The 72,089-nt window shown below is 38.1% G+C and overlaps 1 protein-coding gene across 2 annotated transcripts; it reads left to right on the forward strand.

Moving 5' to 3' along the window:
- The first annotated feature begins 30,614 nt into the window (after positions 1–30,614).
- LOC149279476 (bone morphogenetic protein 4) lies at positions 30,615–35,583 on the forward strand. Of its 2 annotated transcripts, XM_089501147.1 has the most exons (3): positions 30,615–30,678; positions 31,963–32,283; positions 34,733–35,583. In XM_089501147.1, the coding sequence occupies exons 2-3, from the start codon at positions 32,106–32,108 to the stop codon at positions 35,581–35,583; spliced, it is 1,029 nt and encodes a 342-aa protein (XP_089357273.1). In that variant the 5' UTR covers positions 30,615–30,678; positions 31,963–32,105. The 2 variants fall into 2 exon arrangements, with proteins under 2 accessions (XP_089357273.1, XP_089357272.1); XM_089501146.1 differs by lacking the exon at positions 30,615–30,678 and having other exon boundaries at positions 31,917–32,283.
- The last annotated feature ends 36,506 nt before the right edge of the window (positions 35,584–72,089 follow it).

Genomic DNA, 72,089 nt, shown 5'->3' on the forward strand with positions numbered 1-72,089 from the left:
GGACATCGAGGTGTGGCCCGCATGAGATCTGCAACGTTAACCATACCTCCAACCATTGGCAGATCCAGTGGGGGGCAATGGGGACCAGGCATGTCTGGGTATGTTAGTGTGTGTCTCTGGGTATGTTAATGTATGTCTCTGGGTATGTTAATGCGTGAACTTCTGCCTCTGGGTATGTTAGCATGTGGGTATTTTAATGTGTGAACATGTCTTTGTTTGGGTATGTTAGTGTGTGTGTCTGGGTAAATTAGTATGTGTGTGTGTCTGGGTATGTTAGTATGTGGGTACATCTAGGTATGTTTGTGGGTGTGTGGGAGGATATTTTTTGTGTTAACATGTTTTTTTGGGGTAAGTGTGTGTGCGTGTCTGGGTGTGTGTGTTAGTGCATGTTAGTGTAAGTATCTGAGTGTGTGTTAGTGCATGCGTGTCTGGATGTGTGAGTCCACACACTGCACATTACTGTGAGTTGTATGGTGTATGCTCTGATACACTTATACTGCATATGATTGTGAGTTGATATAAAACCTGTTTGTTGGATGCTTCTGCATTATTGACAAATAAACCCTGTATTAACAAGTATTATACAGCTATCAATGAAAAATGCAAACATACACTTGGACACCCCTGCAATAGCACACGCAAGCTATTCTACATTAAAGATTTTGTTTCTAGAGGATACCTGGAAGTGAGGAAGGTTTAGGATACTTGGACTTTTTTCTTGTCCACGTTTTGATTCTTTCCTTTCACCTTGTTACGTCTAGCTGTTCTCTAGTATCCTCATCACTTATAAAATGAAGCTCTTCACATGCGATGGTTAGTCTGTTAACATCATACCGCTAGTGGAAAGGTTTTGTGGCTAAATAAACAGTACAGAACTAATTCAAACATAGCCCGAAAATAGTAACACAATTTCATGAAGTATAAAACAAGAAATTGTCAATTTTCTCCAAATCACTTTCTCTGAGCCCTCTGTACTAAGCATTGCATTTCACCTTCATTATTTGCTAAGCAGCTCCTATTATTTTCAAACTCTCCCAATTTGACCCATGACTGACTTGAATGGAACTCACTCAGGAGCTTGGCCTGGGGGGGGGGGTAATGCATGCCGTATAAACTCAGAGAAGCTTAAAATTTCTTATGGATTGACTACATTTTCTTCCAAAGCTTGTCTGAGTCCTTGGTACATAAAACCACAGAGGTGATCAGATTTATCCCTAAATATCAGTTTGTGAATACACAATAAGTAGTATGGTAGAAGTAATTAGGGTTACTCTCACAGTGAGTGTAAAAACATCTCACTTCTACAGAGAGGTCCCCTATGTGGACTGCAGGACGAAGGAAACGATGCTATGCCAGTTACTAGATATTGTGGTTCATACCTGCGAGAAGAAATGGATTATGGGAGTCTCAATAATCATTTGAGGTCCTTAGGTTATATGCCCTTAGTTTGTACTCTGAGAATTCTGTTTCCTAACACACAGGGGATTGGATGATATCAGTGTTCTTTCTGTAGCATAAAATACCGTGCAATTCTTCCTGCCTTTATGATGCCTATTTGGATTGAAGAAACCATGAAAATGCTTTTTATAGATCATCCACTCAGTATAATAAATAATACATTCAAATACGTATCCGGTCCCAACTACGAATTGAGTAAATATTTAAGAAATTTACCAAACTATTTAAGGGGGAGGAATTGAACTTGGAACATTATTATTATGACACCATGAGACATACTTTCCACAAAACGTCAATTCCAAGTCATAAACAAGAACGTTATTTGAGAGTTCTTCTTCAGACAGCGCCAGAAGGCTACAGTGGACTACAACTCCTATTCTTAGCTACATTTTACTTGGGCATTGCAATCCACAACAGTTGGAATTCATGTGGTTGGTTATGTGTGTTGTATTTGCATTACACATCTTGTGGACCTAACATGCATCTCCTCAATCCACACATTATTATTAGTGAACAAAAAAAGGAGCGCATCTCATGTGTAAATATTTGTCAGTTTTTTGTCCAAAGCTGTGACACAACCACCACATCCAAAGTAGGGGTATCCGCAACAGAAGTATCTATAAAGACTGCTAATTCCATGAATACATAACATTTTATTTGCATAGCGGAAGGCTTCTTTCAGTCCTTATATTCAAAGGGTATGAGAAGACTAGAACTGACAGACTAAGATGAACCAATACATTAAAGAGGGACCTGCTTACACTTACATCAAGTTCACTAAGTTTCAGTACTACTATGGTCAACAATCTATGTTCGGCATACTCTTCTTTTTTTACAGTGCTTAATCCATTTTACTGCCTTTTACAGTGTTTTACAGGTAGCTCTCCAACTGCTGTACAACTATAGTTTGTATGGTGGTTCCAGAATAATCAATCAGTTGTAGATTAGCAGAGCATCATGAACGTTGAGCAGATGAAGGGCTAAGTGTTGGCCATTTCTGTTCTAATTAGACTTGGAGGTTGTGTGTTAGACCGGAGCAATCAAAATGCATTGGTAGAACAGTCTTCGCATTATAATTTTGGAGGTAACAGGGTAATTGATCTGGAGGTTACCGCTTGACTCCTTAACTAGGTCTACCTCAACCCATAGCCTGCCCAAGCTATACCCTATTCTGGCCTTCATGAATGGTGTGTTGCCTTGTCTAGACCTATATATTTACTAACATTGGCTTCCATTGTGCCAGGGCACTGCAGGGCCAGACTTCATGCTGATCTGCTGTGTTGACATGGTTGGCTTCTGTGTGGGGATTGAGCATGGAAAAACTGCCAGAAGTCCTACTAAGAGACACTATTGGCAGGGCAACTTATAGCTGATATACTATATGGATAAAAGTATTGGGACAGCTGATTATTACACCCACAGGGAATTTTATAACATCACATTCTAAATACATAGACATTAATATGTAGTTGGTTCCCCCTTCTGTGGGAATTGTTGAAAATTCATCCAGTAGAGCATTTTTTAGGTCAGGCAGTGATGTGGGATGAGAATCTTGCATTCTTCAGAGGCTTTCAGTTCATCCTAAAGGTGTTCGATGGGGTTGAGGTTAGGACTCTGTGCGGTCGATCAACATCTTCCATAACAAACTCATCCAACCATGTCTTTATGGAGCTTGTTTTGTTATAGTCAAAAGGGTCTTCCCCGCAGTCATAGAAAAGGGTCTTTCCCACAAAGTTGGAAATTGTCAAAACATTTTTTGGTAAATTAAACATGTCATTTAATCAGCTTTGCATAAATAAAAATCATTTTTATTCTTTTTCTAAGTGTGTTAATTAGATAAACAGCTGCTAATAGGTCACAAAGCCACATAAAAATGCTTGGATGTCCTGCCCTCAAACCACACCTCTAACCACAGGCAAAAGTGTCCCTCTGTGGCCATTTCAAATGCTACAAGGTATGCCTGAAACACATAACAACAACAATTGGTTAATTCTCAAATTCTGTTTCAAAAGAAAAATATATTTTTTATCCCATATTGTTTGTTTTCAGTTTTTCAAGTATTTTTATATATCAAAGAACAGCACAATCCCTAGGAAATAAAGAAGTCTATATCATTTTAGATTACAGGAGTTTTCATTTTATTTACTTATGTCAACTAGTTCAAAGGAGACTACACCCTATACTTTGCTCCATGTCAAGAACTAAATTGAGCATAATGGCCCTAGCAAGTCTTAAATTACATTGATTAGTGAAGTAATTTACTACACATTTTTTTTTTTTTGGTCACCAAGTGTAAACTTTTACCTACGTGGATTTACAAGAAAAATAAATATTTTGTGCCATCTGTTTCACAGCAGAAAATAAAAGGGGCTATTATGTTATAGAAATGCCACTTCAAGAGCCAAACGAGCCACTCGAAGATCAAACACCTGGTGGGCTACTGTCCTGGGAAGACTTGATGTGGCACCAGCAATAAGGCGGGTATTTATGTTGTCCGCCCCACCCAATCAACCCTGTATTCATACTTGACACCTCCCATGGTAGGCTATACAGAACTCCCCCTCTTCTGAGGGAGTAGTTTTGGAGGCGGAGCTATCAACACATAGGGGCGGGGCTAGTCCTAAGTGAGCAATAAGTAGTAGTAATAAGTAGAACCTGGCTGGCAAGTGGGCGTGACCAAACATCACTCACCTGGCTGGAGACTAAAGCACTCTGAGTCAAACTCAAGAGGTTACCAGGAATTCCTGTAGTTCTGTATAAAACCGTATGTGTTCAGTGGCATGTGCCTCATACATGCACCCCATCTGGCATTTGCCTACCACTGGCCATAGGCTGCTCAAGCCTGTGTTGCACATAAAGTACATACACAGAGATCGACTTCCCACCAAACAGACAAGGCATCAAAGTAAAGGGGTTAAACAACTCTGCCCAGAGGTCTTTAATTCTTGAACTCAAGGTGTTCTATGAACAGTTTATGATGCAACATCGCAATACTACCCACAGGAGTACGGTTTTCCAAAACATCATAACCCATGCTGTTGGGTGTTCCTCTAAGAACCCAAATGGTGGTAAGGGAGCCATGTGATTGTCTTTGAATTGCATTGGCCAGCACTGGTGGGAATGGCTGTGTACATGTTCCCTTTCAGTCCTATATTGCTGTAATTTGTTTCTGATCTGTATTTTCTGTCTCTTTGTATAGGACACAATACAATGGCTCCTTTATCTGAATATGGATACAATCAGGACAGCTGAACTTTGTAGTTAACGCCATAAATAAGTCATCAGCATTATTGCTTACTAAAGTTGAATGTTCCTTCCACATACCCGATGGAGCTAAACGAGTTTGATTTATGTTGTAAGCAACATATTGCAGGCATAATTGTGCTCTTGTTAAAATGTTCAAACTCCTATGCAACCATTGAAGGCTTTGATGTGCATCTCCCCCTTTTCTAAATAATGAATCAAAATCTCAAACCTTTAAGAGGAATATTCTTTATAAACTTTTTCTTTTCCGTACATAATACGCAATTGTTAATTTAACTTGAAAGTCTCTGAGGCTCTTAAAGGCTTTTTACTAAATCTGTATACTTGATTTAAGCACTCTCTCTGTGAAACTATTCTAAATGGGGAAGTGGAACTTCCGATAAAGAGGACATCGTGTATATTGTTTTCTTATCCTTAAATAAATGGCTATTGTATTTTATGTGCGCCTTCATTTACTTAGAATCCTTATTGCTGTAGTTTAGCAGTTAAACGAACTTCTGTGTTTCTGCTTCTTGTGATATAAACACCATGACACTTCTGGTCCATGTAAGGCAAAGCTAATTACATATTTTTTTATTCCTGTTTAGGAATGAATTCTAGCGTCCCATAATGTAGGAACTAGATGCACTCTTCAAGTCGTTTTCAATATACCCTCGTGTCTTTGATTTTTTTGTTTTACTTGTAGACCAGAAACAACTCTTTTTGCCCAGTAATGGTCTCAATATAACAAAATACAGCCATTAAAAAACAAAATGAAAATTCCATAGTATTAGGTAACGCATAAGAATAAAATCGAGTACCCGTGTTTGAAGGAATTTGCCGGGGGAAAGCCACAACCGAGCTCAACATACCAAAATGATAATTAAAACCAGATCAGTGCCTGGGTGTATGTTTTACTGGGATGGTTAAGTAGAAGGACAATCTCCACATGGCATCCATGACCACTGGAACTTTTTTTTAAGTAAAGATTGAAGAATCAAAGATTGATGACATCAACCTGTGGAAATAGCGAAGAAAACGGAAAAGAGGATTTTTTTTGTGGTTAAGCCGTGACATTAAAACTGGATTCAATTTGAGCTTGTATGACTGCTGTATTGCTACTCTGTAAGTTTCATTTTAAATAAATGTCTATATGATGCCATTGTGGTGACATTCCAAGATTGCACTCGACTCTAATACATTTCTAAAATCTAACTCCTTGTAGTAAGCCTTATATACTTTTACATCATTCCTCAACATTCTTTTACTTCTGTCACCTTCAAGTATTCTCAATCCAACCCAATATTCTACCCCAAACCAAATTCTCTATATTCTATTCTTCTGTTTCTCCAGACTGCCCCTTTAACGATGTGTCCCATGTATCATAAGTGGTTTGAAGCAGGATTAAACAGATGAAAACATTCTGTTTAACTTGTAAAAACACATACCATGCCTTGTTATTACATCAATGGTGTCACCTTAACGATGTTTATAGTGTGAGTGCAGAACATAAAGGTCAATATTAAGCTGAAGCATTACAGGTGGTTGTATGTATCTGCCGTGTTATAGAGTTGGATTTATGGAACTCCACTTATCAGATGATTCTGTCTGGCACCTTCTTACTCAGGGGTGTACCCAAGATGGGAAAAAAGGGACAAAAATAGAGTATGGGGCATGATAGAAGAGCAGGAAGGCATTCGAGACAGATTTTGCATACCAAAAAAACACAAGCCAATTGACAAATGGTTGAGATTCAATGATGTGACAGCCTGGGGTCAAAAGCGAAATAACACCCTCCCAGAAGGAGTTATGGAGATGTAAGGTTAGCTCAAGCTAGTGGTCCCCCATAGGAGAAAACAATCCAAATGGGGATCAAACTGGTTCATAGCTGAAATAGGCCAAAGGTCAGTAAAATAAATCCAGACATCTAGATAATGAGAACAGACTTCTAAAAAGTGCACAGAATCAGAGCCAAGGTGCATGAAGCAGGCACTTCCATCAAGTACCTTTTAAAATGGGCTCCAGAACATTAAATAACCTGATAATAGCTACACTCACTCTAACAAGTATATCATGTTGTCCTTAGGTCACAAATACAGCAGGTATTCGCGATGATGTACAGCATGCCATAATTGGACAGCTTTCACACAGTGGCGTCTCCAGCTTTCATATTTAGAAGGGGGACACATGGGGTACAGGGACCAAAGGGGGGCAATTATAAAATGCTACATATATATATATATATATATATATATATAAAATCTTGTTGTGGGATGGTCACAAGTTTTTGGGCAGGTTGTACTGTTTTCGTCTGGTGCATCTGAAAACTGCTAGTAGATATCTAATTTCCAGTTAATTCTTAGAGCTTTCTTGATGCACTGAGAGTCTATTTAAGATGTTTGAGCATGTTTTGGAGAAATCACAACAGGATCATCAGCAGGTAACTGATTACCTTATCACTCCCTAATTGTATCCATCTAGATCTTTAACTCTTCAAGAAATGGTATTTAGGTCTTAAGAACACCCAGGATAATGCCTAGGGCTTAAATCGTTCCCATTGCAAAGAAATCTCTGGGTATTAGCAGAGACAGAATGAGGTGGGTGGTTCAGCTCTGATAAGATGGCTGGGTCAATTCCAACATGACGATGATGAACAATTTTACTTTTGCCCAGGAAACCTAATAACTGTTAGGGTTAGTTTTCAGTTGCTGAAAAGAGTTTTTGTTTGGAAACAAGGTTGATTGTTTTATCAGTATTTTGATTTGATATTTTAGTTAACTCTAATGATAGAGTAATTATTTGTCTTGGAGCTGGTGGCATGTCTGTTTGGAGCTGAATGTCGAGTGTTGGTTTCTAACCTTTTATAACGTTCATTATTTGCTATGTGTGCTGAAATAAGCAAAATAATCTACGCATAGATACCTATATCAGTATTTCTTTTTACATAGTTTAATATATTTATAGACAGTTACGTCATATATCAGTGACACATATATCCACTTGTTATGTTCTTTTATATGATTATATATGTCAGAATTGTAAGTTCTGTTTTATATTCAAGTAATTATTATTATTAAGTTGTCATTATGTAATAAACTACAAGTATAAAATAAAAAGCTTTCCATGTACCAATTAAAAACTGTAATGGTTGAATAAAAATGAAAAATGGTAAGCGTATAACACAGTTGATTCTGGTTTAATTAATTTAATTCCTTATGTTTAGTCTTTACTCCTAAATTCTGTTTAGCAATTTATGAGAAGACTTGGAGAAGAAACTATAGACGTGTTTACGACGAGTGATAAGTAAATGTATGGGGTACACATGCCTCCTTTTTGAGTGTACTTAAGTGGATCCTCTGTTCTTTTTAAACTGAGGGTGAGCCATTTGAATCCTCGTTGACTTTTATAGGGTGTCCCCCCACCACCTTTGACTTGGTTTGTAGGACTTGAGTCCTGATTTTTTTTGATTGAGTTCCTTACTAGTTTTTTTTATGTAATGGCATTATCATGATTCATTTAATGACCCACTGCGGGTGAAAGAGAATCTCACGTACTTCACCTTTAGTTTTAGCTTAGAAATAACTATCGACATGCACATTCTTTAACTGTTGGCTCTGCGGAGTTCTGAATACCTGTATGTTGTCCTTCCGTCTCGTAGTACCTGAACTCTCATACGTATCCGCTCTTATGGAGATTTTCTCTGGTCTGAAGCAAGGAAAACTAGCATGAATCAAAAAAAAAAAGGGCCGCCCCAGAATGCCCTGAAGCAGCCATTAATATATATGACATACCATTTGTACCTAAGGACCACTAGGCCCAAGAAAACCTATGTAAAAAGGGACTTTGAAGGACTAATTGTACCCTTTGAGTAGCACTGGGTTAGCTGTATCCTTGTTTCTCCATCTGCCATGATTGTGAACCAACACTTTGTTGGACATTTCCAATTATATGTTGTTATACTTAAAATAAAAGCTTATAGATAAATAGCTCACTGACAATGAAAATCATTTTCTAACCTTGCCATTCCTCCATCTTGAAAAAAATATAATTATGTTAATACACCGACACAATGTGAGTTTGGTGACGGGGTAAGAAAAGATCTCCTACCCGTGGCATAACCGTAATTCTAGGTCACCGTGACTCGCGTGTTACATGGCTACACGGTCCCCCCAGTGAGGTTGGAAGATCAACAGTAAAACAATGAAAGTATCGTGTCTCCTCTACCTAAAGCTTCACTTTTTAGAACAAAAATCTAATAGTGCTTAAAATACTTATACAGCCCCAAGTAATTTCTAAAGAATTTGTAATCTTTTTAGTTCCTTTCTTTGACATGATGAGAGTTCACTTCACTAACGTGTGTCTGGAGCCCACCAACAAAGCAACTGCCTGGGGCAAATTAGCATTAAGGAGGACTCCGTGTGGGTTACTCAAATGTTGTAAACAAGTCAGACATGATGCAATTATGAATTATTTCAAATTTTAATACAATACATATATTCAAGGGGTATGAAAAGACGAGAATTGACAGACTAAGACAAACCGATACATTAGGTGAAGAGAGCTCGGCTCGCAAGCTTACAATCTCGAGGGTTTAAGCAAGTCCTTCAGTTTCCGACACAGCACCACCAAAATTGTTACGAGGCAGGGTCTTAACGGGTCCCTACAGTTACCTCTGTCTGTGTTCCCTTTTAAATATTAGCACAATACATACTTACTATGCCAAGGAAAGGCTAAAAGGACTGAGACGTGCATTTTGACTCTAAAGTACGCAATCGCATTTCTGCTGACAAGACACTTTTCGTATGCCTACTCCTTTACATACCACGTGAGACCTAAGAACTCAATTGTCAAAAGTGACAATTTACTGAGCACACTAAGAAAAGAAGAATATTTTGCTGCCGGTTATGGGTTATTTACAACAGAGATTAAAGTTACTATTGGTCCAGAAGGACATGGGGAAAAAATCTGGAGGAATGGATTCCAAAACAATACAATTTATATATTTATTTTTATTTTTTTTGCAACTTTGCTCCTACAGGAAAAAGGACTTTTCACATGACATGTTATATATAATTATACAAAGTTTTCAATAAGATACCAGTTTGTTCTGTGTTGTGGCAAGATCTGATGCAATATCTAGATGTGGTGAGTCACAAAAATTCTAAAGATCAACTTGTTAACCTAAAATAGCTATATTTTAGATTAAAGGGAATTCTGTCTTGAAGACGTAAAGGCTTACTCAAACTCCTTAAACAGAAACGTCATGTTCTCCACGACTTCATTAAAAGCAGGTATATGATCTTGATGTAATTTAAATATTTAAGTAGAAAGATTGGATTGTTGAAGATTTCTACTTTTGGAAAGGTGTAACCCTTTCAGAGATTTCTCTGTGGACCCAAGAAAAGGTATTGAAGAAAACAAAAAAATAATCAGAACTGTTTTAAAAAAAAAGTTGAAATTACATTTTATATATGATTCTCCCTTATTTTCCATATTCATACCCCAAAATCTTTTTTGCTCGTCCTCTTTAGCCTGCACGTAAATAAATAACTTAAAGATATGCACAAACAAAGAATTGCATTCCTATGCACTGAGTTTGTCTTTACTCTAATTTTAAATGCGGAGACCTAGTAATTATGTAGATTGTTTTTCTGCCAAAGGCAGGAACAAGTCAATTTCTATATAATACTTTCCTCCAGGAATATCTTCAATGCGTCTGTGAAATAATATTTATCATTCTCAGAAAGCTAATTCTTGTTTTGTTTTCTTGAAATAATAAAAAATACAAATTTGTAAAAATGAATAGTAACTTATTTTTAAATAATAATGTACCAATTTTGAGATCGCTAACATAGTTATCTTTAATCATTCTTGATGAAAAAAACTATTAAATGAAGAACCTACTTAAAAAATCATTAAGACCCTATTCTCTTTTAAAGGAACATATTAAATATTGTAGTGTGTTATCTGGTACATGTTGCAAATCAAAAATGATAAAATGGCAATATTTGTAACTTTTGTTCTACTTTATTATTTTCAAAACCACAAAAATGTAGTTTTAGAACTAGATTCCTATAATGTTTTTCTTACTTTGCTATGACAAGAGAGACTTAATGTGTACAATGTACCGGAATAAGTAGCTACGCCGAAATACTTCTAGGGGCTCAAATAAGTTGAGAGAACAAAAAATTAAGGAGGGTGGAAATCTTGGGTCTAATGTACTATAAGTAGGTACTAATTTGCTAAAAGGCACGGATACACGGAACAGTCTCTAGGCTTAAGGGCTAGATACCGACAAAGAAGAATTTGGAGTCTCTTGGGAATGTTTCGATGGTATCTTAAGAATTTATTGGAAATCTGCAAATATTAGATGGGCTAGTACTAGCTGGTTCTCATCTGCATTCTAAATAATATGTTTCGTACTGTAACAGTTTTGCGGGCTTCCCAGCTACTGATTGCTAACGGAATCATATCTGTGGATTTTCAGCTATTTAAGAATTCAAGGAGATGTTCTTCACCTGGCTCTTGTGTAGATACCAACATATGGTTACTAATGAAGCCTTCTCGCACTTTGTAGTAATAGTTATCTGCATTATGATAACATTAATAATAAGTATTGTCTTATAGAAGGACCAACTTGACCCAATAAAATGTTTTTAACATCTAGCACAGTTACCCCAGAATTACAATTAAGGCACTTATCAGAGCCACTAAACCCTGACGTAACTATAATATTTGTTTTAATTTCAATGTTTAATACCTTACTTTGGTGTTACGAAAGGTTTATCGTATTCATTGAATGTATGGGAATAATATAAAGGTCTCTCCTATTGGATGATAACTATTCCATTGATCACATTGTACATTTGTAGGCTGGAAATATGTAGTTCACAACAACACTCTGAAGACTTTTGGTTCATTGAGTTAAAATTCTAATGTTTTTTTCTTAAGTATATTTCCTAACCATTACGAGAAATATTGGAAGAATTTAGTTTTAGATACACATCACCTTAATCTGTTGCATGTATCTTCTGTGATTCCTATCTTTCTTCTAACCATCCCACCAAGGCACAGACCCTGTCGAGCCTCCAACAACATATATGTTATACCTGTGCACACATGTACTGTGAAGCGTTCTCGTTGCAGGTTTCTTAGGTCTGCTTGGATCTAGTCTTTTAGAAGTCCCAAAAACTAAAAGCCACTCCATGAATGTCACCATTTAGTAAGGTTTTACAGTTATTCTATGAATAAAAAGGATTTGTCAGTGAGACAACACTTAAAATATATCCATTTCATCTGAGAAACCTGTAAAAGCTATATCACTATAATGGCAAGTTAAATGACATTTGGGCAGATCAGATAGATGTTTCTGCTTTGAAGTGAGCATGTACTTTCTTGTTCAGTTACAAAGCGGTAATGGGTTTTTCAAAGCATTTCATTGTGGGCCCCTTAAACCCTGAAAGGGTTAATCATTTTGATACTTTTTAACATGAATCCCATGATCATCATAGACTATAGTTTCATTGAGTAGAATTTTGAGAACATAAAATACTTCACAGTCTGTACTTTGACAACACCTGACTCTCAAAAGGTGATCAAAAATTGTCACTCCATCGTATGATTTTTATAGATCTCCTACTATAAGGTACTGTAGTGAGAAAAAAAATAGTCTCATAAAAGTGTTTGGGTTACGTTTCGTTTCTTTGGAAATTTTATGTTGAGAAATATATGTTGGGTTTGTGAGTGGAGTCCATATTGGACAAACTGGGGAATGGCGGATCTGCTGTGTGTTTCGGAAGATCACTCCATTTTCTACGAGTTCCTCAAAGATCATAGTTTCTGGATTTCCCTTTGATATCGACCCTATGAGCCGAGAGGACACCATAAACTCAAAACATTGAAACACTCAATCACTTAAAAGGCAAACTTATATCTTCTAGCAAAAACAAGTTAACATAAAATAGCTTTAAATTTGATCAAAATTGAGCATAATAAATTCTGATTAAAACAGTTTTAAGCAAAAACTGTGCATTTAAACTTATGAGCATAGAATATATTTAACATCCTGATGCAACTATTTAAAATGTTAAAGATTCATCGGACTCCCTGACCCATCAAGTATTTTATACTCAATGCAGTTTGCCTTTTACTGGGATTCTACAATCTACTAGAATTTAGTTAATGTGACTTCCTACTCTTTTTCTACAACATATATTCTCATAGTAATAGGGTGAGATTGTCTTTGTTTTTTGTTTTTTCTCCAGTAAATGAACTAATACTTAAAAAATGTTGTTGCATGAAAATTGGTCAAATTAGCGGCACATCTCCAGTAACCTCTGATAAAGAACACAGATAATTATAAGTTAACTACAGAACCCATTAACATCCAAATATAGGAGCTAAAACAATTGGATCTGCCTTGGATATATCGTAGGATGTATTTGATGCAAAATTAAAATATTGTCAGTGTCTTCAAAGACACAACCAGACCACTGGACAGTTAATAAAGCCTATAGAGTCCGTAGCTCGTAGTGGCTTTATAAAGAATTGGGAAAATAAGCATAAAGGTATTGGCTTCAGGTAGTGCCCTCTTTGCCATTCATCTCCTGGCAATGCCCTCCATCCACTAATCTCTCTGACTCGGCCTTTGGTCTTCTTGAGCCCCTACCGTTAAATTTCCTCTACTCTCAACACATTTCTCACATTGTCTTTTCAAATTTCATTTTAAGCGTAACATGAGGTAAGTGGGTAAAGGTTATCCCGATTGAGTTCTGCTTCTCTCTATCCAGGCCCAGCCTCTACCACCAAATGTCTCTGCTTGAGGGCCAGCCTTAGCACTAGGTGCCTGGGTGCCTAAATCGAGGGGGGCCAGAGAGTGGCAAATTCCTTCTAGGGAGGCAGGTCTGAAGTAGTTGCAGCTCCTGGGCTGCTTTACTTGGGGAGTGATTGTGCTATTGGACCCAAATCTCTGTACTCTTTTTCCTCCCCTCATGCCCCTCCTTTCTAAGAGCTCAGAATATTTTGTGCCCAAGAGTGTATTAAAGTGTTCTACAGCCCTAACAATAATGCTTATCCAAAACAAGTGCAAAGCACAAAATACATATGTAAACGAAATAGCGTAAACACACAATAATTGTGTAAAAACATACTGCTGGGATGCCAAAGAATATTCTTCAACCTAAATTACGTATTTTCCGTTTTTTTCATTCAACAAGATTAACCAAGGTTATTTATGGTTTGGATTAGGGAAGGTCTCAGACGCAAGGTACATGCTAATCCATTGTCTGTGTCTTCTGTCTGAGGCAAGGTCCCTGCTGTTCCACCTGGTCTGGCTGCTTTCATTCTGTCTCCTGCTGTAAAGCTCGGCTATGGGAGACATCACCAGTAAAGTGTACTTCCACGGTTTTTTAGCCCAATTTTGTGTTAAGTCTAATGATGTCTCTGAATTAACATTTTTTCTTGACATGGTGTGTGTCATTTTTGTCCATTGACAACCTCGGGACCTGGCTGGAATTCTCTGCTGACCTTCATAGGGAAGAGAATGGAAAAAAACGGGAAGAAGAAAAAAAAAAGGTTCTTTTAATTTTCCAGTGTTATTCAGGGATTTTTTTTATGTTTTATAACTTTCCCAGTGGGGATGGGATCTTTCCAAAATAATGAAAAGTGTGATACATAATTAGATTTCCTCAATAAGAGTGACAAAATGCTATGAAACGCATCAGGGATAATCAACCAAGGCATATTCCTGCTGAGAGCTTGTAATGGAATACAGAGAAAATGCACGACATTAAACATAATAGTTTTTAAGATATTCCTCTTTGACAAATGTAATATTTTTCAGTTTCTGGCAGGAGTATTTTAACATGAGAATTTTGATGTATAATCCATCCCATAGTTGTTCAAGTTTAAAGACAATTCCTTGTCCAAGACTAACAATATATGGATTAACATTTGTAGTAGTTCCAAGACTAAAGTCGTTGACTATGCAACAACATAGTGAACAAGTGCAATTTGTAACTGGTCAGATAGTAGAAAACCCATCTTCTATAAGACTCTTCTTCTCAAAGTTCTCAAGTCAGATGACAATGAGGATGTCTGTGTTGTTTACTCTGTAGTGATGCAGAGAGCACAAAATACCAGTTTTGCAATTGATCGTCAATCCTGCATTTCCAGCATCCTCTGAGGTCCTGTTTCATCGGGGATAGGCAAAGTGTCCGTAAGAGGACACAACTGTCTGTGGCAAGGCTTTTGAAGCTCCATAGAACAGCATTAAATTGTCCACCACAGACCCCAGTAAAAGTCCACCATGAGCAATGTTGGTGCCGACCCCCGATTGTTACTGGTGGAGAGCTCCTGAGGACTCTGCAGTTTCCCAACAGTCACCTGCTATATTTAAAGCTGAAATAACCAATTGTAGAATTGTATAGCTGCCTATAGCTATATAGACTATATATATTCTATATAGTCTTAGAGTAAAAAGTATTGCTGTCTAAAAAGACTACTGTAAACACTATAACCATGATCAGTCCTTTGTGTTGTCCTAGATCCAACAGCCATATCCCATACATCAATTTAATCACTATTAGCCTTTACCGCTTCGCTAGGAGGCTGTTCAACATATCTACCACTCTCTGGGTAATGTAAAATTTCCTTACATTACATTTAAACCTCTGAACCTCTAGTTTTAAAATTTCTCTTACTTTGATATAAGCTCTATTCCTGTACTCTGTTAAACCCCTTTATGTATTTTAATTTTTCTATAATATCCCCTTCTCTACCTTCCATCTATACATATTGAGTTCCTTAGTCACCCCTGATAATTTGTATCCCGCAAACCATTCACCATTTTAGTTGCCCTCCTCGGAACTATCTCCAAAATGTCAATATCTTCCTGGAAAGTGTACTGAATCCATTTTTGTATTGTTTTTCTGAATTATTTCATGTGTAATTTCCCTAAAAAGTATTATTTTAATAATATTATTATTATTTAATATAATGGTATTTCTGTTTAGCAGATTCTTGAGCATAGCATGATAATTCCTACTTTGATTACTTTATCCTTTGTTTTTTATTCTTCTGTTAAAACCCTCCGAGGTTATAAGGGGTTTGCACGTTCACTTGGGTGTCTCTGGTTTACACGATTTAAGGTAAATCTTACTGTCAGGCCTCAGAGGTTAACAATAACATGTTTATGTTCCCAGAATACTTTACATATGAATGAAAGGTGAAAAGCGGATAAAGTTGGTCCATACATTTTCCAATTCAGAGTGCAGTGCAAATTGAACAGTTATTTAATGGTCACCAGGCTACACAACTAAGCATGTATTGTACTCCTGCAAATGAGTATTCTCAAAGGATTCCCATAGATATTATAATGAAATTACACTGTTTAACAAAGAAACCAGCTAGATTGTTAAAATATATTCTAAAGTACAGAAAATCCATACCCGAAGGGTAACATTTCTGTGGCTTTATCTCAATGCACCACTCACTTTGTTTATCAGAAAAAAATTCTGGAATTTGCATTATTTGGACTGACCATTAGCTTTATTGGACCAACATAGAATAAGCCACATAGGTGTTCAGGACCTCTGAAGTCCTCAAAGCTTTAGTAACTTCACATCATTTTCTATGTTTTTCTATGAGAGACTCCATCCTCTCTCTCTCTCTCTCTCAATTAATATAACATTTAAGGTGGCCAGAATTCCATACAGAGGATCCTACATTGGCAAGGCTCAAATTGCAATGCCCTTGCATGGGAGATTACAATTATCATATCCCTGAGCTTCTGCTAAAGACTTAACGTATTCTCAGTTTGTTAAAGTATATCTACCAGCATATTGTCATTCCTACTGATTTAGACCACTAGGTCTGGATATCCTTGCTAGATATGGACATCCCCGCATTTTTAGGTTGATCTTAATTTCATCCAAGTTTCTCTGGCAAGTTTCTCTTTAGAAGGATATTTTAATCAATTGATGGTTTTGGCAAATTATATGATGTTAAATGGGCAATGTACACTATTTGGTACACCAGTGCTTGATATAGTCACTTTTTCAGGAACCATTTTTCCCCATGTTCATGTACAGAATTCCAATCAAGCCTTCTAATTGGTGGTCTGCTTGGTGGAACCGACATAGCCTGAGCTACAAGAAATTTTAATCACCAGTGCAATAACCTGCTTGTTACAAGCCTAACATGATGTCAGAAGCACTTTAAGTTACCTTTCATTGAAAATGTGTGCTTGGATGATGCCCAGAGATGCACAGAGACCACAATTAAATGGCATGGTAAAACTCTGTGGCCACTAGATGCAATGAGATGGTGAGTTCCCATCAATAACTTCAGAACATCCATCAAAACATCATTGTACTAGAATTGCAAATGCTTTATTGGAGATAATTCCTGATAGATGATGCACTGAAATGGACCATGGTGAATCAGAGGAACCTAGATCAAAGTTTTGACTGATTTATACTTGCTTTGACAGTACAGGAACCCATAATCTCAGCCATAGACTGCTATATTTGATGTATTTCAGGAGGGAGCTATAATATAAAGAACTGATTTCAATAGAATGCATGGACAAAGTAGCTGAATGTAACATCCTTCTTACCAGGTAAGTGCTGTTTGTCTCACCACATAGAATTGAGTTCCAGCATTACCATACAAAGTCACACACCCCATTAAGCCCTAAAACACACAATTATTCACATAGCCACTTCATTGCCTCTTCCTAAATTCCCAGGGCACCCGTAAAAATTAAAAAAAACTCCAAAGAATGAGAGTCGCTTGACAAAACAAAGGAGTTTGGGCTCCTAGAGACAATAATTTTATAACTGTAAATCCAAATTAGCTGCACAGAAGCTCGTGAATATCAATGCAAAGTCTTTGTAAACATGTGTTTAACAAAGAAAACCTATTAGCATGGTAATCCTTTTAGCACTTTTGTGCTAACAATGAATTCCAAAGGCAAGGCAGACTAGTCAGGCTTTCACTGAGGAGTGGATGAAATAAAAATGGACAGTGACTAAGAACGTTACCAATTCAGATGATTTGGAAAAACCACCAGTCAGACGTGTTTTACCCACCGGTGGGTTTGTGACAAAACGTTAGTCATCTCCAATCAGTTGGATTACTCAGGGGGGTGAAACAGTTGCCTTTTGCTGCAAATCCATACCTGAGTATAGAATGAATAATTGATAACATACTTGGTTGAAAATGACAACCACAGAAACCAAAGTAACCATAATGTTATGATTTATAATGTAACGCTACCCACATGGCCGTGACTTGATCAGATTTACATATTTGCACATGCTAATTTACATAAAGGTCAGTGGGAACGGGCGGTCTTAACCCCTTGAGTCCTGGAAGGCGAGACCATTCTGCTGACCAAGGGGAGGCTGGATAACTAAAAAAAAACAACTCAATTAAAATTATAATTCTGTTAGTGACGCAAAACAAAACTGTTCCTTTAACAAAAAGCCCAAACTGTCCATAATGTATAAGTTATTCTGTTATCTGTTCAGATTTGTATTTAGGCAAAAAGAGATTTCACATGTACCATTTTTGTGGGGGTGCAGGAATGAGCGTAGGATTACTTGCACCTGGGTTATAACATTGAGCCCACCCTCATATTACCACACCCCTTCCTGCCTCTATATATATATATATATATATATATATATATATATATATATATATATATATATATATATATATATATGTAAAAGGGCCAGCACGTTCTGGCCTGGGGCCAAAAAAAAGCCAAGTGGCCCCCCAGGCACTTGCCCCACCACCACATGATTAAAACAAACTCTATTACAATTACCACACACTCCACCCCAAAATCTAAAAGCATACGCGAACATAGACTCACACTACGTTACATGACCCCTCAGTTACAGGGGTGCCTGGTGGGAAGAGGATGTGGCTTAACAGTGGCTTTACCCATTTCCTAGTTATATATATATATATATATATATATACATGCACACACACACATATATACTACCATTCAAATATTTGGGGTGACTCCACTGTTTTCATGGAAAACAAGGACATTTCTAGGTGTAACTAAATTACAAAAGGGTTTTCTAACCATCAATTAGCCTTTTAAACTTCGATTAGCCAACACAACATGCCATTCGAACACAGGAGTGATGGGAGTCATCTGTACGCCTATGAAGATATTCCATTAAAAATCAGCCATTTCCATCTACAATATTCATTTATGACATTAACACCGTCTGTGCTGGATTTCTGATCCATTTTATGTTATTTTAATGGACGAAACAACAAACTTTTGAATGGTAGTGTGTACATATAGACACACATACATATGTAGGTAGCACTAGACAGAGTGGGCTGTATATATAATCACTATCATATCCAGTTTTGGTGAATTTCTCATTATTATGCAAACATATTGGTTTGGCTTTTGGCTACTTTTGTAATATAAAAATATTTTCATTATCTGTTATTTATTGCGCTTTCTCTAAGTTAATGTAATCTTACATGCAGAATAAGAATTCTTTTACGAAACATTTGCAAATGCATTAGCATGCCCATTCATGCATCATTCAGTGATTATTCCTCCCCCCCACTACAGTTTGGTGGTTTTCTACATGTTCCCTATAATATCCTAAATAACATGTTTAAGGAGCAGCTTGGAGATGAAAGGAATTTTGAAAATGACGTGTAGAATAGTTTTACTGTCAAGTAATGTGTATTAAATATGGTATTAATAAAAGCAAAACTCACTCCACCTTAATGTTGAGCTAAACTGAACCTGCCAAATTTGATTGTGACTATAATTTATATTCACATAAGAAGAGGTGTAGCATAAAAAGTAAAAAAACAAACAACAAAGTTGGCAATATACATTATAAACAATAACATGAACACACATTAAGACATACTAGTAGAGAGGGAGAAGGGGGATCTGCTCTTGTGAGCTTACAATCTATTAGCTCAACTCAATGACCTCACTATTAATTTTTGAAGGGCCGACTCAACTCTGTTGAGTTTCTCCTCTTGAACTGAGTTGTATAGGGGTCTGACATCATTTGGCAAGGGGAAAACTTCATTTGGGATATAACAAAACACAACATGGCCATTATCCAGTCTTGTTCAACATATGTATACTAAAGGGGGCTGCATGGAATAGGTGTCCCACAATAGAAGCTTCTGTTGAACCGCAATTAAAAAATATGGAAAAGGATTGTGGTAATGGAATAGAATGTTCAAATAAGAGCACTGGCGGGGGGGGGGGGGGTTGCTCTCCTTTCCCTGGTAATAGGTAATCTGTGATATGAATCTTAAAAGATATTGCTACATTTCCTATACATTACACATGGCTGACTCAGACCTGTCAGACAATGTCTCTGGGTTTGGTCCTTTATAAGTCATAGCGTAGCTGGCACAATGAAAAAAATGAATGTGATAAGCCTATTGAAGCAAAACATTGTAAAGTACATTATAAAGTAAGACAATTGAGTATTTTGTTTATATTTGATTGAAATGAAAAATAAGTGACTGTTTTTGCCTGATGCTCAGTCAATCAGTATGACTTTCCTTTATATTATGTTTCTAAAAATAGTGTTAAAGGAAAACAAATGATATATGGGGTCTTAGAAACATATATTATAACATTATATAAATATGTGCAGAACCAATGTAAAAAGCTCTCCTGTGACCTGTTCATTAACAAAAAAGTACATAGAACTGGAGGAGTGAGGATTTCATAGACAACAGAGGAAGGGTTTCTTTACAGTAAGGACAATAAAGGTATGGAATTCACTGCCAAGAGAGATGGTTCTATCTCAAGCAATAGACGCCTTGAAAAAGGGTCTGGTTATTTTATTTTTTTAGAGGAGCAGGACATACAGTGCTATAAATGATAGAATAAACATTAATATTTTAGAGCTTCTTGATCCAACCAGAAATCAGATTGCCTTTTGGAGTCACAAATGAACTTCTTCCCCTATCCGAAAAATAGCAGGAAGGATAGATAGAAGGGTTGATACTTTATGAACTTGGGTCTTTTTTCAACCTAGATTACTATTTTACTATGAAACCATTAAAAATTGCATATGTATACCATCACTTCTGTATAAACAAAGGAAATTTGGTTTTGATTGTGGCGTAACATTGTGCATGCTCCTAGGGGTTTGTGGTGGGAAAACCTGATACGACAGGTTGTAGACCTCCTTAGGTTGTTCTTAGTCTTTATTTCTGAACCTGAAATTCCTGAAAAAGAGAAATCGTTTGCACATACCATACACTTCTGCAAAGATCACCACAATGCCGAATTCTGGTCAGTGGTCCCTTATATGTTAATATGGAAACTGCCAATAGCAATGTTAGCCTTTGTTAATAGCCTGGAGACCTTCCAGAGAACCTCTTTCAATGAGGTGCCTACTGACCAACAATCATGTCCTACAATTTCATAATATATTTAATTGTGACAAGATAAACTCTCCACCAAGAGCTCAGTTCACTAACCTTGATGGGAAGCATGGGACCCAAACAGCTCTACATATAAGGTAATCTTGTATTTTATTAATCTTCTCTACATCTAATGTCAAAATGTTACAAGAACAAACAATTAATGTCTCCATTATTTTTGCTGTGTGGTCTCACCTAAAAGACTTTCCAATAAACCACAGTCTGAGTTTGGATCCCAGTATCATTGAATGGATTATAAGTGGCTGAGTGATGGACAACAGAGGGTGGTATATAGGAGTATATTCTGAGCAAGGTCTTGTTACCAGTGGGGTACCTCAGAGATCTGTACTTGGACCCATTCTCGTTAATATTTTCATTAGTGATATTGCGGAAGGTCTTGATGGTAAGATTTTTCTTTTTGCAGATGATGCCAATATTTGCAACATGGTTAATGTTTCTGAAGGGATGAGCTAAATGTTTTAGGTAAACTGGAAAAAATGGAAAAACTGTGGCAACTGAAATTTTATGTGGATAAGTGCAAGATAATGCACCTGGGGCATAAAAACCCAAGGTCAGAGTATAGAATATCTTATGCTGTCCTAACCGCAACATCTGAGGAAAAGGATTTATGGGTAATAAAGGTAAAGGTAGGCAGACAATGCAGTAGAGCCGCATGAAATGCTTGCAGAATGCTTGATTGTATAGGGAGAGGTATTAGCAGTAGAAAGAGGAAAAAGCTCATGCCGTTGTACAGAGCGCTGGTGAGACCTCACTGGGAGTATTGTGGAGTATTGTACTGTATTGTGGCGATACAGTACTGGAGACCGTATCTCCAGAAGGATATGAAACTGGTTCATGGATTGCAGGGTAAAACTTACCAGGAAAAATTAAAGGATCTTAACATGTATAGCTTGGAAGAAACACGTGACAGGGCAGTCAGGGGTGGACCTCGGCTCATCCCAGGATTGGTACCATTCTTTCTTGGTGCATCAGGAACCTGCCAACACACTTGTGGAATTTGTAACAAATTTGTGTGCAAATATTGTGGGCATGTTGGCCTCACCAGCAAAGCTTTTGCTTCACTGACACACAAGGGTTAAACACACTAAACCCAAATCCCCTGTAAATAACTATAACATCCTCCAGTAGAGCTCAGTGGTTCTGATGCCTCTAAATCTGCACCTCCATGCTTTGACTCTGCTTCCTTACCATCAGAAAATTCTTGGGTTTTTGTTGTTGTTTGTTTCGATAGTTTGCTGCCTGCCCTTACTTTCAGAATGGTCTTCTGTGGATGTCTCCTTTTGGAACTTTACTGAAGTTCATGTACTTTTCTGTGTTTCCTTCACAACTGTGCTCCTATTGACATTAGACTTCCAGCTCTCATGACTCATGGAAGATCTAGGGCTGTATCCCATTGCAGTTAGTTAAGAAGCAGGGTAATTTGAAAGTTTGTTGCTACTACTTATATTTTGCTTCTGTTTAGCATACTGAACTCATCTGCACAGAAGGAGATCATGTGTATATATCATGTTTCACTCTGTTAAATATACAAGTATCAAGCTGTTATTATATTCTATGAGATGGAACTTCGTTTACTTTGAAATTTAAGATTTATTTTGATTTGATTATGTATGCAAGCTTAGCTATTGAGTAACAAACTATCATGTACTATTATCTTTAAATTGATACTTAAGCCAGCAAAACTACTTTCTGGTTTATAAGGACACATAAGAGGCGGACTCTCGCAGAGGCCCAATTTAGAATATGCTTGACTAAAATTAGATATGTATTATTTACAGTATCTTCAATGTTAAACAGACAGGGTAGGTAATTAACTTTTTGGCTGCTCAAGTTTAGGAAATTTTGGCCACTACCTGAAACCTTTTTTGTATGTTTTACTTGCAGTTCCACACATAGCCACTGGGGAATTTACAATAACAATGACTTTAGGCAGCACTTACATGATAACTGGATCCTTTATGACCTCCTTTTATAGGTTGTCCATGCATTCACTTTTCCTTAAAACATGTTTTGAACAGGAATGGATAGCGTACATTGAATATGTAGTCAACCAAATGTGTTGTTTTGGGCTACTTGGTTATTTGACTTTACCTGCCCCCTTCGCTGAATATTATCAGCCCTGATTCAGATGGCTTGAATTCTGGCTGCTTTGCTAATTCAATGTTGTTAATTTTATGCTAACTTTTTCTGCTCCAAGAATAAAAGGTGCCACATCAATCAAGTAGAGGAGTTTAGATTTTGGGACAGAGAAGGGTTCAAGTGCCAGGGAAATAATATGAACTGATATGGGCTGCTGTCCACCTATGAGGGGGGGGCACCCTCCAAAATGCTGCATCCCGGTATCACTAACACTAGGCTTTCCCATGAATGGCCCACCTGTTGGGGCAGGAGAACTTGACACCTGCTCATGAGGGCATTGGGATCAATCTAAATCACAAAAGGCCAGATATCAGGAAAGTTTGTTTCCTTGGATCTCTACCATAGACAAGCAGGGGCATCTCTTGTAACATCAACTTTGCAATTTATATGAAATAATTAGCAGTTGCTGGACATTATAATACTTCCTTTCACTGCTATTTTACGCAAATACCACTAGACTGAATATGGTACTTTGTACACAAATACATAATAATTAGATTTGGGGAATGCAAAACTTGTATAATCATTATGGCAACCTGTGATTGGCTGATCATCATCTGAGAATGGTTGCATGGCCATTTTTTTGAAGGGCAAACATGTATAGGGGATGTAAATTCACAGAAAGAAATCAGTTATTATCCCACATTCCCTAAGACTCTACATGAACTCGCCAACAACATGTGAAATCTATGTTTGTCCCCGAAGAAGAAAAAGAGATAACCCAACCTTGGGGTAACCTGACCCTGCTTTGGCTAAGTTAATACATGCGTCAGATAACTAAACGATTACATTAATGACTTAGTGTTCATTTACAGTCCTCCTTTTCCCATACAGGGTTAAAAGTAGGGTGACGAATGGGTGGAAGGCTGTATGGGACATGGTTACTTGTGACCTGTTATTTTGTGAACAGGTATTCACGAACTTCCTTTGAGCCCGATGAGTGCATTTCTCACGTGTGATCTGCCTTTTACGTATTTAGTCGGATTTTGTAACTTCCGTCTGCACACAGAAATGTTCTTAATTACTTAGAGGAAGCATGTGTGTGTGTTTTTGATGTTCTTGGTAAAGCATGTAGTGTAAGATTTCAGCTCTCCCACAGTCCTATAAATCAGTTTTAGTGCTCAGAATAAGGTTCTCCTGTTGCATGTTTGTTAATCATGTGTCTGGTTTGAATTCTTGCATGCAGGAAACTCATGTCCTGTTAAATGAGGGAAAAATTAGCATTCTGGTTTAGCTTCTTGTTTTTATACACTTATGCTTTAAATTTGAATTCTTATTTCTGTGGAATGCATTTAGTTAAATCTGGGTTTGGTTGTAATTTATCCCGGCCTTTCGCTGGCTTGTTTTAACTGTTAAAGCGTTAAAATAACAAACTATTTGCTTAAATTGGCTATTAAAATGGATGTGGAAATGAAGCCTCCCTACTTTGGACCATATTGTTACAGTTGCTTTATAATGGAACCATGTAAAGTACATTGGAGAGTCATAAGGTTATCTTGAATATATAACAAGACCAAGGACCATGTAATGTTTATGGTCTTTAGAGCAGGAGAAATAGCCAGACTTGATTGGTCGAATGGTCCCTATCTGTCAAATTCTCATTCCTTGAGAGGGCCCCTGCCCCTATGAGTTTGCAAACTTACAATCTAATTCAAAGAGGATGGACTAAATGGTTTTTCTGTGTATGTTTGGTACATGGTGTAACTGCACATACAGAAGAACAAACTGCACTGATGTGTGACAACCAGCCTAAGCTATATAAAAAAACATAGGTTAGGGTAAAGAGACTGCAATTGTACGAGATATGGATTTGTGGGGACTGTTTTATGTAGCACTGCTGTCCCTTTTTTCTGGAGAGAAAAATATGTAATGTAAGAGTTTTATTTTACTGGGAGGGTAATAGATAAATACAACCACATCCCATCAGAGGTGGTAGAGCTTAATACAGTAAGATACATTAGACATGCATGGATAGGCATACATCTATCTAAGACAAGACCAAGGACTACTTAAGGTCTCAGTCTCTACATCAGGAATAAACAGTATAAGAGTGGATCATATAAGACATGATCCTTTGTGTAACCAAGACAACAGCTCTTTAAAATATTTTAGATTTTGGAATCCTCTGTAGTTCAAAAGGGCTTGAAATCTCTGGTTTGGTGCCTTTCAGCAGAAAATAGCAGCAGCTAGCTAAATTGACATTATGTTATAACTTAATATATATGAGCAAAAATAAGGTTCTTTTTTTCCTCTTTATTGCGGTCATTCTGTTTTCCATTTTATTTCTGTGTGTTTGTGTATGTATTATGTTGCCGTGGTGATTGTACACAAATCCAGAGTTACTGTTACTGTTCTTTTCAGGAAAACGATGAAATGTCCCGCTGAGCCTTTTTCTTTTGATCTAATAGAGCAACAAAAATTTAAATTTACGTCAATGAGATGTTCAGAAGGATTACCATATTACACATTACTTACGCTGTCATCGCTGGGTAATGAAAACGTACTGCTGTCTCATTTAATGGGAACATTATCAAAACGCTGTGGTATCTTTTCCTGTTTATATGCGTTTCTGGGTTATTGAGGTTTTCTAACGATACATAGATTGTCAGCAACATAAATAAATGATTGGTGATGTCATAGTAACCTACTGTTACCATGGAGAAAGATGTTGGGTTTACCACCATTTTCTGGGCAAAATACACGTTACCTATATCATGAGTCTATGTTATCCCTATTTATATACTGTATATATATATGTGTATATATATATATATATTTCACCCTATATGACCCAAAAGTATGTGGACACATGACCATCACACCTATGAGCTTGATGGACATCATATTGAAAAACTGCTGCTTTTTGCAGATCTAACAGCTTCCACTCTTCTAGGAATGCTTTCCACAAGACGTTGGGGAGTTGCTGTGGGAATTTTTACCCATTCATCCAGTAGAGCATTTGTGAGGTCAGGCACTGTTGTTGGATAAGAAGGCCCGGCTCGCAACGTCCGTTCCAGTTCATCCCAAAGGTGTTCGATGGGGTTGAGGTCAGAGCTCTGTGCGGCCGGTCAAGTTCTTCCACTCCAAACTCATCCAACCATGTCTTTATGAACCTTGCTTTGTGCGCTGGGGCTCAGTCATACTGGAATAGAAAAGGGTCTTCCCCAAACTGTTCCCACAAAGTTGGAAGCATAGTATTGTCCAAAATGTCTTGCTATGCTGAAGGGGCAACTTTATCCTTCCCTAGAAGTAAGGGGCCAAACCCTGAAAAACAGCCCCAGACCATTATCCCTCCCCCACCAAAATTAACAGTAGGCACTATGTATTCTGGTAGGCAGAGCCAAACCCGGATTAATCACTCCAGAGAACACATTTCCACTGATCCAGAGTCTAGTGGCGGTGCGCTTTATAGCTTCCAAATCGACGCTCGGCATTGTGCATAACGATCTTCGGCTTGTGTGAAGCTGTTCAGCCATGGGGATTTCACAAACTGACTCGTGGCAAAGATGGCATCCTATGACAGCGCCATGTTTAAAGCCCAGCTCTTGAGTACGATCCATCCTGCTGCGGATGTCTGACTATGGAGACGGCTGCCTGTGTGCTGGATTTTATACACCTGTTAGTGATGAATTAATGAATAATTAGGAGGGGATGTGGTATTTGGCCACACCCACTCACTTTGCTTCTAGTAAAGGCTGTTGTTAGCCCCACCCCTTTTGTGAAGCCGCTCCCCCAAAAAGGGAAAAGGGAAAAGGGAGCTCATGCAGAACTAACTTTAGACCTATGACCTGCGCATGTTTAGGAATTCCAGGCTTACGGCCAAGTAGGAAAGCACCCCTCCAGTTGTACAATATTACTTGCCTTTTAGAATCAGAAGGAATTGTGATGTCATGTATTTAAATCTGAAAGTTGGTCTTTACCCGAGAAAATAATTCCTATAAGCTCCGGAGGTTCCACTCATAAGTGTTGCTGGAGGCGTGTGGAGAGGGTGATCAGGGATATCTAATGCAAGCTTACGGATAAGCTTATACGGATAACATTGTGGGTTTATGTGATGTGTATTGTGTGCGTATCTGGTATCTGAGTGACGACTGGATTGTTCGTAAGCATCTTTAAGGTTATAGTAGATCTGTGACTTCATCCTACATATTACAGCTCTATACACTAATATAGTAAAATATATATAATATATAGAAATCTATATACTTGTGTAATGAAACCCCACCGTGTGTATACACTACATGAACAGCCATTATTATTCCTCCCTGTAATCTCTCCCTCTCCTACTGATTGTTGCTCATTGGCTCGGGGCAGCCTTTGCAAGGGTTGGTAACTTGAAGGGAGAAGACTTTTCATATGCTAGCGATCGGCTCTCTCAGGCATGAAGGAAGATGGAACACGAAGATCTCTGCTTGCAAACGTACAGACTTCCACAAGCCCACGAGCCCCTCCTCACGTGCTGAAAGGTAAGCATGTGTGAGCGGGCTCAGAATGTTTTTTTTCACTGTGTCGGTATATAGTATTTATATATGTGTATATATATATATATATATGTCCCAGCTGGATTTTTTTTTTAGACATGCTCATATTGGCATAAGCGTATTTTATTTTGCTTGCTGCACACTGCAGAGAGATTTTGTGGCTCTGGATCTGTGAGGATATAATAGGCACGCACACGCATGTAAAACATTTTTAAAGGAACAGATAGTCTTAAAAAGTCCCCTTTCTAATCCCCCCCCCCAGGAAGCTGCTGTATGGGGTAAGAGCAATCACGTCCTGGTGGGCTGTGGAGACGTCCGTCTGATGCCCCCACATACGTCATAGGAAGTTTTGGATAATAAGGTTTGGGCGTTTAAAGATAACAAAGCACTGCGTCTCCTCTACAAATGGTTCTGAGGATACCGTAACTTTAAATAGGTGACGTGTGGCTTATCTGCCAGGTATTTGTTGATTATGTTCTTAGTTTTCTGGTTTTGTTTTTGCAATAAAGCAAAATGTTTCCTCGTCTTTCAAACTGTAGCCATACGTGCAAACTCTCCCGAATACTAAAACAATAGTTTTAACAGCAGATGAGGAGGAACAGGCTTATCTCCCCTACAGATTCACTGTCTCAAAAAAATAATTATTGATCACATTTACTGATCAGGGTTTTTAAGGTATGCATTCCTGGATTCCTGTATTAGGAATTTGATGGCAGATAAGAGCCATTCGGCCCATCTAGTCTGTCCATTTTTCCTAATGTAGTGACTCAGATCTTAATCAGTCCCTGGTCTTGTCTAGCCAAATGCCTATCCCATGCATGTTTACATTCCCTTACTGTATTAGCCTCTACCACTTCTGATGGGAGGCTGATCTATTTATCCACCACTCTTTCAGTAAAATAAATTATACTTTACGTGCCTGTTGTACATAAGACAATATAGAGCATATACAGAAATATTTATATTATATTACATAGTGATACAGGGGAGCTAACAAATTAGTTAGTGAATATAATCTTATATTATATCCACCTATGGATCCAGTTACCAAGGGATACATAAGGAATGCCTTTATATATTATATATATTTCATATATATATTTCATATATTTGCTAAATTCTGCGAAAGTTGCTCAATGCACTTCTGACTTCTAATCTTTTATTGTGTGATGTATGTAACACAGACAGGCATGTACCTTTTTATTAGCACGCTAAATTCCAGTGCTTCTGGTTTGATGTGTACAAAAACACGCAATGTTTCCAAACAAATTAAAATGCATTTATAATAATAATAACAGTTTGCATGCTTTAATAACAATTATGCCAATAGTAAAATCCAAGATGAGAGTCATAGGGAACTTATAATTGGCAACTCTTGTCTCTTCAGCTGCTGCAAACCACAACTCACATCACGCTCAGCCAACTGGAGATGGTTTTATTATGTCTGCTATGGTGGGTTTATTTGTATTGCTGCGGAATGGAGGGGACGTTAAACGTCGGCATAAAGCTATCCTGGATTAAACAGACAAGACCAAGGGCTGATTAGAACTCGAGTCTTTACAGGGAAAACGGGCAGCCTAGATCGGCCGAATGGGTCTTATCTGCCGTCAAATTCTGTGTTGCGTTGCTGCCAATGCTTTCTTGTGCAGTATGGCTGGGGGTCCTTGACATCAGGGTGTGGATGCCTTGAGACACTTGTCTAGGAATGGGTGGGATGTACGAGCTGATTGATGTGTAATGGCTGGAATTGTTCCTGGTAGGTGTTTTTTTTGAGAATGTTAATGACAGAGGTGGAGGTTTTTGCTTGTCCTTTGACTTGTGCTGGCTTCTTTCATGTCATAAGAAGGGGTTTTTAACCTCTTTGTTGCCAGATGGTCAGATCGGCTACTCTAAAACTAGAGGAAAAGAAGCATAGCTGTAATGTAAGGCAGCTTTACTTTACTGAGAAGTGGAACAGCCTCCGAGTAGAAGTGGCAGAAGATAATACAGTAAGGGAATTTAAGCATGCGTAGGATAGGCATATCGCTTCTTAATCTTAGGCGAGACCAAGGACTGATTAAGAAAAATGGACTAGATGCGCTGAATGGTTCTTATCTGCCGTCAAATGTTTCTATAATACATGGAATTCTTGACGTAGCAGAGATAAATCATATTTCATATTTCTAGATTGTAAGCTCTTTTGAGCAGGGCCCTCCTTACCTTTTCCTTCTGTAAATCCAGATTGTTATGTGATGCTCTACGTGTTATATCCGGTTCACATATATAAATCGATCAATATGTATTATACCCACATTCATTCCTACGCAAGTATTACAAATTCCACAAAGTGCAACAATAATAGCTAATGTGTGTTACTCGGATGAATTAACCCATACATTTCTGTTATCACAGGTGCCTGCAAACCACAATTCCTTGCACATGTGAGACTGTTATTTAATTATCATTACATTATGAAGGAGGTAAAATGAGATGATTTGTGTTGAAGGCAGCGGCCGGGAGGAAAGCCGAGCTCTGTGTAATGCAACATGTGAAGACTTTACTGAATCCTGACTTATTCCCACAAGTTCACAGGAGAAAGGAGGGGAGGCTGGGGGGGGGGGGGAGCTGAGCCGTTCCTTATATAGTCCACACAGTGGGCGTGGCGTCTGTGTTTGATTGACACGTTCCTGGAGTGATTTACCCCACGTGATTTGCAAAGGGGCTGGAAGAAAAACAGACTGTCTGGCTGGAGTCTCATTATATTCAAATATTCATTTTAGGAGCCAGTTCCATAGTATCCTCCTGGCCAGCAAACTGCCTCCGAGCCCCTGAGCTTTTCAACAAATTTGTCCAAGATTGGCTGTCAAGAATCATGGACTGTTTTTCTATGCCTTGTTTTCTGTCAGTGAGTAGACTTTTTGATTTTTACTCCTTTCCTATACCTTGCTCTATACATTACTGAAGGCATCACTAGGAGCTGCAGGGTTAGGATGTGTTGCAGTGACCTGGTAGCGGATCTAAACTTCTGGATCTCTTTTGGAATCTTATGAGAAAGAATTTAACTCAGCAGATCTCCAGCCGGGATCAGAGCAGAGGGTGATCCCCACTAAACCATCAGCAGAACTCCGCTGACTCTCTGTACAGATCAGCTGTAGTGTGAAGGCACTGTCAGGCGCACTGGCAGGCAGAGTGCAGTGCTCCTCCAGTGTTAACTGTTTAACACACTGGCATACGGATTGCAGTGGTGTTGGGTTACTCTGGCAGGAAGATCCCTGTGCTGGTGGCTTGCTCTGCCAGGCAAAGTGCACTGTAATTCCAGTGCTGGCTGCTTAACACACTGGCAGGCTGATTTCAGTGCTTTTGGGATACTGTGGCAGACAGAGCGCAGTGCATCCCCCAGCGTTAACTGTTTAACATACTGACAAGCAGATTGCAGTGCTGTTGGGTTACTCAGCCGGGCAGATTGCAGCGCATCTCCAATGTTAACACACTGGCACGCACATAGGAGCGCTGTTGGGTGTTCCTGGAAGGCAGATTGCAGTGCTGTTGGGAGACTCTGAAAGACAGATTGCAGTGCTTATGAACGCACTGGCAGACGCAGTTTAACGGTGTTGTGCTATAGTTTGCGGTATAACCCCAGCGATACCTGTTTAACGCGCACTGGCAGTGCGTCTGGAGAGCGAGCCCTGCTTTACCTGTGCTGGGCGCTGGCGATGGTATTGCACTGGCAGGCAGTTTGCAGAGGAAGCCCAGTGCTGGCAGCTTTACACCCCAGCGAGCACACTTTGCCCCCTGGGTGACTCACTGGCTGCAGTGTTTGCACCCCAGGGCTGATGCGGATCCTGGCAGCAAGCTTGCAGCGCTGTTCGGGACACTGGCAGTGAGATTGCAGTGCACTCCCTATGTAGAGGTCCGGCTGGAGATAATTGTCCAGATAGTCCCAGAGACACGGATTAGCAGGATGGTCTGATAATGAGCTATGTGACTGTAAACAAGTTAGACCTCGACATGATAGTCAGCCCCTCCTGCCCCATTCATGCGATGTGCCCCGAGACCTCTCTGCTATTCTTGATTTAGGCTGTTTTTTAAATCCTGACCCTCCTATTTATTTGCATGTATTGTCTTCTGCACCCCAGAGACACCATGATTCCTGGTAACCGAATGCTGATGGTCATTTTATTATGCCAAGTCCTGCTAGGAGGCAGTAACCATGCTAGCCTGATACCTGAGACCGGCAAGAAGAAAGTGGCCGAGATTCAGGGCCAAGCCGGAGGAAGAAGGTCCGCTCAGAGCCATGAGCTCTTGCGGGACTTTGAGGCTACCTTGCTCCAGATGTTTGGACTCCGCAAACGGCCGCAGCCCAGTAAAGAGGTGGTGGTCCCCGACTACATGCGGGATCTGTACAGGCTCCAGTCCGCGGAGGAGGAGGACGAGGTGCAGGAGATTAACCTGGAGTACCCCGAGAGACCCACGAGCCGAGCCAACACAGTGAGGAGCTTCCACCACGAGGGTAAGTGTCCCGGGGCAGCACACCCCTGACTGCACTCTAGAACCCGATTCCTGTCTGCTACCCATAAACCTTTCCATCATACGTGCTGAGAACCCTAGCCTCCTCCAGACCACCCCTGACTGCACTCTAGAACCCGATTTCTGCCTGCCACCCATAAACCTTTCCATCATACCTGCTGAGAACCCCAGACCATCACTGGCCACATTCTAGAACCCGATTCAAGCCTGCCACCTCTTTACATGAGCAACTCAGATAACCTCCAAAAAGATATCCCGATTATTTATTTGGAACGGGGGCGCCATATGAACTGCCTACACATACAATCCCAGCCATTATATTATCTGCAGACAATGGATCAATGGCTTAGATCCATATAATGGGCATGCACCTCAAACAACCACCCCCCATAAATAAATACATCTCTGGGTAATTAATGAACTGGCATCTTAATAACCCCCAGGGTCTTTCCTGACTGTATACAGGTTGGGGCACCCTTAAATAAGAACTGGCCCTTAATTCATATTTTAGCATATGCCTACTAACCTCATCCTGCCCTGCTCCCCTATGTATCTGCCCTGAAGCATACTCCATAAAATCGGTTTGTTTTCAAGACCACAAAGACTCCTGCTGATAACGTCTAAACTTGAGCTCTGTTAGGCTGGACTTGCAGCTTAACTTTGCATTGCACTAGGCATGAGCACATACATTGCCCCCTTTTGTGAGAATTAAACTGCTCTGTTTGTGTACCTAAAAAACCCACATTTGCAAGTCAATAGGCTTCCAGGAACTCTGGAGCTAATAATGCATTTCACCTTTACATATTTAATTTCAGGTTTGCAGGACAAGTTTACTCCTAAATGGAAATACATTTACATTGCATACAGTTCATACTCTTATTGTGTTGTGTTTGGCAATTCAGTAGACTCAATGCTTATCCCATGGATTATAACCAATGAACTTGTCTATTATAATGTATACATCATTCCAAAATATCGCCCAAGTATAGAGGATCCTACACCACTCTGAAAGTGATAAACGGTCTAACTTCTAAAATATCATAAATTAACTTAAAATGTTAAAAGTGGGCCACTTAAAAAAAGAAAAGGCCACATTTGTGTGTTTTGTGAGTTAATGCTTTTCTAGATTTGTTTAACCCTCTTTAATTGAGACATTAAACACATTGCACGATCATAGGATGCCCAATGATATTTTGATGTTAATTGGTTGACATTAAGTAATTATTAACAAGAAATGCAAGCAAAATATTGTTGTATATACTATATGTATTTATAGTAAAACTCCATTAATGTAATAAATATGTAATCAGCCAAATATGAAAAAAAAGAAAAAACAAAGAAAAAACAAAAAGCAGTAGGGCAATGGCATTTAGGGATCATATTAAAAAAAACCATATAATTTGTTGACTTTAATTACAATAGATACAATTTATCTATGGCTTTAGTTGATTTATATGGGGAAAATATACATTTGCCACAACTATTTAAATGTTTACCTTTATTTTTTGTTTCCACTGTATCATTTTACTTTGTTTCTAAACGTATGAAATGTCTAGATAAGCCCCTGACCCAGGCATTTACGGACAGTGAACTCAATTATATATGGACACTTATACACTTAACAGGTCTTTCTATGCAGTGCTTGGGTATGTTGTACTGGCGCAACAAAAAAATTTAATAAAAATAAATTCATATTCCTGCTAAATTTATTATATCGGTTTATTTTGAACTTTTTTATGGGCCATTTTATGAGTTCCCCCTGATCAAAGGAAAAGGCGTTGCTGTCTGTTTTTTCCACTAGTTTTTAATATTTAAAGAACACTTGGTGTATTTAACGTTACAGCTGTGTATTTGTAAGGTTTACTCAATAGAGCCTTGTAATCTGATCCAAAGGTTTCCTTGCGGATGTTGCTTTTCCAAAGTAAATCTAAGTTATTAATCCACAGCATCATTACTGTGTTGGAATTTACTCCCCTCCTCTCTCTCTCTCTCTCTCTCTCTCTCTCTCTCTCTCTCTCTCTCTCTCTCTCTCTCTCTCTCTCTCTCCCTCCCTCTCTCCCTCTCTCTCTCTGTAATATGATCAACAAGGCATGCTCTATGTTTTCAAATCACTGGATATCCTAAGCAATATGTTTCAAATGCAAAAAGAAAAAATGTTTAATGTGATTGCATCTGCTACTTTCTCTACGCTGCCAAGTCATTTTGAACATGGAGTTTGAAATCATTTGGTATGCATCTCTGAGGACCAGACACTAGGCGATACCAAAAACATTTTTGTTTTCTGCACCAAAATCCCCCCCCCCCCAAAAAAAACCCCTCAATGCTGTACGCCTAAGAGCAGATGAGTCACAGCCGTCTATTCGTCTGATGTCATTATTGATATTTATACAGATATTTACTGTCCTCTTTTTATTATTATATCCTTTTTTTAGAGCATTTGGAATACGCACCCGGAACACCCGGAACAGCGGGGAATGCAAGTGTCCACTTTATCTTCAACCTCAGCAGCATTCCGGAAAATGAGGTCATTTCTTCTGCCGAGCTGAGACTCTATAGGGAACAGATCGAACATGGGGTAAATTGGGAAGAGGGTTTCCACCGGATAAATATATATGAAGTCATGAAACCTCGTTCAGCAAATGGGCACACGATTACTAGGCTGCTGGACACAAGGCTAATCCATCACAATGTGACACGGTGGGAAAGTTTTGATGTGAGCCCTGCAATTATGAGGTGGACCCAGGATAAGCAGATAAACCATGGACTTGCTGTTGAGGTGATCCACCTCAATCAGACCAAAACGTATCAGGGGAAACATGTCAGGATTAGCCGATCTTTATTACCTCAAGAGGATGCAGACTGGTCACAGATGAGGCCACTTTTAATCACTTTCAGCCATGATGGCAGGGGACATGCACTAACCAGGAGGTCCAAAAGAAGTCCAAAACAGCAGAGAGCCCGGAAAAAAAACAAAAACTGCCGGAGACATTCCCTCTATGTGGATTTCAGTGACGTGGGCTGGAATGATTGGATAGTGGCGCCACCTGGGTACCAGGCTTTTTACTGTCACGGGGATTGCCCGTTTCCCTTGGCTGACCACCTGAACTCAACCAATCATGCTATTGTACAAACGTTGGTCAACTCTGTTAACTCGAGTATCCCAAAAGCGTGCTGCGTCCCTACAGAACTCAGTGCCATTTCTATGCTCTACTTGGACGAATACGACAAAGTAGTTCTCAAAAACTATCAGGAGATGGTAGTGGAGGGGTGTGGATGCCGTTAAAACCTAAAACTGATACATAAACAGACTGCTTGTTATGGGCTGGACTTCCTTCAACCGAAATGTTCACCTTGACCTTATTTATGACTTTTATGTGCAAATGTTTTGACAATATGATCATATATTTTGACAAAATATATTTATAACTACATATTAAAAGGAAAAAAAAATAAAATAAGTCATTATTTTAAACATAAGCTACTTCTTTGTACAATGTGTTTATAAATGTACATTAGGATGAATATGGATTTATTGGGAATAGATTATTTTTTTTCTATAAATGGCTTTTATTAGTTTTTATATTTATTAGCGAAATGGCTTAAATTCTCTTTATTTTAATGTAAATTAGTCTGGGGCATGTTAGTTGTCTGCGTGTCACTGTGGCATTTGAATACCCAAACTCCTGAGGTTTAAAACCACTTGACTTGCTAACCTGTGTTTTAATGTTGTTTTGTGTTCTTGTTTGTTATGCTAACGCCAAGCTTATTTTACCTCCCACCCTCCCGTTGTATATTCTTAAAGTTCAAAGCTATGCATACATATATTCATATATCCCCCCCCCCCAGAGGTTAGCAACAGATCTGGTACGAGAAGAGGTTTTTGTGGAAAAATTACTTCTTTCAAAACATCAAAGGTTATAAAAGGCTTTTGAAGGCCAAATACACATAATGCAAAAAAAAAAAAAAAGTTCACTTCTAGAGTATTTAAAGGTGACATGTCTTCATTTGTACTTCTTTTTTAACCAAGCAATACAAGAATTCATAACATCAAATAAAAACTGGCATTCTATTTTCCAGAAACCTGTTAAAAAGGTCTCATTAATTTATTTTTGGGTTGTAATTTTTTTTTTTGTAATGCTGTTAACATTTTCAGGCATTTTTTTTTTTAATGGTTTTGTGCGTCAACGCTTATAGCTATTCCGCGAAAAAAACATTACCGTGAGGTTTAGTTTTTTAATTATCGAAGCCTTACGATCCTTAGTTAAAACCAATAAAAACCTCAACAGCAGAAAACTTTGCCAAAGCCTTTGCTTCCTGGGGAGTGCAGGTGGAGGGGCCAAAGCGATGCCTAAGGCTAAGGCAACAAGACTCCACGCTGCTTTTGTGTTTGTAACTCCTTGAAGAAAAAAAAAGGCTTTTTTAATTGTACTGAGCTTAAATAAATTGTTTAAAAGGCATTGAACGTAGTTTTCCCTTGGGACTAATTTGCTTTGTGTTACTTGATTTCCAAGAATATAACTACCCCCCCCCCGCTTCCTTTTTTAAAAAAAAAATTAAATATTTATTAAATATTTATGAATGCCCTTGTCTTGGGTGACCAATAATTCATATTAATCTGGAGTAAATCCATAGGTTCTTTTTGATTGCCTATTATAAGTTTAAGGAGTGGAGAACGTTCTTAACGAAGACTAACGTAAGACCTTTGGAATTTGGCGTGACTTTTGTGTGTTATCCCCTTTAAACATGACTCTGATGGTCCCCGTGTGTGTATGTAAATAGAGCACCAAGCTCAATTACTTTTGGTGAAGGATTAGAACAAGTATGGAGTGAACAACATGGTATAGTGTTTCCATTTACTTAACTTTCCCTTGTACCACCTTCACCAGATCATGTAGCTAATCGTATGCAGTTCTTTTTTTTTGTTAGGACACATTGAATCTTTTTGTGTGGCCCTTTAAATCATTGTGATTTTTTTCCCCTGCAAATATTTGTGTGTAACATACAGAAATATTGAGAAATAGTCTAAAACAATGGAATTCTAGTAAATGTTGGCCCAGAAAAAGTTGTGGGGAGAACTTTGCTTTTGGACAAAAGATCCCTATATTTATGGTAGAAAAAAAAGATTGTATGATTGCTTTGGTTTTTGTATCCTTAGAGACAAGAGCCTCGTACGCAACTACAGCTCATCATCTTCTTAAATGAAAAGGCGACTCTTGGCATAAAGGCAAAAAATTTTGCTATTATATTTTTGGAAATAGGCTTTCCTTCTTAAATTCTGTTTGATTTAAATGTTTTCCTGTTATACTGGGGGGGGGGGGGTAAATGCATATAAGACATGATTTTATGCACAAAGCGTAGTCAAGTATATTGGGAGAAAAAAAACGAAATTTTAACACCTTGAAACAAATTGAATGTAGGGTATATATTTGTTATATTAGGCTTCCTACCTTGCTTTATTCACTTGATTTAATTTAAATTTTGGGAACAATGCGGCATAAAATCTGTTACTGTGATAAATATGCAGTTTGTAGGGTGTTATATACTGGTGTACGTGGCATAAAGTCTTATTATGAAGAATGCCGTCCCTGTCTACAAAAGTGCTGCTGACTACGGTAGTATAACTTAAATTTTGCATTATTATTCGGTTTCTCTTGAATCCTCAGGGAACGTACATGCACTTGCGGCTTTCAATGGGTTAATCTCTGGCTTAATCCTCGAATTCCCCTTTGTGGCCAATGACAGAAGGAATTTAAACAATTAGTACTAGCCTTGGCAGCAGCCCCTAATGGTTTTTGTCTTCTTTTCTGTAGAGGGCAAGAGGCAAACTCAGGGCTTCATGCTAGAAGAGAGGGGTTACTGAATGAACCTTTTCCGCCTGATAGTGATAAGATTTTTTTTTTAAGCAACCCATGGACATTCCTCTGACCCTCTAACTCTTAATTGTAATCAGTTACTGATTGCTGTTTCAGAAAGTGAATGATTTAGTTCGCTACATACTAATTACTCTTTAACTCACAACGTAAAAAAAAAAAAGACAAGATTTCCCGGGCTACAAAGGGTGTCTTTTTACAAAGGCTAGCTTCATCTTCCACACAATCACTTGTTGGAAGTAAACTGTTTGGGTGTGTGTTTTTACAGTATTCAATTCCGTAAAGGACGCTGTTGATTGATGTTCTGTCCAACTGAAAGCAAACCATTAAAAATATATTCAATATATCAAAGGTAATTTCCTTTAATCAATCATGAATCCTTTACTCTTTACTTTTTTTTTTAAGGGTTAACCGTGAATTTGAGTCCTTACTCGACAATGGTTTTGAGTGGACTCGCCATCATTAGTGTAAGACATACAGATAGCGGGAATGGTTGAAATATATATATATATATATATTTATTTTATTTTATTTTTTTTCATATTAGTTACATGAGCATATATAAAGCTAAATGTAAGATTCAACTAATAATTTTTATTAATCGCTATGACAAAATGGGTTTTGGGAAGAAAAAAAAACAAGTGGTAATATTATAATAAAATTTATATTTTTTTAAATATTTGTGTTTAATATAGAATTACAGAACTAAGTATGAAATGTATTTAAGGAAGTCTTTTTTTCTTTTCTTTTTTCTTTATCAGTCTGAAGCCCCCAACCTCCCCCTCACACTCATTCCTGTCTTTTAAAGGTAGGTGTCTTGCCTAAGGCCCCGACGACCTGCTGCCTTCCCTTTGATGCTTGCATATCAGGCATATCCATGCTGTAGAAAGAATTTCATTTTAAAGTGGCAATAAGCTAAGAGCAGAGAGCTTTTAGTTGTTTGACAGAGCAATTACGCACATTTCAACTGATCTGCACAACACTGATAACCCTGGCTGCCGAGATAATTGTCTCTTACCTTAATATCCCTGAACCCTTTCATTCTCCGCAAGCAAAAAATGAGCACACAAGGTGTAACCGAGCCAAACGGTTCGGCCGCATTTCGTGTTTCAGTTAAATGTAATGGTACTTAAATTTCGGAAGCTGTGACCCTGTTGTTTTAACGCCAACCCGCCCAGCAAACATCTTTCTAAATGGTTTTCGTACAAAAGCGATTTTACATTTTAAGGGAAAGTTTTCTGGAACTGCATGGTTACTAAACGGTTCGGGTAGCCATTGTAAGAATGGTGTAAAGAAAAGGGATTGGACTGGAAGTATTTTAGATTTAGCAGTTTTTGTCACATTTTGCCACAATTTTCTCTGTTTTAATAGGTAACGCAGTCTATTCCTCCTTAGACCTTTTTAAGATAAATAACTAAGTCCCGTGAGTGTGACGGTTTCTCTTTAAGCCCGTATGTGGTAATGCCCCCTTCTATATATATTGTTGTCATTATAAACATACAATAGCTGTATTTCAATATGTAGGTCTCCTATAAATCGCGTTCCCCGTTCCCCTACGGTTATGGAAACACCTTTTTTGTGTCCAGTGATCTCTGTGTTGCGTCTCACTGGTCATGGACCCTTTTTTGGGGTTTATCTTCCCTGCTTGCCCAGCGTGCCACGTGAAAATGTGATACAAATCTTTTTAGAACGACAATTGAAAGCTTACATGCAGCTAAAAGCCAAATCACGCTGGAATATCACTGCTTTTCTATAAATCATACAAAATCATTTCAGAATGTTGTGCCTTTTTGTGAGCTCCCTGTATGAAATGCTAAATATAAAATAAATAAATGTTAGATTGCCTAATATAATATTACTAGCAAAGGACAAATTGTCCCAGATATGTGGACTCTCTGATAGATGACTATTAATTAACCGTTTTGGATTGCAATCAAAGGCTATACGCATCGCATCACATCCCTTTTCTGGGCCAAATATTGGGTACACGATCACACTGCATGTCCTGGACTTTACATTGTAAGGAATGTACTGTGAGCTCCAACTTCGCTTAACTTTGTCCCAGGCCAACTATTATTATTATTATTATTATTTATTGTTTTATATAGTGCCATCATATTCCTCAGCGCAGTTCTGCAAGTACAAAATATAGCAAGTTATTTCATATTAAAGCCTGGGATCTAGTATATTTTATATAGTAGGTCATTGCTTGTCATGTTAATAAAAAGCCACCAAATGGTTCCTCTCTGTTATCTTCTTGCTTCTTGTGTAGGCTTTAGATTGTAAGCTCAAATTATTATGTTACATTATATATGTACAGCGCCATGGAATATGATGGCACTATAGAAAATAATAATAAAAAACTAGCTATTACTGGGCCAGGGGCAATTTTAATCCCCAGTCTGTTCCTGGCAGCCATATTTTCTCTAAAATAGAATTCTCATTCAAAATATCTATTTTTTTTTAATTTGTGGAATCATGTATAAAGTAATCCAGTGAAACACATTATGCCAAGAAAGTTTGTTAAGACACAGATCTGGAGGTCATTGTTTTAAGCAGTCGTGTGATATTTTACATTTATTCTACCGTAAAGACTCAAACCTTAATTACCAAATTCAATCACCATCGATACTTTATGGCAATGCTGCTGAAGTCCTGCTTATTCTCATGAAATCCCTTCCCTAACAGACCTTAATGAGTCAGACGGCCTCTCTGGGTTATTAAAACTAAGATTTTTTTTGCCAAAGGGCAGTAGGATAAGAATATAATATATTTGACAAGATAACGGGTCTAAACACATACAAAAATCCACTTTGCAGCAAATCCAAGCATTGCATTTTGTGAAACCCCATCGCTGAAACAGAAAATGACACTATTTGTAAACGTGCCGTAAAAGATACTGGTATTAAAAGAAAAAAATCTATGGCAGAAGATCCCCTGTAAGAAGAGCTGAAGATTAAAGAGTCACAGTCCTGAAGCAAGCTTCACAGTTTAGGTCACTGGGACTTTGGTATGTTGTATGGTCCTTTAGCACTATTCTTTCTTTCTTTCTTTCTTTCTTTCTTTCTTTCCCAGCCCACCCAGAACCTTTAATGTCTTCCCAGAGAATGTCTTCTCTATTTGGAATTTTCCTTGTTTTGGGGGATTAGTGACCCCTGTAGTGTCTCCCAATGACTCTGATGACCTAGAATGACTTGTTCCAAACTTAAAAAAACCTTGTGAATTGATGTAAAGGCGAGGGTGCAAAACTAAAAACTTACCGTATGTCTTTCTGACTTTAGACAGCATTGGGTCCCTTGCAAAATGGAGGTCATTGCTGTGACCATGGTAGGCATTCTTGGCTATATTGAGTTGTTTTGGCCCCATATAATTTGATTTAATTGTAAAGATGCATGAATGATGGGCCCTAACTCTACTTGTGATCCCCCCCAATGGTTCCATAATGTGTTATATGTTGTTACCATAAGAATCCAGTAATGAATACATATTTATATTTCTGTTTAAGATATTATTATTAAAATTATAATTTGGATATATTATTTTCTTTGGCATTTAGATTTTAACGCACACACAGCTTAACTCCGATATGGGCTACATTCCAACATGGCTGGTTATTTTAAAAGGGAATTATCCAACAAAACAAAACAAAACCTGTGCATACCTGTCGTAGGGTAGATAACGAGTAGTTCACAGGATTTTGGCTATAAGGTTCACTGTGGTGTTTTTCTATGCCCATACCAGACTCAGAGATGCTTGTTGGCATGTCTAGAATAATTGATTATACTGTAGGTCTCTTTGAAAGAATTATTTTTTGAAGCGGCATGAGGTTTCTGCAGGAAGACGTGTTCCATAGGGATATAGTTCAAATCTTACTCGGTTAACCTGACGTTAAATCCAAGTAGTCTTATACCTACCCAACACACGTTTATGTTGCCATTACGTTACCTTCTTCTGCTGGAAAACTATTCCAGGTATGCACCACCCTCCAAGTGAAGCAATATCTTTCATGTCGCATTCAAGTCTGTGACCCTATGTAGGCTATGAGCTCCTGTACTGCCATTCTTATTGATCGGTTGTACATATTTCACTGGCAGTTTTGTAACGTTACCCAGTGTTCTCCTGCCTATTCAATGCTTCCATTTTTATATCATAATACATACTTAATAAAGACTGCAATCCACGGTGATTGAATTAAGGATACTCTAACTATTTAATATATCAGGGCAAGCTTTTATAGAAAGTTCCCAGGAACGATAGCGGTAACGTAATACTATATATACACTATATGACATACTGCAATTATACTTTATTTATTAATGCGTAATAAAACACACTAATAGTGAAACAACCATTTCACTTTCAAAAGGGGAAATAATTCCGCCTCTTCATACCGAATAATACAGGTCATTAGGACACACAGAACTTATGATGTCACATATAGATGTCACATATATTTAGAGTCATTGTACGATAGGATTGGCCAGAGGAGAACAGCGTTGGAGGTGGCTGGGATATTTTATGAACCTGTCAGGCCAAGATCATTATATGACTTAGCTGACTATACGTAACCAGATTTACAATCTCACATTTCAGGATCCTGCTAACAACGTTCTATGAGAACTAGAAGACTCCTGTAGTGTACATTAATTCTATAACCACTAGAAGTTATTAAGAGGATACCCGACAACTTCCCTAGGCTGTCCTGTCTCTATAGGGGAAGTTTAAATAACGGGTAACCAATCCTGACCCAGTTCTCGTGGCTCATCCTTCCAGATTAATTAAAACCCTTCGTTACTCATGACAAATCCATCCTTATAGGTCTACAGCGAGAAATACATACAGTACAAATCCTCCCAGACAGTATAGATCTGGGACTGGAAGTCAGACAATAAAATCATAGGCATGGGGCCACGCGGAGCATGCGGTACCTACTATACAGCTGCATGCGGATGTTGGCGGAAGGCGCTATCGGGCACCGGACCACCGGACATTTGCCTGAGAGTCAGTCTAGCGATGCTGCTTTCATAAAGTCGTTACAGGAGACATGTTTAACAGAGCAAGGTGTGTGATTGTGTGGGACTTTACAAACAGATGTTCATAGCAGATCTTTTTTTTTAATATACATTTTTGTAAGCTCATTTGAGCAGGGCCCTCCTCACCCGTTATTTCTGTAACTCAAATTATAAATAAATGTTGTATTATATTGTATTTCAATTTATTATGTATTTCATTACCATTTTAATGATGAATATAAAAAAAAATAGTGCTGGCACAGTACAGTACAGTATAGTTCCATAAGCTCCAACTGGACTAGATGGGAACTGGGATTACTGGGAGCACCACCGTCTATCTTGGGATACCATTACAGGCCAGTGGAACTATACGTCGTTCAAAGACATGGCCCTGCTGGATGCAGCTTATCCATCTCAGACCTGTTGGGCAAAAACGCAGAGAGTTTTAAAGATAATGACATCATACAATTGTCAGCCATTTAATTTCGCTTCAGACCTCCAGATACAGAGTATCCTGGGAATCCTGTATGTCTCACATGCACAGGTTTAATGGTCTGTTTGAAACATGTGGATGTACTCACAAGTGTATTTTGTCTTTGCTGTTTTTTTTTTTTATGGCAGAGGAGTTGGTTTTATCACCCATGATAATTGTCCTCAGCACCTGGTGTGGAGCCTTCCTCTGGTTTTACTCTGCATTGGTAGACAGCAGACCCAGTTTGAAGAGATAGAATAAACCCGAAACAGCTGTTTCTTGAAGAGATAAGACTGCTATGCACATCCAGCCTTTGTTGTCCTTTAATCTTTGGAGTTCCAAGCGGGTTGTGCACTAAGTTGCTATGCTATCCATTGCTCACCTCTTTGGCATTCAAATGATTAAATGTTGTTCTATATATTATTCTGAAAGGGATCTGGAATTAAAGTAAAAAACGGAAGTGAGAAAAGGTGTTACAAAATAAAAATTTAGATATTTCAATCTGTTCTATGAGTTTTTAATGGGAACAAAAATTCACTTTTTAAATTACATTTTTTTGTGGAAAAATTGCCGTTTCCACTCCCTGAAAAAGAAGCTTTCGTTGGGTTGAAGGTTTGTACTCTGCTTGGTCAATAAAGATGTCACGTTGTCTCATTTCACTATGCATTATGTTGCTGAAGTTTTAGTGGGTCCTCTCAGTTTTTGAACATGAAAAAGGTAAAGTTTGATCCCCGGGGGCCGTGTGGCTGGACACAAGATAAGGCAGTGATGACTGTAACTCCCGCTGCTGGATATTTTGGCTTCCTAACAGAATTATTCTTGTGTTTTTACATGTAATTCCACATTTAGCGACTAGGGTGTCTAAAACAACATGAATTTAAGAATTTACAACAGGGATCATATATGTTATTAGATGTATATTAAGTCCATTTGGGTTTAATACAGCAGGGCTGGATAGTATACATTGAGCACGGATATTGACGATAGTAGGTTATCCCTTTCCTCCATTCTTCGCTCGTATCTGTCTAGCTCTCCATTATCCAGCCAAACCTTACCTCTACAATCTTAACACTTCCTGCCTGCATAAATCAATAGTGATCAGGAAGATGATAGGAGGGGATTTGTCATCAACAATGTCCAAACTTTTAATACTGGGAGGGACAGAAAACACGTTATAGCTCTCTTCTATAAACCAGTTCTAAATTTGGCCCACAGAATTTCAGAATTCTAAAAGTGTTCAGGGTTCAGACTAAATGATAATGTATTGGAAGCTCTGGATCTCAATCTCTCAAAACTAAATCATATGGAATAAAGTTGTGTCTTCCCAAACAATGTTCAATTACAGAATTTAGGCACATAAGTGCCAATGGATCAAAAATAGTTAAAATCTTGGATAATATTTGACATTTTATCCGTATAGATTGAGGTGACTTTTCATTCCAAAAAACTCCATTGTCTCTCACGTGTACTTCCCAAGGTTTGACTTAATCCTAGCCATTTCTATGTTCGTATAATAAACACATCCCTTTAAAATTCCTATTTAAAATAACTTTAAAAAAAATGGGGTTAGGGCATATGAATGTTAAAATCATAATTGGGCAGTTCTTATTTTTTCGCAAATCTTTTTGTGATCTATTACTACAGTGTTGTGATGGATTGGGGCAATTGGGCTTGCACTGCATGGGATAATAAAGGAATGAAGTTGGGCAGGAAACCGAAAAGTAAAATAAAGAGGGCAACAGTGGGCACCCCCTGATTACAGGTGGGGGAAAAACTTTCACCCATATTCAGAAAATGCCACGTTTCTGTGTCCAGTTACACCATGGCTTGTCATCATTTATCTATCATGTACTATGATGCTTATGACATGCAACCAGGAACCGTCGCGTGTGCTGTGACAGAAGGTTTTCTCGAATAGCTGAAAAAACCCCAAGATGTTCGCCAATACTTGGGGAGGATGAAAGGTTTACTCTACTTCACATAACACGAGTGGGCCATAAATGTCCAGAGTTGGCCATCGAGCTTGTCTGAGGCTAAGGCTAAGGAATAAGATATCAAACAAAAGCATATGAGTTTTCACTTGATAGCCTTCAAATATCTTCTTCCTATTGTCTGTACTTGTATTATACGCCATGCATCATCTGTTCCCCCGAAGTAAAGGTTACATTTCCCAACTCAGAATTAACACATCGATACTGATCTATTAACTTCCAAATTCAACATGGCCTACAGCAACTGGGAAATAAAACTTTGGTACAAATTGACAAATGCCGTTTGGCAGGGAACAAGGCTTACACGAAGGAATGCGCAAACACAGGTGTGTAGTTTTACTAAGATTTCAATTAGTTTAGGACTATTCAAGCTTAAAATCTGTTTTTAGTTAAGAAGCAGGAGTGCCGTCTAGGAGGCGGCTGGATTCAAATGCTTTGTGTGCATCTGCTGTATTGACTTTCCGGAGTATATTTTTTTGTTTTGTTGTATTGCTTTTCATAAAATTAATAATAAAAAAAACACTCTAAGTACACTACAGAATTCTTAGAATGTCGTGACGTTAAATAGAAATGTATTATTATTTTTTTTTGTGTGTGTTTTTTTACAAATAATGCCAAGGTCTGCAATGCTGATTTCCGGTAACTTGTAGACGTCTTACCATTTAACTTTTCAGAGGAAATGTAGGCAGAAGGGTAAGCCACAAAATTTGTGTAATTGTGTGAGCAGGTTAAAAGGTTGGACATGTTAGCATCCTACCAGGTTCATAATTGGTTTCCGTATTTACCTTTGGATTCATGCATTGTTAAACATTGTACACAGTGATGACATAAAGACCACGTTTTATTTTAACAGAAGAATTACTGACGAGTTTGGATTTGCTATTTCTTTGCTCTCCTGGGATGTAGCCCCAATGATATTTTATGTGCAAATATGTAAGCGCCGGGGAGAAAAAGAAGATCACCTTATATGATAGATACAGCTTTACAAGGGCAAATTTTTTTTTAAAAGAGTTAATCTATTATTTGTTTTACGTAGCTCTATCTCCTAATAATAATATGAATAAGTCTGTCCAATTAATCCCACAACTGTTCAAAAAGTTCGACAGTGTACATATTATCCGGAACCTTAACACCGAAGGGTGACCATATGCATAATTAACAATAGCAAGAACTGATGTTCCTGGTACTGAAAGAAAAGAAGGTTGTTGTATTGCAAGCTTACAATCTATAAGGAGATTGTAGGATAGGTTTTAATTTGGTACATATGAGCTGAACACCGACTGCAGTTGTGCAGTATGATGTCATAGGTCTTAAGCTACTATGGGGTGATACTGGGTAGGGTTAATTATGAAAATGAATCAGTGGAAAACTAGATTGACATACCAGGGTAAAATAATCTTTGTTCTCAGCGTTGGTAGCACCTGATGAGCTGATCTCAGCAAGACATACATCCTTGTAAAAGGTATGATGTTGTTTCATTCAATATGAATTGCATTTTCCCTATTGAACAATTGGTTAAGCAATGCACTAATGTAAACAAGAGGAAGCCTAAAAAGGACACTTGCGTGTCTGAAATGAAGCTGTTACGTCTCAATTAAAGCCAGAAAGAGCCCAGCACTAAAATTGAATTGGAGTTATTATTATTTTTATTTAATGTTAGTTCAGGAGTGCTGGGCATTTTTAATTTATAAAGACGTATACAGTGTGGTATATGTCTTCATCATATTCTGTAGCGCTGTAATGGGTGAACAGGGCATAACAAGTAGTGCATCACAAAACATCTGGACTTTGGAGAGAAACAAAAGATGAGGCAAGTGCTGCTCAACTGAGCCTACTAAAGCAGAGACACGCAACATCGGTCATCGAGGGCTCCAAAAAGACCACTGTTTTTGAATTTCCTTGCTTTAGCACAGGAATTACCAATTCACTCGTTATTAGACAAGTATACACAGAATTCATGTTTCGTTTGCAGTACTGAGACCAGGAGAAAGTATCAGAGGTGATTATTATATTAAACTGTACATACGTGTAAGAACTAGGATTGCAGATATGAATGTGTCAATTTCCCTATAAAGAAAACTATCTACAGATTTAATATGGTGTTCCTACAGCACCAATTTATTATAAAATGCGATGTGGCTGAATGAAAACGATTCTGCCTAGAAGAATGACCATAATTCTTCCACGGCAATGTAAAAGACTCATTGACGGTTATCGCAAACGTTTGATTGCACTTGTTGCCGCCAACCAGTTATTAGGATTAGGGAATCAATGGAAAACTAGATTGACATACCCAGGGTAAAAGGGAGTATTTTCAATGAAAATGTTCCATAAATTACAATAATATAATGAAAATTATAAAAGATAGCCCATATTACAATCTAAAAAAGAGAATTAGTGGGGTGGTGTCAAGTCAACTATGGTTTGAAAGTGTGTCCTGCAAATATAAGCACCGTCTCCCCCCCCCCCCCAGTCTGTCTGCACGTCTGGCAGCTCAGGTGATAGAAAGGCCACCAAAGTAGCAATCAGCTGATTAGGTGGAATATGGAGGGAAAAGGTTGGGTAAGGTCACTTATAGCCAGGAGGTTAAGAAACTGGGAACATGCCAAGAGGCCATGTTCTTATCAGCCATCGGACTGGATTTTGACGACATACGTTTATTTTTTTCTTATATTTTTACCCCAAATTATTATAAATATTTCTGGCAAACACATTAATTGGAAAATACATGACCTACTCGACTGAGCTCCTTGTCTAGAACAGAAAAACAAGACAACCATTGGATACTTTTGTATAATTGATCAAAGCAGATCTGTTTACCCGTACAGTCATACCTCCATCCTGATCTTATCTGTGTCTCCCTTTTTCTTTTAGATGATATGGCACACGTGTTACAGTGTGTCTTACCCTCATTGCCTTGGGGCAGCTTTTTAATTTTTGCTAAGCTTATAGCTAAAATGTTGAGTTTTCAGGGTAAATTCTTGTATGTTTTTTCAGGCGGTGTTCCTTTTTCTTGGAGGGACCTCTTATCATAGTTTAAAATTCCAATGGTGCAAGTGCCTATCTCTCATCAGAACTGGTATATGTTGTTTGGATAAAACCTATAACTGCATAAATACACATATGTCAAAATACAAGAAAGGTAGGTATGGATGTTCTATCACAACCATACAATAATAGAAATAAATGGGCCTTTTTCATAATATACGTCACATATATGAATATACTGTAATTTAAATATCTATATATCCCAAACATTTTTTATTGCAACAAAAACTGATGCACTGGTTGTCCCTATGACACATAAAGGGTTAACAAAGAACATTATAATTATCTTTGTGTTTTATTACCATTGTTCCATTTTTTAAGATATGTTTAATAATTACTTTAATCTGCCATAGAACTCGTGTAAGGGGATTAGGGTAAACATTCAGCGTTTTCAACCACATGCTAACCATGTATGTGATATGTGGTTGGTAAAGCGGAGCCCAGGACCCAACCACGTATGTCATATGTGACACTACAAGTGACCATCAAGAAAATGCTGCTTTTTTACGGAAGGCTGCTGATCAACTCCTGAGCATCTTCTGTTTAAAAGAGTAAAGCCGTGTATTTACTATTAGATATGCTGGCTTTCGTTTTTTTTAAAAAAAAATGACCCTTTTTTTTATCTAAATACATGCATCCAGGTTGTCCAAAAACTGGATATGTTTTTCATCGTAATAGGATCTGGTCCAGCTGTATATGAACCTTAAAAAAGCAAGCAATAATGGGTGTAATATAATATATAAAGATAATAAGATCAGCAAATCTTTAATCAAAAGAAGGACAATTTGCAAAAGTGTTAAGGCGTCCGCTCAATAGAATCTTCTGTTCCAAATGTAACAAGTGATCTAGTTTACAATGGAGCTTGTGTAGCCACGAGGAAGTAACAAGTCACAAGTTAATGTTTAGTAAATATACACAGTTTCTATAAGTATAAACAATAAAAACATAATGCATTGCCTATAGCTGGGATTTTAAAAAAGATTAATGATTGACAGCTATTGTGAGACAGGTATCATGCTTGGAAATCACATACAGTATTTACAACCCACCTGACATGTCATCATCATTCAATGTACACAAGAGGTCATCGCGGCAGGTTAAACAAATAACAGCCATTTCTTACGGCCCGAGCTTACATGCTACCCCTCCTCTCCCCCACCCAAAATAATCTTTGTTCTCAGCGTTGGTAGCACCTGATGAGCTGATCTCAGCAAGACATACAACCTTGTAAAAGGTATGATGTTGTTTCATTCAATATGAATTGCATTTTCCCTATTGAACAATTGGTTAAGCAATGCACTAATGTAAACAAGAGGAAGCCTAAAAAGGACACTTGCGTGTCTGAAATGAAGCTGTTACGTCTCAATTAAAGCCAGAAAGAGCCCAGCACTGAAATTGAATTGGAGTTATTATTATTTTTATTTAATGTTAGTTCAGGAGTGCTGGGCATTTTTAATTTATAAAGACGTATACAGTGTGGTATATGTCTTCATCATATTCTGTAGCGCTGTAATGGGTGAACAGGGCATAACAAGTAGTGCATCACAAAACATCTGGACTTTGGAGAGAAACAAAAGATGAGGCAAGCGCTGCTCAACTGAGCCTACTAAAGCAGAGACACGCAACATCGGTCATCGAGGGCTCCAAAGAGACCACTGTTTTTGAATTTCCCTGCTTTAGCACAGGAATTACCAATTCACTCGTTATTAGACAAGTATACACAGAATTCATGTTTCGTTTGCAGTACTGAGACCAGGAGAAAGTATCAGAGGTGATTATTATATTAAACTGTACATACGTGTAAGAACTAGGATATCAGCAGATATGAATGTGTCAATTTCCCTATAAAGAAAACTGTCTACAGATTTAATATGGTGTTCGTACAGCACCAATTTATTATAAAATGCTAATATATATATATATATATATATATATATATATATATCCACATGACCCTAAATGTTTATTTCTGCTGTAGGTGGTCAAGGATTCCATACGGAGCTAGAAAGTTGTGAACGACTTTTGCTCAGGAGCCAAACAGGAGTGAATACTCAAAATGTATTATCGTCCATACATAGATGTTGCGCCTGAAAAACACGGTGCTTATACTACATTAATTAATCATCCGGATGCAATGCATGATTGAACAATTTAGAAACTTTTTTTACCCTTTTTTAAAGACCCGTGTGCCTATGCATATATCTATCATTTTCAGTTCATGACCTAAGGCCCAGGCGCAGTTGGGTTATGCAGCAGGACAATGATCTGAAGCAAATCCCCTCTGAATGGCTCCAGAGAAACAAAATCAAAATTTTGGAGGCCAGAGTTCTGACTTGAATGAGATGCTGTGGCAGCTCGTGCTCCTAAACCCTGCGATGTGGCTGAATGAAAACGATTCTGCCTAGAAGAATGACCATAATTCTTCCACGGCAATGTAAAAGACTCATTGACGGTTATCGCAAACGTTTGATTGCACTTGTTGCCGCCAACCAGTTATTAGGATTAGGGGGCAATTACTTTTTCACATGGGTGATATAGGTTTTGATTAACTCTTTACCTTACATAAAAGAAGTGCTCATTTTATGTTTACTCACGCTGTCTTTGTCTTATGCTAAAATTAATTATATGATCTGAAACATATTAATGTGACAAATAAGCAAAAAAAGAAGAAATCGGTGAGGGGCAAATACTTTTTCACAGCACCGTACATCACTAGATACTATTCTTCACTAGACGGGCTTTGTTTTCCCTCATTGACCTCCAGTTCCAGTCTTCTTTAAAGCCATCCAGGAGCAATTTCTCATGTTCCTTTGTGGTGTTAACCTCTTGTGAACAGTGTTCTCTGTGTTTTTTTCCTGGTTTTTTTGTACTTGTTTTAAATTGTGCATGTGGTTATGCTTTCACAATACTGCCCAAGTGATCATTCGTCGAAAGACATCATCTTATTTTTTAATCGTTTCCACTGTCTGGTTACCTCTCTGGAGCAGAAAGAGGTTCCTTTAAGGTTGGGGTTTAGGTCCCTATTAAATAATGTATGCTACAAAAAACGTCATGATTTATTCTTTTCTCTTCATATTCCTCTAGACCGCTTATATTTAGGCTACTAGCCCCCAAATTACCATGTATGTTGTTATCCATATGGTTATACATAGCCAGCTATCTCGAGATTGCCCTATTTATAGCAGTAAAACCTCAAAAAACATAATTCCAGGCCAAGAGATAATTACAGTTTTGGACACAACTCCGACCCTCCGTAAAAATTCTCTCTCCAAACCACAGTGAAGTAACCAAGGCTTCTGTGAACTGAAATTTTCCTGTGAGCGCTCCTTACTACATGTGTGAACTTATTTCACAACAGTTCTTAAGAAAACAGAAACAATGGTTTTTTTTTAAAGTTTTTACAAAAGTTGATTTTACAATGTTTGCACGTTGCAAACGTATTCACAAAAAAAAGAGTGTAGGTTGGCGGAATTTTGGGGTATATTTATCCTTTAAGTGTATACCGCTGTAAATATATATACATTTATATATATATATATATATATTTAGAGAGAGAGAGAGAGAGAGAGAGAGAGAGAGGAGAGAAATGTGTGTGTGTTTTTTAGACTATGCTAATGCTACCTTACAAGAAAATAATATCATGAACCCAAAATGAACCAGTCATGGGCACTATTTACTTTTTTTGAGTGCAAAAACACAAACTTTAGATGTTCAGTGAAATTATCTAGGGCCAGCGTGGATACGAAGCTCAACAACACTCTTTATAACTGTGGATCTGCCAGAAACGGAGTTGAGAGCTCTCAAGTTGCACTCAAGATGAGCCCAAGTGTTTGCCATGTCAGGGCTTAGGCAGTTTAATACTATTTTTTACCTTAACTCTCTCAAATTAATTTTCCCGGTAAAATTTTTACCCAATTTTTTGTTGGAAAATGAGAGTAACCTGTGTAATTGGCTGAGGTGGTGCCTCCTTCCAGCTGATCAGCCGCCGGAACCTGGCAGTGAAAATACTCTGTATTTCCGTATATATACAGCAGGGGCGTCCAACGTGCGGCCCTCCAGCTGCTGCAGGACTACATCTTCTATCCTCCTCAGCCAGCCCCTTAGCTGAAAGAGCATTATGGGAGATGTAGTCCTGCAGCAGCTGGAGGGCCGCACGTTGGACGCCCGTGATATACAGTAGATTCTGGTGCCAATTGAAAGTCAATAAAAATGTATAATTAAGTTTAAATTTTAATGGCTCATTAATTAACAACAAGGGAGGGGTTCATCTGCAATAACCTCATTAGAAACGGAAGTCTTCACTAAAAAGAAGCAATTTCGGAGAGAGTGTTTTTTTTGTTTTTTTTCGAAGGGAGCTCAAAATACTTTTAATGCCACGGCAAGACTTTAAATTCAAAAGAACTTTGCTAATCCTTTAATCTCCTGTGGTACTTACTGGTACCTTCAACCGTCTGAAACACCTTTGTTACCAGAAACAGCAAAGCGAATCCATTTGTCATTATTTAGGCATGTTGGAAGAGATTTATTGGAGGGAAAAAAAAGCATATTTATTCAATGATGCAATGAAGCATTTTATCTCAGGAGGGGTTGGAACTTGGACCAGTAATTGCTCGAAGATTTATATGACTGGAAGTGTACTTGTCTGGTTGTTTCTGGCTAATGTATCCATGAGGAAGGCCTAAGAGCACCTTAGCAAAAGGAGTAATTTCAGAAGGCGTTTAATCTCGCAGGGGAGAGGCAGTAATGTTACATTAACACATTGCGTGGACAGGAATCCTCTTTTTTTGCTTTCAGCCAAAGTATGTTTTCATTTCCAGAACTTGGAAGGCGATGCATCGAGTTCAGGCGAGAGGGCGGACTGATAGCGTTAATTCTCCGGCTGGACTTTCAGGCTGTATAATTTCAGATAATGTTACCTGATGTGTTTTTCAGAAGCTCCGTACCCGTAGGTCACAGCCGTGCATAACCAAAGTCAGGACAATTTAACGGCAGTTACTATTGTGTTTGAACAGGAAGCCAAACACGAGCGTTTTAATGGTTCTAACAAATTCTGGCCTGTCAGAAACGTAGACGTCTTCTGTCACTCGTCAGCAGTCTGAGATAAGGAGCGATTTCATTCTGCCTGTGTGTAGGAATGCCAGTCTTTAAAAGAAGAGCTGCGTTGAGGTATGATCAGCTTGAGAGATCTCACTTCAGTAATAGAGGCCTCTAAACTAATACAAGTTATCATATGAGAATGGCCATTAATTTACACAAGCGTTGGGGGTCTTTTCTGGTGGCCACCAGCCTTGGGGGTCTTGGGGGTCTTTTCTGGTGGCCACCAGCTGGATTCACACAGTTGCTGGGATTGTGCAAATGACCATTGAGGCTGCAGATATGTAATTTAGTTACCACTGGCCTTAAAGTGCCAAAGGCTATCTATGGAAATACGTTAGCCCTGGATGCATATACAAATCTCATCCACATTTTCAAAGCGTCCCATTCCAGGTCGACCAATTATTCAGTAGATGGTCTAGTAACCTCTCAAGACACAAAGTATCTCTGAGTAGTATCATTAGTATATAATACTTATGTACTCAGATGTGAAGAAATACATTTTCACCTAAAACAGCAAAAAAGTTTTTTTAAAGTAAGAACCATAGGGATGTGGAATTCACTACCTACAGAGGTTGTGTGATTACATTCAGTTGATGCCTTTAAATATGGGCTACATTATATAAAACATGTTTTTCTCTCTTTATTAGACAATGATTGGCACATGAGTGCCGTGCCACAAAAAAAAGGTTTTAAGATACATTTTGTTTTAAAGTAGCATCCTCTGTTTGGTGACCACTAGAGGGCACACTTCCACAGAACTCTCCATAAGGGTCATTTCAGTGTATGCACTGCTTTCCCCCATGAGTCCCCATCACTTTTCATTCATCCTTGGGTCTTGGAAATCATGTTTAACTTCATCCAAGCAAAATGTGACCAAAAGAATGCAAGAAAACTACAGGTCTAAAAATCAAAGCTTCATAGGCATTATGGATGAAAAGTGATTCTGGTGCAAACTTTCAAAAGTGGCAAAAAATGGATTGGTCCAATAATATTTTATTGTTTTTTACAATAATAAGGTCACTTTATTATTTATATACAACCATAAATATTTGTATGCTTTCTAAGAAATACTGTTTTGGTAAAAAATAAGAAATCCGATTAAAACACACAGAAACAAGATTTTTCAGTTTCTATGGGAATAACCAATCAATGCTGGAGTTTGTGTGACATGACAATAAAGGGATCTTACCTTAAATTATGGTGTAAACATTTTACTTGATTAAAGAATTATTTGGGCATTTAATAGTATCATTCAAAGGCCAACATTTTTCATTCCTACATGATGATATTACTTAAGCACAATGCAATCAACATATTGCCAATTTAAGAAAACACAAACATTTTAATCAAAAATAATAACGTATTGCAGATAGTACACATTTTTATATAAAAACTGGCGAATGAGTGGCAATAAGGGAATATGGTCCGCTGGATATTTGCCCAGTTATATGGCCAATAAAGGCCTGTCATATACAGTATGCTTCGCCCTGGAGCATGGCTTTGTCTCTAAAAGGGTTCAGCAAGATTACGCCATACCTTTTGGGAATTGCGTTTTACCTGCCATCGGTCCTCCATCAGACAGACGTGCTGTTAGAAGTACAACCAGTGTTGTAGAATGACTGGCACACCAACGGCCAAAACAATTAGTACACATTTTAAAATATCAGCCAAAAAGTTTAAGTAATCACTTGGGGCTTTATACATCTTAGTGCCAAGTATAATTGAGCAAAAATGGCTAAGATTGGATACTCATTCACACTGTGACCATAGATCATGTCAATTTTCTGTTTTTTTGCCTCCCACTGATTTCTACACAAAGATTCCAATAAATCTGCCACTTTGGGCTGTAATAGTGTCAAGTGTTACTAAATCTAACTCTCAAAACAAACATTTTTAAACAGTTCGACTTCTCTGGTATCTTGTTGAATATATATCATGAAAGGTTCCAACACTGAGTCACTGAATAAAATGAATCATAAAAAGGCATTTAAGTTGTGTGATTTACCACTGCAGTACTGGCTGTTTCAGTGTGTTCTTTTTCCAGCCAGAAATAGCTAAATTCTCCCATTTAACTAACCCCAAACAACGATATTTATTGAGTGTGTTTTAATTATAATTGTCTTCTTATTTATATAGTGCCATGTTGCAAAATCGGCTTTGAAGATAGTAATTATTATATTTTGTTATGGAAAAGAATTGGTAATTGTAAAGCCGAGATTCAAATTTTGTAAGATGGATTGTTAAAATTGTCCGAAAAACATTTTTATTTCATCTTTTGGCCAATTGTTCAATCGTTTACTATTTTATATTGGATTTGGTTGCAGGAAAATAGTAGAAACAATGTAAGACATGTCCCACTCCCCCATAACAAACCCTCTGAAGATACAAGTGGCCCATGACTTGGCCAAAGTGCTGATACTCAAATTTTAAAATGACCATGAATGCTTTATTGAATTAAGGGTGTTGACATGATAATTGCTACGTGAAACTATAGCACTACAATAAGCTTACTACATAAGAGGATATAGGTTTTCTCTCTGTTCTCCATTAGAACATGTCTTCGACACAAAGGTTTAGCGATCAAAGTGCACTTAGTGATACACTGACTGTACTTGTCTCCAGTCCATACATTTTAGTAGTAGGTCTTAGTACATGAAATCTATAATGATTAGTTACACTGTAAACATGGTATTGATACTGGTAATGAAAACTTACTATATGTGTTCATTTGCCACTAAAATCAGCAGTCCGCTTTCTTGTAATATTCATGAGTCAAGGTGTCTCCAAGTACCCTGCACTCACAAGTAGTCCTACAACAGTTATTAAAATAGCTTTTAATATAATCTGTGAAGTACCACTTGGTCCTCTTTGTGTAGCACAGGTAAAACAAACGTATCGTCCTCTAAACCCAGAGAATATGTAGTTATGAGAATTGTCTGTATGGGCCCAAACCAGGCTTAAAACTCTCAATTTTTACAGTCTTTGGACTCCAAGCCCAGGCTTCCCAATTCTATGTATGGCGCAACATCACATAGAGCCCCTGAGCACCATGCATTACAAATTCATAGGTAGAGGAGCAAACATAGTTACATTTTAGCCCAATTCACGTTATTTTAATGAATCACATTGATTTCTCACAGCATGGAAACATGGAAGTTCACAGATAAGAAAAGAACCATTCGGCCCATCTAGTCTGCCCATTTTTTCCTAATGAGCATGTGTTAATGAGGGTGATTGTTTTGAGTTTTTGCTAAGAAGCTCATAAGATGGCTTAGTAATAAATTATTAATTTTTATTTTATATTTATTTTTATGAATAAACTAATAAACCTAGTAAAATACGGGTTCATATTTCTAACTAAAAGCCATGTGCTAATGTAGAATTTCCATTAAGGCTTTTCCTGGTGCTCTTCCGTTTACTCCACTTGAATATTCCACCCTCTCTTTATGTTACAAACCACCTACTAATGATAAAAGTGGACAGTTTCTGGTCACTAGTGAAAACCTCTTAATTCAGTATATAAGCACACAGGGTGAAGCCAAAAAAGAAAACTAATGAAAAAGCTAAAATACGTGACCACAGGCAAAATGAAGCATAAGAAGGACACATTAAAGCTTCCCCCCCCCCAAATGTGTACTTTGTTGCTTACGTCCGAACCTCAGCTTGAGCCTCGCTGATTGATGTAATTCGAAGGACTTGGTTAAGTAAACTTTAAAGTAAACACAGGTTTCCAGCACCACAATGTTGAGGCAATACTCATAAGACCGCAGGAGTTTTAACTTTTCTTGGTTTACTTTATATTTTTACTGGAAGCTGCGTAATGAACATTGAGTTTTATATCCAGCAGGAGGTATATATGTTTCATCTAAACACATTTTATTTGGATGGTGTTAATATTGCTCAACCACAAAAAGTAGAGAGTAACCTAAAGAGGCAAATTAACACATTAGTATGTATTCAGTTCTAACAGATTGTAAGCTCACAGAGTACGGCCCTCTTCTTGTTCTGTATGTCTTTTGTGTCATATCGCCAATTCTAATGTTATTGTTGTTTTTGAATTCACTGTAATAGTGCTAAATAAATCTGCTTGGTGCTAAATAATAATAATTATAATAATAATAACATATCTGTATAACACAAAAATGTTAAACGTTTAAAATTTGAATGCATTTATTTCCATAGTAACATGTGACTTTGAAAAGACTTTACACAACACGAGTTATATTATCCTTTGATATCTTAAAGGAATAATTATTTTCATGGCAGAAGATGTAGGTTACAGCAGAAGCAGGCAGATAGAGTGACCAACAAAGCCCTAAATGCCAGTCTCTTTGTATTCCCATCTTATGAACTTTGAATTGAACTCCTGCACCGGATCTGATCTGGATGAAATGTCATATCTCAGACTGATCCTTATCTTTTAAACGTTTCCTTTGTTTCTTTGATTCTTTGGGCTTTACCCTTCTGTTTTACTGTGAGTGGTTTGAGGCTTTGATCTTGCCATAAGCCTTAGAGATCCACAAAAAAATCTTTCCTCTTGTGTGACAAACAGAGGGACATGGGTATCCTCGTACTATCTAAACAAGCCAGGCGGTTAACTTTTCTGCGGTTAAAGCAGATCTGTATCTATAAAATCCTGCATTTTATAGTCCATCACATTCAATAGGGTTTTCTGATTAAAATAAGCAACAAATAGGAACTAGAAACCCAAAATATGAATCAGCCATGTCCACTTGTGTCTTCTTCTGAGGATTTGCATGATTACTTTCCCCCATAAAGTTATTCCTCTCCTTTTGCTAAGTTTACCATTCCCTTTGGAGGATTGCAAAAAACATTTCAGAACAGAAAATGAATAATATTCTAGTTTTGCCACATTTTGCCACAATTTTCAAGCCTCCTGATGTATATTATCTTCTTATATTAACAGAAAACTGTCCCTACCAGTCTCAATAAAGAAGTGTCCTCCAGATAAGGTAAGTAAATCGGAAGGCTGGATATGTGCGGATGCTCGTTACATTTTTATGCCCACCTATCCGGTGAGTACGAGGCAACGTGTGCCAGATGGCCAGTGTGCCAGATGGCCAGTCCAAGCCTGGATACAGTGCTTGAAGCAATTCATTGAAATTAGTTGAAACAAAAGCTATACTCAGTTTTAATAAATCGATACAGTGATGTTAAAAACGGTGATTGTTCCACTTTTAAGTCTGAATACAATTACAGTCATTTCGGAATTTATTATTAGTCACACCAATAACACTACTCCTGGGAAACGTAGAATGTGAGCGTATAAAATATCCTATATGTCCACCAACAGTTATATAGGATACATACCGAAGGTCACCAAAGAGAGATACTTTCATTTCAGAGGATGAGAGTCAGACAGCGGCCACTTCCACAGGCATCACTTACACATTTTGACCATAAGCCAACTAGCAGTCAGGGGCAAGTTTAAGTTTTTTTGGGGGGGGGGCTACACAAAATGTTTATCTGGACCCCATCTTTAAAACATGTACCACTTATCATCACAAGTTTGTTTTTAAGAAAAATAAATTTCAGTGTTATAGATCTCTCCGCTTCAACATCAAAGGGGGCCCTAAGCAGCTGCCTTATCTGCTTATATGTTATATGTGCCATCCTTACTGGTAGTAAACCAATTGCTATCAGATACTATGCGATCACCAATTAGTCCTGGAGGGGCACGTTCTCTCTTATAAGTATTAAATTATTTTGCTTAACAAGACGTTAATGGCAGCTCCAGAGCTTTCAAAGTTTTCCAAAATATCCACTTTATAAGCTGTGTTGCCTCATATTTGACTTCAGTGTTAATTACCTTGTTGACTCATCACTTGATGCTTGTATTTTACATTTTACTGGTATTATTTCAGGCAAGGATACGTGTACAGGACACCCAGCTTTATGGAAACACCCAGCTCTTTCCTTGTTTTATTGCTGTACTTACTCAAAGGGAAATTATGAAACAAGCGATCCATGGGGTTTGATTTACATTCAACAATCACACCAGCTGACATGCTATTGGAAATTCACACGCGACAGTGGGCAAGAAGGGCCGGGGGTGCTTATTTTAATCAATAATATGTAGCATTAATAATGTAATTAGTTTTTCTTATTCTTAAATGCTCCAAATGGCGTGGTTGAGCAGGGCTGACTGTAATATAGAGGCAAAGTAACGCGTTGTGTTGGGGGACCCACGGTTAGCTTCTTTCCTGTGTTAGCAAAGGAGGTGGGTGCTCGAGACACTGTCCTTAAGACCACTTAACAACATTTTGAGCATGATCTACCAACTTGAGTAAGAGCGATTACTTAATGTCCATGCTTTTCACTCTGGCCAGCAGCCGCTGTACCATAGGTCCTGTTGTTGTCATTGCCCCAGCGAGACGCCATTAGAACAGTCTGTTGGAGGCAGATACGTAGCGGGTACCACCGGACTGTGGGGTAGGGGTAGACTTGCTTAGGGCCTGATAATCATTAAATATGGTCCTGCTTATGTTCATGGCTGGATTGTTCATTTTGTCATGCACAAGGCAACCTACTAGGCACCTGCCTGGGGTCTGGGGTGGCCCGCGTATATACAGTGTGCACGGGTACCTAACAGGATGGAAACTAAACGTACCATTTGCCACTACTGGTTTGAGGTGTGTCACTGCTAATGTCTTAATCATTTCCACAGCTAAGAGACCACATCTGCTCATGATCTGTAAGTAAAACAAAAATGGAAGGACAATCGGTAATTTTTCTAATATAATCAATGGCCATCTCTATCAGAGGCATCATTCCTCATTTTTCTCTATATAGGGTTCTTTCTATAAATATATACCAATAAATTACTATTTTTAATTCAACAAACCATTGTCTAGCGAGGTGGTAGGTGGTATTTTTTCAGCATTATAGTAACTTTTTTGTGTATCTCCTTCATAGTCAAAGAGTTAAGGACCCTGGGCGGATCACCAATTTAGTGAATATTTCCAGTTACGTTGTTTTGAACTCGACAATCCACTTTGAGCCCATGTTAAACCACGTTCCAGCCAAGTTTGGTTTCTGTGTATATGAAACCCGAGAGCTTGTTATGTTATTTGCATGCTTTCTGTAGTCAACTGCGAGAGTTTCCTTGCCTCACTCCTAGAATTCTAAATTATTTTTATGTAATTTAGCAGCTGGACCTGATGCATGGCACTGAAATTTAGTTCAAAGGGACCTTCAACCCTGGAATAACGTCACTGGGGCACATGTGACTCAGTGGAACAGTTATTTTCATTAACAAAATTATTCTCAAACTGGGATACCCCCAACTCTTCGCGTGTTTAAGGTTCTTGTGGATGCAGATATTCCTCTGGAGCCGGCTGTCAGTGGAGTTCATGAAATTAACACACATTAACAGCTACACTAATGGAAAAAATGACCTTCGCACAAAAGCATCATCTTCTTTCCAATAGGAATTATTTAAAACTTGATCTATCCATCCCAACATAAATGTTAATTGCATGGTCATTAATATCATTTTCTTAAGGCGTGTTCAATAATTGTCGGTATTGCTCCAAATGGAAGATATTTCTTATTCATTTTAAATAATAATAATAATAATAATATATATATATATAAAATTCATGTATTAATAGGTATAATACTAAGAGTGTTTAAGTCCTTCTTTCTTATTAAGTTTGTTGCTTGTCCGGATGATGCACAGTTTTCATGTTATTACATTTTTCATTATAGATAATCTGTATGATATATATATATAGTACATTGTATACAATGTAGGTATGAAAAAATTACTGTTTTTGCTGTTTCTTTAAAACCTCATGTGAGGCATCTTCCTTCTTAGACTATTAATACCACTTGGCTTTCTGTTAGCATAATGTTTTACAAGCAATAGTAGTTCAAAGAATAATAAGTGGTTTATAATAATTACATTTAAATTGGTTTAATCATCATCAGATGGAAAACATTAAGTTTTCTGATTTTATTAATATACAAGATGATTTTAACTCAGGGACAGCATGTAAGCCCAAATGTTAATAGCCTCAAAATAAGTAAATAAGAGAACATTAAATAAATGGAATTTTAGGCATGGCGTTGGCTGAAACTGGATACTTAGGATTCCTTCGATTTTAGATTTTCAGAGAATCATGACAAATGTCATATAAGAAATCTGCATACTTCACACCAAGGAAGGAAGCAATGTGTAAAGGGCTTTATTCACTAAAGCAGGGCTGTAACTTCCTGGGGCAAGAGATTTGGCCGGAGAGTTTTCCAAAGAGTTGTGTTTCCGCTCCCTGACTTACAATGCATTATGAAGATCCAACCCCAGCGAACCTCTGCTACAGGAAGAGCTTGGCTGGCCATGCATAATGTAACGTTTCTTCAGTTTCCTCGACCATTGACTTCTTACTGGAGAAACTTGCCACTGTTGGCCCTTTATAATGAATAGTGAAACAGAGGAGCTGAAACCCCAACTCTGATGTAAAGTCTTGTGGATAAACCCCCAAATATCTACTTTCTATAGCTGATAACAGGTCTGTTATTGAGAAAAGCTCCCACCTATTCAGATATATAAGTATATAGGGATGAGGCGTCACAACTGTCCATACACGCACTGACAAGTGGTTGATATACTGATATATGCAAATGTATTACATCATTTTTGGAGAGAGAGTGAGATTTATTACCTGTCCTGTAACTACGATGCAATTTATACCCCAAGAAGGCAATCGAGCAGTAATACTACAAATAAACAGCAAAGATCATATTTATGTTATGTCCTAAAGGCATAGATGGAGGTTTGGAGGTTACAAGGTACAATCCTTGAGGGTCTAGTCTTCAGCGGTATATATCTCACTTCTGCTCCTCAGTGGTATAAATGCAGTCTAGTGGGCCCTCTGCAATCCCTCATAAAACATAATACTCCTCATGATCTGCCATAGCCTTAGGCTTCCTCAGCCTAAATTCAGTTCTCCTAATATTAATCCCCCTTTTCCTCATTTTTTTCTGTTCTAGGCCCACATATGACAACTCTGCCATAACTCCCTGGTACACGTTCCTCAGTGTGGGGAAAATATACTATACTCCCTGAAACATTGAATATGGGTGACCTCAAAAAATAATGGGGTGTAGGCAAGATTTTACTCCTTGAGTCTTCCTGTAGGATTACCAGGGGTTTAGGTAGTGGAGACTCATCGTGCACCCTGCCCGTGCTACTACTTGGTCTTATGTCTGCTTCAGCAATACTTTTTACTATTTGTCACTATAGCACAGGGGTGTCCAATCTGCGGCCCTCCAGCCGCTGCAGGACTACATCTCCCATACTCCTCAGCCTGCTTCTTAGCTGAAAGAGCATTATGGGAGATGTAGTCTTGCAGCAGCTGGAGGGCCGCAGGTTGGACACCCCTGCTATAGCACATCTTCTCCTGGCCAGGCTCCTGAACTATTATGGCTTATAGAAGAGCCTCCAGACTAAGGACAGACACTATTCAATATCTGCATCCATAAGACTCTTAAACACGCCAACATTTGACTATATCTCAGTTTGAGAAGAACTATGTTAATCAAAATAACCGTTCCAATGAATCGCATGTGCCCCAGTGATGTTAAAGAGGAGGAGAACTGAATTAAAAAAATATGCTTTTCTGGTATTTTTTTTTTAACTGGTTGAAAAATCAGGACCAAATGTTCAATTACAGGACCATAAAGCTGAAAAGGTTAATAAATTACTGTAATTTCCAGAATAAAAGAATTTTGTCCTAAATGTATTACCCTTCATAAAATAATTGTACTTCCAAAGTACTCATCCTTATGGAGCGAATGTCTCCAAATCAAGAGGAACAGAACATCAACGGGAACTGACAGGTCTGTGGTTCCAGATGTGTATTGGAAGCGGTTATTCAATATTATTAACTATGCCTATGCGTTGCCAAAAAGAATGTTTGTTTTATAACACCCACCAGCGTGTTCTGTATCTAGGGTAAGTGCCTGGACTGGAATGTTTCAGGCTTTGCTGCCAACTCTGAAGAGGCATACCCCCGGCGTGTAGAACAGGGAGGTGTCCATTTAATCAGATGCTTTCCAGTGTTTTCGTCTTCCCTCTCTGCACGTAGTTTTATTAATCAATGAATGAATTACCTTACCATTCCAAACATTGGATTCTAATTCCATTTAAAAGTTTTCAACACGCCTGTTTGAACTTTGGGGACATTTAAAGCTAAAAAATACTACTGCTGAGGTTATTTATAAGGAGCCATTTTTCTTTGGTTTTATTATTATTATTTATTGATTTATAAAGTGGCATCATATTCCACAGCGCTGTACATTCCACCTTGTGTACAAAAAAAAAGCATATAGTATTTGCACACATAAACACACTATGTTAGCATAGATGGTTAAATGCAAGTCATGGAAAAAAACTGCATGAGAGTAAAATCGGAAAAATAATTTTACCTTATAGCATTTTTCTTATTTTTGTCCCTTCTGTGTCTACTTATTACATGATAGCTAATATATACCTTAAGTATTATACTGGAGTTGATCCAAGTTAACATTGCTGAGCCTTTAAACATAAATATTTTATAAAATAATCATTTCAGTGCACATCATCGAGAAAGAAAAATAAGGGACGCCAACCAGATGTCTTAGAGGATACAAAATAAATCTACCAGTCCAGTGGTGAATTCTTCCCATCGCTCATGTTGTTCTTATCAGTCGTATACTGGTATCACCACATGACTTCCAATTCCTTCAAAACAAACTCAAAACCATCTTTACCCAGAGCCTAAATTGTCTGTTACCATTATTAGCACTAACCTGCTAACCATGCCGGAATCCTTGGGGTCATCTTTGAGTTCATCAGATCCTTCACATGAACGTGCTGCCTACTGCTACAGAATAGTGCTCCCCCATGATGCCACAATCCACTCTCACCAACTTCCATTTCCACCATATGACCCTTTTGGTTGGCATTCTTCTGATTTGACTCTTTTCATTTTGATCTAAAAGGAATGCTGATAGTCATCTATGGTAGTCTTTCTCATGTCACTCCTTATCTCCTGATAGACTTTATCACACTGTCCCTATCGCACACTCTTCATCATGATACTACTGTACATGTGGACTAATATGACCCTAATGAATAGCACCCCTGTTGATATAAACTATGTCAAATTGACCCTTTCATTTTATGTTAAAAGAAGAATTAATTCTAACACGTGGCCCTTCACTTTTTGTTGTCTGTTAAGAATGCCTAAGCATGCCAATCTATCACTTTACTGAAAAACAGTATTACACGACGCATCCAGAAACCGTTCATTTTCCCTTGGCACTTGATTAGTTCTTGATCCAGATCTTTAGTGAAAAAGGAAATGTGCAATCCTGCGGCCCATAAACGGAATTTGTGATTAATTACCCTATTATGATCTCAGGAATTTAGGATTTTTGCTCTTTTTTTTACACATAACTCAAGCTTCATGAGCTGTTATATTTTGGCTGATATGTTTGGAAACTGCGGATAAACAGGGACTTCCTGTTGTTGCTGCTACCGCAGTGTGCAAAACTCAAATATATAAATTCTAGCAATAGTGAAAGGGGTAATATGTCTCTAACTGTGCAGATTGAGGCCAGGGTTTTGCCCTTATCATCCACATTTCAGAACCAATAATTCAACCAATTCACTGCTGTAGCCATACTGCTATCAAATTAATACATCAAGATATATTTGTTTCAAAAGTTTTTTTATTTATATTTTTTGGTAAATTTACTTATGTGGCAGGGAGCAGGGTCATACATATTCACTAGCGGCTATTATTATTGTTATTATTATTGTTATTATTATTATTAATATTACCACCCAGATACAACTTAACAGACCCACTAAAGGGAATTTATACAAAGAATCAAATCTTGCTTGAGGTTAAGAACCATCCTAATTAGTGTGGGCTTTTTTATTTCATATAGGGATTTGGAACTTGTTATTTCTAAACCCAATGATTATCACAAATAATAATCAATGTTAGGAATCCTTAGCTATAAATATATTTGTTTACTAAACCCCAACAAAAATTGGTGCTTGAATTACCAAATAGGCCGGTGTACTAGACTGATATATTCTTGGAGTTACATTATTAAAGCCGTGGATTAGGACACCGATAAGAACTAATCACCAGCCTTTACTCTAGGCCTGGATTTTAAAGAGCCTTTGATGGACATGACTACCACACTAATGTTGGGAGTCAATCTACAGTTCCTCTGGTTGAATTAAAACACCTGGTCATGGGGGTTCTGATAAATTGGACAACTAATATAGAATTGCAGAGGATGTGATAGGTATCATTGGTCCTACATTACATTCTACTGTGACCCTGGATCATCATGTTTTTACCCCCATATTCATATAGAAACCAATATGACAATGTCCACAATTCCCTAAATACCATGTAATCTTAGAATTAATGGGATCAATGTGTTATTTGTCGTGATGGAAGCTTATCATGTTTGTAACCACTGAGAACCGAAGTTGGAGCACCCGATTTTGGAGACCAGTCCACACCATGAGAAACCACTGAAATTCAGAAGAACTATGTTTTTCATTGTCTGGGAATAGCAAAGGCTTAGGTATGCATGTGGTTGGCAATACTTATTTTATTTAATTATGCAGGAACAGTTCCAGCAGGTGGTTAATATGCATATTATCTGACAACATGTCAGTCTCACACATGAAATGTAATTTATTTTGAAGGAACCCTTTCATGGAGTATATCTCTTTGTAGTCAGAAAATTCCAGGTCACTGCAACTTAAACATAAAAAAAAAATATATATATATATATATATATATATATATATATATGTATAACATCAATTGTAGGCCATCTTCCAAAACAAATAACAGCACTTTTCCGTATAGCATGGTTTGTATACTTATTTAGTGACGTGTGACATATATACAACCTATGGGGTGTAGTACATGTGTTACAATGTCACTGGAATGAATTCCTTTTGACTAGTAGACTTTCTCATGACCCATTTTACCCTTTGCAACTCATAAATGATGTCTTAGACACATGGGTTAGGATTAAAAGGTCAGAGTTTTTATTTTAAACTACATATAACCACAAAGCATCAATAAACTAGACTTATTGTCTTAACACTGTCTTGCTAAAAGAAAAACCCAACAGTAAGTCTGCTAAAAGGCTCTTACCGTATCGAGCTGTATAACTTCTGTTCCTGTACTTCAAACAGAATATACCTTTGCAGAGATGTTTATTTTCTAGTCATTAGATAATTCTCTATTGTCTGTGCCGTGACAGGGTGAAGCATGGCTTCTATTTAAGTAGGAGATTGGAAAGAGAAGTTTTTCCCTGTAAATAATGGGTTAACTGCTGAGCCAATTAACACAGGTGGCCCAGGTTAGATGACAGGTGGCCCAGTTCTGTGAGTTAACTGCAGGATGGAGGACACTGTATTGCTCTCACCAAGCAAAGCCCATTATCTAAACGTATGTTGGAAGGCACAGGAGTTGTACCTGGGTTCCAGTGTACAAGGTGAGCTGGTAAGACAGACAACTTTTTGTTGACAAAGTGTTAAATGTGTGCAATTTTTGTTCTGTACTGGGAATCAGCTTAGGTGGCCAGACTTTGGTTATTCAGTTAGAGACTGCTGTTTAGTAAGCCTCCTAAATAGGAGTACGTTTTTGCTTTTGCTTTGATTTTGTTTCAGTAAAAGCCTGAAAACCTATTGGGTCTTGGATCTTGTACATTTCTTGCAGCCCTAAAAGGTATCAAAATCTACCCCTACATGGCATTATGGGGAATGTCCCATGGAAAACAATTCTCCTTTAATCTATGTAAAAAAAATAGATTTTAGTTAGTTTTTTTACAAGAAACTTGCTTTATCTGCAGACCTGGAGGCTTTGTCTATATGTCTCAATATTATTGTGCCAAATGGCCTCCTGCAAGAATTTCTTGTTTTTCTTTTCTACCTAAAATTTACAATTTACTGTAAAAACAAAAATATAAAAATGGAAACGATAATAAAACTATATGATTTAGAATTATTTTTGTAAATTGTTTAATTCATGTTTCTATAATAATAAAAACATAAATTGAAATTGACCATCAGCGTCTCATGTATGTCCTATACACTTTTTTGGAACTTTTTGTTTGGAATGTTAATCCTCACAGTCTGCTCAATAAGACTATTTGGTAGTAATCTACCTCCTTTCCCTATATTACTTTCCTGGCATATCCCATGAGACTGTGACTTCAAGTTCGTTCTTTAAGTGAAATAGGGTACCCTGCAATTGCATCTTTACACTTAATATATATTAGACTTGGGCACCAGGGAGGTCTTCGTGCTAGTCTTAGGCAAAAAAAAAAATCTTTGTATTCCGCGAATATTCGCCCGTTCCTGTCTTCTCTTCAGGCGAATATTCTTGGACATTCTTCGTGTTCTTTTTTTCTTCGTTTTTTCCGGTTTTGTATACGGGTTAACGCGTACCGCAGCAGCTCTGGCGCCAGGAGTTTAAATGTCCGTATGAGCAACTCTATTGGTCGCCAGCAGGGGATCATTGGTTGATGGCAGACGAGCCCCCTGCTGGCGACCAATAGAGTCGCTCATACGGACATTTAAACTCCTAATGCAGCAACTTGTCCGGCAGGGTCTTTTAAAGACTTTGTTGGTCGCTGGCACGGACTTTTAACTGTTGCAGCAGGGTCCCAGGTTGTTTTTTTTTTGTTTTTTTTTGTGAATAGCAACCAGTGGTCAGGTAGCACCTTAAGGAGCCTATTGGTCGCTTGCACGGCCATTTAACCTACGGATTTCTGCTCCCGTTATCTAACGCAGCATCGCAGGGGTTAACGGGAGCGGAAATCCCTAGGTTCGCTGTCGCACTGCTCTGTAACCCCTGACGGCGAACATACGGATTTCCGCTTCCGTCAACTCCTGCGATCGCGCAAAGATAAGGTAGGCTAGATGGGGAAGGGACCGGGGAGATTAGTAGACGAAGACGAAGACGATCACGAAGATTCTTCGCGTGTGTGTCTTCGTCTACGTTTTACCACCGCTCTCTTCTCTTCTTCGTGTCTTTGTTTTCATGTTCGCCCGAAGACGAATGCACAAGTCTAATATACATACACAAACAAAAGCCCTGCCTATTTTCTTACCTTTGGTTAAATGGGAGAGGGTATCGCTGTTAATTTGTCCTCCCTGGAATGTGGGTTCAGCATTTCCTCCGACGTGGACTAGTCACACCACAAGCTCATGCTTCTCAGAAATATTCCAGCCCTTGATGTCCTTTGGCATACTGAGGCCCTCTGCTCTCCCCGGCTGGCTAATGGCAGGACCTTGTCTTGGTAGTGCCTGTCTACCTATCTGGTAGTGCCTGTGAGGGTTAATCCTCTTATGATTAACTGAATTGAAGATATTAAACATTAATAAAACGGTACAGATTGAATAATTAGACCTCAACATATACATAATTATTTCCGTAACTGAGACATCCGATTACTGTGTCATATTTTAGATATATTTGTCTTCATTTGACAGAATTCCCCTTTGAAGCTTCAACCATGCATCGGATGATCTAGAACACTCATAGTAAGGCAATATATTTCTGTTTTTGTGGTTTTCCTGGCATTGCATAGGAGCGTGCTTATGACAGTTAAAATGGCTAGGTCTGCAGAATGTTGGAAAATGTCACAAACTAGCGGTTTGCAGAGCTAACATCTGTCAGTGTCCACCCAAAAACAAAGATTTAATGGACTCATACTGGATGAAATCTGTTCAGACCAGTTAAATGTTTTTGGAAATAAAGCTTAAGCTGCGTCTAGGTATGTCTGGTTGGCAAAGACATCCAAACGTTGTGTGTGAACAAATTTTAATTAGCAGTATTAAAAAAAATCTCTGAAGTATTAGAACAGTGAGGTCAATTTCAGGTTGTTAACAATTCTTACACTACGTAAGCGTTGGCAACTCAAATAAGGTACATCAAATTTTGGTTTTCTACCAAAGGAATTCTGAAACTTGATGTTCAAGGGTCCTGGTAACCAAGGCTACTGGCTAGGGACCCTGCACATGGGTGGCCCTTACCAGGAGCCTCATAGGCATAAAAGTAATTTGTGCTGACTGTGGACCCATGTTGTGAGCCAAGTTTAACAATGACCCTAATATGGTGCTTTGGATATACCTGGGAAGTCTCAGGGTGTTTGCTCAATGTCAGGGTCTCAGGTTGAAGGCACAGAGTCTCAGGGTCACACAGTCTGAAAGAGACTCCTGCTTCAACGCCATGATCATATATAAGCCTCCCAATTGGTGCTTTTGCTCCCAGTATGTTATGGTTTCAATCCCCGTTTGAATGCTGGTGACTCAATTAAGCATATATTTAAATAATGACAAGGTCAAAGTTTCCTATTAGGACCAGAACTTCTCTTCAGGATGGCCTATTAATATGGGTTAACGCGTACCGCAGCAGCTCTGGCGCCAGGAGTTTAAATGTCCGTATGAGCAACTCTATTGGTCGCCAGCAGGGGATCATTGGTTGATGGCAGACGAGCCCCCTGCTGGCAACCAATAGAGTCGCTCATACGGACATTTAAACTCCTAATGCAGCAACTTGTCCGGCAGGGAGACCAGTGATGTTCTTGCTCTATCAGTTAAAGACTTTGTTGGTCGCTGGCACAGACTTTTAACTGTTGCAGCAGGGTCCCAGGTTGTTTTTTTGGTTTTTTTTGTGAATAGCAACCAGTGGTCAGGTAGCACCTTAAGGAGCCTATTGGTCGCTTGCACGGCCATTTAACCTACGGATTTCTGCTCCCGTTATCTAAAGGGTTAATGTTTCAAAAGGGTTAAGGGTCACATCATATAGAAAGTTCCCAGCTGTGCTTATGGCCTATTAGCATCTGACTTTGACTTCGGTCTTCTGCACAACCTCCCAGCTCTTCTTGCCTCTTGACATGGGTATGATATTTATTCACGAAACACACTTCTTGAAAATCCCAGGTTTTATGGGAATGCTCTGTTATGTTCCATAATTGACCCCCTTACCTCCTTCTTAGCATTTAAGCCTTTTTTTTTTGAGAGTTAATGCCTTTAGCAAAGATCACACAAAGTTCATCTGTGTTTTCTAAAGTGTCCGATTCAAGTTCCGTTAGCAACCCTTTAATTATACGCAGCCAACACCATGTACTCATAAAATGGAAGGAATTTATACCAAAACCTTCTCTGAACTTGTAATTTTTCATTGGTGATGACATACCTAAAGATTAAAAAGACTTCCATGTGGAAAGAACTTCAGATCAGAAAAACACTGTGTACTCGGTAATTGTTCTGGATATTTGTTATCAAGTAAATATTAACCGACTAATGTTTCCATTGGTTTTTTTCTTTAGTACCAAGACTGCAGTGCCCTTCAATTTAAAATACAAGGGGTAGGAGTGATGGGGACAGGCAGTAACAGGTGCGGCCAAATTACAAATTACTGACTGATTAAGTAATTGCGAAAATAAATGATGTCAAACATTAATGCAAGGCATGAATACACAGGGGGCTCATACAATGTAAACACAGGGGAAGGAATACATTAGACATTTTGAAGCTTATGTATAAAAAAAGGGGGTTCTGTTATATAAAAAAAGTGGCTGTTCCATAAACACCTTGTAATGGTGTTTACATATTAAAATAAGCAACAAATATGTATTAGTAACCCACATAATATTAATACTATGGGAACAGTCACCTTATCTTCCTTGCCATTAAGTTGTCGCTGATTGTTGTTGATTGACCTGAACCTGGCTTAAGTACAATGCCTAGCCAAGTCCAGCTCATCAAGAGTAAAGGAGTCCGAACACCAAGCCACCTCAAATTCCTCCTCTCATTTATTAGCTTGGTCCTTATGGACACTAGAGAGGACATTTGTTATGTTGCAGGTCAACTTTTACATGGCTCAATCATAGTTCCTACTTGGATTGTGCCGTTGGCCAGCTCGCCTACCTCCAACTAAAATATCTCCCAAACAGTTACACTTATAGGAAAACTATTTACAGTTGGTTTAAATAAACTAATTTCATTTTTTTTTTAAAGAAACAAATGCTTCAGTTCCTCTTTAAGATTGTGTGTGAGGTGGTTGGTGGTACTTCAGTTATACTACAGGTCTCCAGACACTCTTCGGTCAGCCCAGAGGAGGATATTCTAAATGTTTGGGGTAATAGATCCTTCAGAATAATTCCCTTTAATGAATATTACCCACAAAGTGTGCTTCAATATATCATTTATTGAAATGTTGTTCTGTAAAATAGCAAGGTAT

This window comes from Sceloporus occidentalis, unplaced genomic scaffold (genome assembly GCF_023333645.1).
Source record: "Sceloporus occidentalis isolate IW3139 unplaced genomic scaffold, rSceOcc1.0.p SCAF_165, whole genome shotgun sequence".
Classification (NCBI taxonomy): Eukaryota; Metazoa; Chordata; class Lepidosauria; order Squamata; family Phrynosomatidae; genus Sceloporus; species Sceloporus occidentalis.

What these genes read in the sequence shown, in the direction of transcription:
- LOC149279476 (XM_089501146.1), top strand. Translation starts at nt 31,917, where the DNA reads ATGATTCCTGGTAACCGAATGCTGATGGTCATTTTATTATGCCAAGTC. An exon ending in GAGGAGCTTCCACCACGAGG is followed by an intron (nt 32,284 to 34,732) that starts GTAAGTGTCCCG and finishes TCCTTTTTTTAG; the next exon opens with AGCATTTGGAATACGCACCC.